The sequence below is a fragment of the Peromyscus leucopus genome, chromosome 22 (genome assembly GCF_004664715.2).
Source record: "Peromyscus leucopus breed LL Stock chromosome 22, UCI_PerLeu_2.1, whole genome shotgun sequence".
In the NCBI taxonomy this organism is placed as follows: domain Eukaryota; kingdom Metazoa; phylum Chordata; class Mammalia; order Rodentia; family Cricetidae; genus Peromyscus; species Peromyscus leucopus.
In genome coordinates, this window is record NC_051081.1 from 724,381 (window position 1) to 790,520 (window position 66,140).

The following is a 66,140-nucleotide window of genomic DNA, read 5'->3' on the forward strand; positions in this document are numbered from 1 at the left end:
TCCTCCACATACCAATAGCTTCACGACCTCTCGCCAAAACCAGACCTACCAGATAGCAAGAGCCATCTTAAAGATAGCCTTGTGGTGGCCAAGGAGGACAGGAGAGGACGCCTGTCCCCACAGGAGCAAAGAGCCACTGTCCCTGAGCCCAGAGGCCGTTCTCTGGGGATGGAAATGGCCTTGAAGCTCAGAGTCAGAAGGACTAGGAAGGTAGTGGGGTGGCAGGTCCCAGGCCAGCCTGCTGCAGCATCAGCCTCTGCAGAGGTGAGTGCTGGGCGGGGCTAGAGCTCCGTGGTAGGAGCCCTGCTCACATGAAGCCTTGCATTTAGTCTTTGTAACCACTGCATGCACACGTAACATACAGACAGACATTGAGACAGAGGCACATGCATCTACGACAGACACACACACACATGAATGTATAACAGACACCTGCATACATAACATACATAGAGACATACACCCATGCATACATAACACAAGACAGATGTGCATACATGATACACAGGGAGACACACACCCATGCATACATAACACAAGACAGACGTGCATGCATGATACACAGGGAGACACACACATGCATACATAACACAGACAGACGTGCATACATGATAACAAAAAAAAAAAAAAAACAAAAAAAAAAAAAAAAAAAAAAAAAAAAAAAAAAAACACAAAAAAACAAGACAACTCAAAAAAAAAAACACAATACATAACACAGACAGACGTGCATACATGATACACAGGGAGACACAAACATGCATGTATAGCATACAGCAACACACATGCACATAGAACCTCCAGACAGACATACACGTACGTACATGACATACGACAGACAGACATGTATGCATACATACATACGACAGACAGACATGTATGCATACATACATACATAAAAAGCCCAGGGGAGCAAGGACAGAGCGGTCAGCTTTCATGCCGCCGCCACCTCCCTGTCACCTGCAGGTCCTGTCGATGAGGTGCGTCTGGCTGCGTGTGTGGTGGGGCTCCTCCTCTGTGTGTGCAGGGCCTCGGTTCAGCACTCTGCACCCCTCCTCTTGTGCCCGAGCTGGACTTCTGCACCCTATTCCAGACCTGGTACCGGCACACTTGGCAGGGGTCCTGGGTGGCGGCACTCAGCACCCAGCAGAGACCGGCCCAGGGCAGCTGAAGCCAGGGCTCCGTCTCCCGGAGCCCACAGCTGTTGAGGGCAGCTGTGCTGACCACCTTGCTTAGAGAACAGGGATGTCCCCAGTGCAGGCATCAAGTACGGGTCTGGCAGACGGAGGCAGTTATCCCGGCGAGTGGGAAGCTGTCCCCAACATCCCATTCAAATAAACAGTGCAAGGCACTCGGACATGTTTATACACAGTGTTGTTTCGGAACTTGGCGGGAGTTCGTGGTTATCCAGTCAGGCTGAGCTCATCCTGGGTGTGTGCTGGTCTTCAGGCATAGCCCAGAGTGAATGTATAGCCATATCTTGGCTTTGTCCTCTTTTTGGGGGTACACATAGCAGAGTAGTGCCGGGCCTGCCTGTGGCTCTGTAGAGGGGGTGCTGGGCGTTGGTGAGGTCACTGCTGCTGCTGCATGCTGCAGTGTGAACCCCAGGCACCGAGCAAGGCCTCACTGTGCCGTCTCTGTCCCCACAGCCTCTCAGAATGACGTGCCAGCTACCCCCCTGGAGGAGCTGGCCTATCGTCGCTCCCTGCGAGTGGCCCTGGATATCTTGAATGAGAGGACCAGCTTGAGTCCTGAAAGCCATGTGACGGAAGATGAGACCTCTCCGTCCCAGAACGAGAAGGCAGACGCAGATGCGGCCTCTTGGGTCCCCAGCGCTCCCTCTCCGTCTTTTTGTGGTGAAGACAGCGAAGATGTGGCTGCTCGGCGCACACCCAAGGGGAGGTGGGAATGCGCACCACAAAGCCTGGCGGGGTCGTGTGCGTCTGAAGAGGACCCCAAGGCAGACCTCCCAGAGAATGCAACCCCGAGGGCAGCGTCGCCTTCCCCCGCTGGAGACGGGTCTCAGGACGGTTCTGGGTCACCACTGGACCGTGGACAGGAGGAGACAACCAATAAAAGGCAGAGGAATTTGGGAGAGAAACCTCCCCGGCGCCGCAGAACAGAGTCTCGCCTTTCCAAGGGGGAGAATCTTTCGGGCAGCGAGGGACCGGCAAGCAGCCCTGCGGCCCTGGCTTCGCCTGGGCTACTCTCCCAAACCTGGGGAGAGGACCCCTGTGCCGGGGTCAGAGGCTGTGACCAGCATGTGCCATCAGGCAGCAGCCAGCTGCTCCCGGCCTCCGAGAGAGGCCGAGGCCGCACCACAAAGAGGCCACGCTTGGATGGAGGCCAGAACCCACCCGCCAGGCAGCGGGGGACTGGAACTGGGGGGGCAGCGCCCTCCCCTGGGAGCTGGTCTGGGGAGGCCATGGCGCTGCGCAGTGCTGGTGACAGTGAGAAACCAGAGGAAGGTAACCACGGGCAGGGACGCCTGCTGTCCCCTAAGGCGCAGTGACCTGCTCTTCTCGCAGATGCCTCTGTCTTTGTGTTTGCGTGGGGGCTCAGGCAGAGCTGGGGTAGCAGTCAGTGACCCCCGAAAAGCACTTCTGTGTCGCTCTTGCTTGTTGAGTGTCAAAAGCACAGCCCAGTGAGTGAGGGGCCCCGCTGAGGGGATTAGGAGGCCTAGTGTCAGGAGCCATCCAGAGGTCATTCCGAAACCTGTGGGTGGCTGCAGCCAGGGGCTGGGCTCTGTAAACCTGTCTTGACCCACTGAGCTCTGGCAGGGAGATCAGAAATCAGGCGTGTGGTCTGGTGGTCGTGGGGCACAGTGGGGTCCTTCCCAGAGCCATCCTCTGCCTGGCCCCCCACCATGTCTCACCTTGCCGCAGTCACCTTTTGGTTCTGGGGGGCCCATTCTCTGTATCCACATGTCAGCCACCTGGAGTTCCCGCACTTCCTGTCACTGAGTGAGGGCCGCTCTCTGCTTCTCTTCCTGTTTATTTTATTTTTTTAAGATGTACTTGAGGCTGGAGCTCAGAGCTAGAGCACTCGCCTGGCAAGCGTGAGACCCTTTGTTCATCCCTAGCACCAGAATTTGAACAGAATGGAGGGGCCAGCGAGGTGGCTCAGCGGGTGAAGACCCTTGCCATCAAGCTTAGTGACCTGAGTTTGATCTCAGGAACCCACAGGGTGGAAGAGAGAACTAATTCCACAGAGTGGTTCTGACCTCCATGTGTGTGCTAGAGTGCACACATATGCATGCACACGCATGCACAAACACATTCACACACACATGCTTAGACACATGTATGCACACACAGACCTCGCGTAAGCATGCACAGACACACATGCACAGACACATACAACATGCATGCATAAACACAAGGACGTGTAGAAAATGTTCAAGAAACGCAAACACAGATCTGACCACAGGGTGCACCCTTGTTGAATTGTGTGCAGCTCAGTCTTTGTCATAGACGATCCTTTGTCCCTAGCCCTTGGCAGGGTGAGAGGTGGCCATCAAGTGGTGTCCCCCTGTCTCGGCAGATCTTGTGTCCTCGGAAGAGTCCACAGGGTTCAAGTCCATCCACCCCCTGCTGGAGGAGGAGGAGGAGGAAGAGGAAGAGCCGCCCCGGATCCTTCTGTATCACGGTAAGAGAGTGCCACATTTGAGAGAGCGGTGGGTGAGGTCCCACCCTGCGCGGCACTCCGTGAAGTCCTTGCATTGTTTGGCGTTGGTGGTGGTTTGATTTTGTTTTTAGGTCTCACGGTGTGCCTCTAACTAGCCTGGAACGTGCTGTGTAGACCAGGCTGGCCTTGTAATTCAGAGACCCCTGCCTCTGCTTCGAGAATGCTGGGATGACAGGTGTGCGCCTCCATCCCTGACATTTCAGTTTTTAGGGTGACTGGCCCCAGACCTGCCCAGAGCCTCAGATGGTGCTTTGGGAGGAGGCGGAGAGCTCAGGAGCTGGCCAGCCCTGGCCTGCCCTTTCGGGGCATGGAGGAAAGGTGTGGGCCCTTCTGCTCTCAGTGGGCAGAACCGCCTTTGCGTGGCACAGGAGCCCGCCTCTGTCTGGGGAAGTGCAGGTCCTCCCTAAAATGCTGCAGGGACGGGGTGCAGCCGAGAAGGACGTGGGGGTTAGGGTGCCTGAGTGCCCAGGCGTGGCTCAGCCACTGAGGAACCCAGGGCCTCTCCTGAGCCAGGTGCACGCTGGGATGCTGCCCCAGATGACGCAGGGCAGGCTGGGGGCAGCTGCGGAACACTGGGGTCTTAGTGAAGGCCGACCAGGTCCCCCCTCTCACCTCCTGTTCCTTCCGAGTGGGCGGAGCTCCCGCTGAGAACCAAGAGTGTTAGAAGGGCCTGGGTGCTGGTGTGAGCTGCGCCCTCAGCTCTTTGTGGTTCGGGTCGGTTCTGAAGGTGAGGGCGTCCTGGCTGCAGGGGCCTTAGCTGCGTGTCTGTGGGTGGCAGGCTTGAGCTGATGGCTTCCTTAACCCACCAGACCAACTCCTGACACTCACCAGTTCCCAGCCAGGGTCTCTCCTGGCTGGGCTGTCCCCTCCTCGGAGCTTGTCACCACCACCCCTGGTTCCTCCTGGCCCAGGAGAGCCTTCACAGCCTTCGGGTTCCGTGGTGGGAAGCATGGCGGCATCCCCTCCACTTCCTGCCAGTTTTCCTGATGCTAAAGCTCTGTCTATTCCAGTCCCTCATCCTGGGGTTCTTGGCAAATAGAAAACGTTACGGTGTACGCAGAGAGCCAGGTGGAGGCGGAGGGATCCCTGCAGGTTGAAGGTCAGCTTGGGCTCCACAATAAAATCCTGCTGTAGAAGTTAGTAACGGGCCAGGCGGCGGCGGCGCTCGCCTTCAATCCCAGCACTCGGGAGGCAGAGGCAGGCAGATCTTTGTGAGTTTGAGGCCAGCCTGGTCTACAGAGCGAGATCCAGGACAGCGAGGGCTACACAGGGAAACCCTGTCTCAAAAACCAAAAAAAAAAAAAAAAAAAAAAAGAAGAAGTTAGTAATAAAGCCAGGGCTCCAGTGGTGGAACGCTTGTGTGATACCGGCAAAGCCTGGTTTTGGGTCCACCCTCAGCAGCCTCATAGAGCAGGCACTGTGCACACCTGTCACCCCAGCACCTGGGAGGCAGAGGCCAGCCTGGGCTACAGAGCAAGTTCCAGGGCAGCCTGGTGTATGTAGACCCCTGTCTCAAACCACAGCAAAGAGTGACTTTTCCTCCTCTGAAAATATTGTGTTTTCTGTATTTGTGACCTCAGTTTCTCAGATTCCTTGACCTTAGTGTTCCTGGGAGGACAATTTATTCTGTGAGCCGCGTGGTTATATAATCCACATTTTGGTGCAGAGCGCCCAGCATGAACCACGCCCGGCATGGACGCCGTCACCTAAATGTCTGCTTTGGGAAGGATGTTAGCCTTAGAGGTGGAGGTCTGGGATAGAGCTCATCCATCCTGCTGCTGGCTCCATCTCCTGCCACAGGACGTTTGTCACTGGGGACACAGTCAGGGCCTCATGGCCCCTAACGGGTGCTCAGACTCTGTCTCTGAGCCCTGTGTCCGCCCGAACTGTCTGGGTTTCCTGGTATGCCATGATGGATTGGGTTTTTCTCTTTTCTGTCTACACTGTACTTGTTGAGGTGCCTTTGACTCAGTCCTTCTCTCCCTCCTTTTAATCCTAGAACCACGATCATTTGAAGTCGGAATGCTGGTCTGGCTTAAATACCAAAAATACCCGTTCTGGCCGGCTGTGGTAAGTTACCTATCTGCCAGGCCGCTCACCTCGGCTCCCGTTTCCCCCTGCTCAGGCATTGTAGTTTGCCGGCTCTGTTAATGCTGGGAGGCTCAGGTGCTGATGACTTGGACATGACGGGCCGGGTCATTTGATGAAGGCCACTTAACATGACATTCTAAGTGAGATTCCCGCCACGTCACCTCAGGGAAGCCTGTGTGAGCAGTGTGCTCTGCTGAGCTTTGGGAATGGGTGCTTCAAGTCTCCTCCACTGGAGACCCCTGAATTTAGGTCCGATGATGCCTTGGGCATGATGGCGCGTGCCTGGTAATCCCTGTACACAGAAGGCTGAGGCAGGAGGATCAAAGATCATGGTCTAGCCACATAAGAATGTTGGAGACCAGCCTGGGACACATGAGACCTGTCTCAAAAACAAAACAAAAGAATAATAGAAAGGTGTCTGAGTCCCACCCAGGGTCTGTTGTGTGGCCGCTGAGCTCTGCCAGGGGCAGCCCAGGTACATCCGTGCACTGGAGCTGCGGCCGTCCGTCCTGTGGGGACTTCTCCAGGTCGGGGCTCTCCCACCCTCTCCCCTCCTTTGTGCCCGCCCCTCACTCCCCTGTCACGGATTCTGTCCTCACACTTAGCTTATTTTATGGGTTTATGTCTTGTTTTGGGAATCTTTTGGTTTTGGTCTTCGAGACAGGGTTTCTCTGTGTAGCCCTGGCTGTCCTGGAACTCACTCTGTAGCCCAGGCTGGCCTCGAACTCACAGAGATCCTCCTGGCTCTGCCTCCGCCTCCTGAGTGCTGGGATCAAAGGCGTGCGCCGCCACCGCCTGGTTCTGTTTCTTTAAGAGTGGAAGCCAGGACCTGGAACATTCTAGCTCTAGACAGGTGCTGTCGAGCCCCGGTTAAATTTCTATCAGATGGTGTGGGTTTTTAATTCTGGAATGCTGGCTGTGAGTGATCCTGTCATCCCAGCACTTGGGAAATGAAGGCAAAAGAGTGTCAAGTTCAAGACCCTGTCCCAAAAGAGGGACGGAGGAGAGAGGCAGAGACAGACAGACAGACAGAGTGCCTGAGCTGAAAGCAGCTGGAATCCGAGTGGCTTGCCCAGGGATAGCTGGCCCGTGTGGGAGCAGCTGCTGAGGGACTCCAGGTGGCCTGGCTCAGCCCCGTCCCGCACCCTCACACTTCCGCCGCGTCTTTTCTTAGAGTTGTCCGTTCCCAGGGCTGACGGGCTACTGGTGTGACAGTCTCCCAGCACAGGATTAGGCCTGAGGGTTGGCATCTTGGGGACCATCTGTACTGCTCGGGAAGCGGCTTGCCACTCCCTTTCTCATGGCCCTGGGGGGGCGGGGCGGGGGGGGGCCTTGTCAGGTCCACACAGTGGATTCTGGGCGGCCCGGTGCCCAGCCTCTGTGAACAGCTTCCGCTCAACCCAGAGCAGAGACCGGGTGCTGCGGCAGAGGCAGGGAAACGGGCTGTCATGCCAGCACCCGGAGCTCACCTCAGCCACGTGAGGAGTTCAAGGCCAGGGTGGCTACGCGGGACTCTTCTTTTTTTTCTTTTTCTTAATTTTTCTGAGACAGGGTTTCTCTGTGTAGAGAGATCCACCTGCTTCTGCCTCCTGAGTGCTGGGATTAAAGGTGTGCTCTACCATTGCCTGGCTTACATGAGACCCTAAAGAAACGAAGTGGGTGGGTAGGACAGCCTGGTGGTAAGTGCCTGCTGTACCGGCGTGAGGGCCCGAGTCCAGCTCGTGGAGTGCACCGAAAGGCAGACTCCAGTGCGCCTGCGTCCTTCGTGGGGATGGAAGGCAGAGACGGGGGCTTGAGACTCTCTGGCTGCTAATCTGGTGCACGCACTGACAGAGAGAGACCTTCTCAGGAAGGGTGGACGGCCAGGGTCGTCTGTGGCCTCCACACGTGGACCTCGGCACGTGTGCACAAAGATTTCAAAACAAGACCCAGTGGAGGATTGCTGGACTCTGCCTCATAATACCACAGAGCCCCAGGAAGCAGGGGACCTGAAGCCTGGGTCACACTCGGCCCCGGGCTGGCCAGGCCCAGTCTCAGAGACTCTCAGAGGGGCTGGGGAGCGTCTCCTCCACCCTCGTCATGGTGTGCGATCCCGATTTGTCCACAGGTCAAGAGTGTCCGGCGGAGAGACAGGAAAGCCAGCGTGCTCTTCATTGAGGGCGACATGAACCCCAAGGGCCGAGGGTCAGTACTCTGGCGGGCCTGGGCAGGGGCGGAGACCTCTGTGGTGGCCCTGACTAGAGCGGCTGGCACAGTCTGGTGTCCGCAGGGCCACCAGGTGCCTTGGCTAGACAGGTAGAGCAGGCGCCCCGGCCCGTAAGAGGCTCAGCATGATGCGGTTCTTGATTGAACTGGATCTGGCCAGTTTGGCTGTGGGTCCTCTGCTAGGCCAGCCTCTCACAGTGGTCCCCGAGGCCCTCAGGCACCTTCCAGAGGGTGACCCTGGACACCTGTGTACACCCGAGGGTGGCTGGGTGGGGTGGGACCTGGGCCCGTGCCATGGAGGTGCTGCAGCCCAAAGCAAGGTTAAGTCTGGGAGGAGGGCGCCTCCCCGGGATGCGGCTGCCCTGCTGACCTTTGCCTCTGTTCCGTCCAGAATCACCGTGTCCCTTCGAAGGCTCAAGCACTTTGACTGTAAGGAAAAGCACGCACTGCTGGTAGGTGGCGGCCTGTGTGTGTGTGTGTGTGTGTGTGTGTGTGTGTGTGTGTGTGTGCGCGTGCACGTGCATACACGTGTGCCATTGTGTTGGTATTGTCACCTTTGTTCTGTGTATGTGTGTGCGCACATGTGCATTCGTGCGTGTGTGTGTGTGTGCGTGCACATGTGTGCACGTGTGCCATTGTGTTGGTATTGTCACCTTTGTTCTGTGTGTGCGCACATGTGCATTCGTGCGTGTGTGTGTGCGTGTGCATGCACATGTGTGCACACGTGCCATTGTGTTGGTATTGTCACCTTTGTTCTGTGTGTGTGCGCACATGTGCATTCGTGTGTGTGTGTGTGTGTGCGTGTGCGTGCACATGTGTGCACGCATGCCATTGTGTTGGTATTGTCACCTTTGTTCTGTGTATTTGTGTGTGTATGTGTGTGCGCACTTGTGCAGGGTTGTGAGGGTGTACGTGTGCTGAGGCACCTGTGGAGGTGGAGGGCAGCCTGGGTGTCGGTCTTGCCCCTTGTTTTCTGCTGTGCTGTGTCCCCCGGGCTCTCTGGACTCTGTCTCCATCGTGTCTCACCCTAGCAGTGCGGGGTCATGCTGGTTTTCTGTGTCCTGGGGATTTGAACTTGCCTTCCTGAATGAGCTTTGTCTCTGGCCAGGAAGACCTGTTCTCCTCAAAGACAAAGTGCGGGTGTGGGAGGACGCTCTGCCCTGAGCAGTCGGGTGTCACGACTCCTGAGCGTGGCCGTTATGGTCGTCCCTCTGAGTGGCCCCCTGGGACCATGGGAGGCGTGGGCACTGAGACGGCGATGGGTCTCACTTGCTGTAGATGCACACCAGGCCGGTGTCTCAACACCAGCATCCATTTGGTGCCGTGTACCAGTGTGAGGACCTGAGCGGTCCCCAGAACCCGCTTGAAGGGGAAGCATGGTGGTGCGTGGGAGAGGAGACAGACAGACAGACAGTCCTTGGGGCTCAGTGAGCAGCCCGTCTAGCAGTCAGGCAAGCTCCCGGTTCAGAGTGCTGGGTGGCACCCAGCATCCATCTCTGGCCTCCACACATGTGAACATGTGCACAAATCTAGGTGTGGGATATGGCATCCCCAAGGTGACTGGGGAAGTTGGAGGGTGACCCACATCCACATGTCAGGTGTGCGGTGCTGGCTGGCAGCTGAGGCAGGAGGATTAGGAGTTCAAGGGCCAGCCTTGGTTACATACAAGGCCTGGACTACATGAGCTGTCTAAAAAAGACTAAGAAGGTCAGTCCGGTGGCTTGCTGGCTGCTTCACCTGAAGGGACTTGGCTGTCACACTCCCTGAGAGGGCCAGGCCACAGTGAGTGGAGGAGAGCCTGGGCCACACAGCCCCGACCTACGCCTGGAGCCCAGGACACCAGGGCCCGGCCTGGGAGCTGCCACAGCCACCGGTGCCTGTTGTTGGGTTTTGTAGGACAGAGCCAAGGAGGACTTTGCCCAGGCCATCGGCTGGTGTGTCTCGCTTATCACCGACTACCGTGTGCGGCTGGGTATGTGGGCTGTACCCCAGGGAGTGTGGTGTGTGGGGTGCCACACCATCGGCACCTCCTGAGGGCAGGATGGAGGAGCTGAGGTGGATGTGGCCCTGTCCCGCATCCTGTCTCGGCCCTGCTGATCTGTGACGCCACTGTTTGTGTGGGAGGTGGGAGCAGGCGCAGCCTCCTGACTGAAGGCCGGGGCCCTGCACACAGCACCGCCTCTGTGTGGTGACTGACCCCTGCAGCTCCTTCCTGGGGCAGTGGACAGACCTGCACCCCAGACCTCAGAGTCCCGAGCCCCAGGAGCTGGCAGGGTGCAGGTCTGAGCAGGGACCTTTCTCGTGCCCTCCCCAGGCTGCGGCTCCTTTGCTGGGTCTTTCTTGGAATACTACGCTGCTGATATCAGTACGTATCCGTGTTCTTCGCATGGGGTCTGCCTCTGGTCCTTGAGAGACCAGCCTTGCGAGTCTCCTGCTGGCCTCGGTACATGCACCGGGATGCCAGTCTCACCCTGGGCAGAGCTCTGTGACCTCGGCTGCCTCCTGCCCTGCGTCCCTGTCGAGGGGACGGCTCTGGGCCGGGCGAGGGGGTCTGAGGAATACTGTCTTCACCCTGGGGCATTTAGCTGGCACACTCGATGGTCCCCAGGATGAGGCTTCTCCTCATGGGCACAAGCGCTCTGGAGAGGGAGGGGACACAAGCCCCCAAGGTGTGTTCCCCTCACAGGCTACCCCGTGCGCAAGTCCATCCAACAGGACGTCCTGGGGACCCGGTTTCCTCAGCTGGGCAAGGGGGACCCTGAGGAGCCTGTAGGGGACAGCCGGCCAGGCCAGTGGCGGCCATGCAGGAAGGTGCTGCCCGACCGCTCCAGGGCCGCGCGGGACCGAGCCAACCAGAAGCTGGTGGAGTACATCGTGAAGGCCAGGGGTGCGGAGAGCCACCTGCGGGCCGTCCTGTGCAGCCGCAGGCCCTCCCGCTGGCTGAAGACGTTCCTGACCTCCGGCCAGTACGTGACGTGCGTGGAGACGTACCTGGAGGACGAGGCGCAGCTGGACGAGGTGGTGGAGTACCTGCAGGACATCTGCCGAGACATGGACGGCGAGGTGCCCGCCCGTGGCGGCGGGGACCGCATCCGCTTCATCCTGGACGTGCTGCTGCCCGAGGTGGGTGCCCCAGGCCCAGCCGCCCCACCCCCACCCCCCCACGCCCCCGGGCGGACCCCCATGCTTGCTTGCTATGGTTCCCACTGTCTTACTGCTGCAGCTAGGACATGTCCCCTTCAGTTAGAAAGGAAAACATGGTGGAGCTGTGTGCTAGCTGCGTAGCTCAGGCCGGCCTCAAACTGGGGGCAATCATCCTACCTCAGCCTCCAAGTAGTTGGGTGACAGTCTGACCTCCACACCTGACCCCTGGAGTTCCCTGTAAGTACTTCAACGTGTGACTTAGAACTGGGTGCTTTTGACTGTCTCCAGGCTTAGCAGCTAGGGTCAGGTGTGACAGTCCCAGGCGGGGTCCTGAGGAGCAGGCAGTGCAGATGCTCCTGAGCACGCGCGCTGGAGGCCTGGGATGCCCCTTCCCAACTGCAGACGCCTCTAGAGACCATTTCTTTCTTTCTTTTTTTTTTTTTTTGGTTTTTCCAGACAGGGTTTCTCTGTGTAGCCCTGGCTGTCCTGGATCTCATTCTGTAGCCCAGGCTGGACTTGAACTCCTAGAGATCACCTGCCTCTGCCTCCCGAGTGCTGGGGTTAAAGGCCGCACCACCCTGCCCAGCAGAAACAGTTTCAAACAACAGGGATATATTTTATCAAAACCACAGTGTGACTACCTAAACTAATGGCAGTTCCCTAAGTTCCTGTCAGAACTGTTACACATTCAGACAAGGTCTTATGTCCAGGCTGCCCTTGAACTTAATGATCCTCCTGCCCTGGGCTGGATGAAGTATCATCGCACTTGATGTATGCTGCTGGCCAGCTCCGCTCCAGGCCAGCTCTCTGCCCACTGGGCCACAGCCCTCCATCTCTCCCCAGGCAATCATCTGCGCCATTTCTGCAGTGGAGTCAGTGGACTACAAGACAGCCGAGCAGAAGTACATCCGTGGCCCGACACTTAGCTACCGGTAGGTAGGCCCCCGATGCTGCCAGGTCTCCAAGCGACACGGCTGCTCAGCTCCTCCGCGAGGAGGCGTGGTGCGATCCGTGTCCGCGGACGGGCTGGACCAAGGCCCGGGTCTGCAGCCTGTTCTCTGAGCCGGGCTGGATGCAAGCCAGGCCCCTGGGGCTGGGCAACAGCCGCCTCTGCGGTCGCGTGTGCTGCCCGAGACCCCTGTAATCTCCTCGTGTGGGGCGGTGTGGGCTCGGCCCCGCCCGCCCGCTCCGGTGCGGCTGGTGGCGGGCACAGAGCTAGATTAAGAGGCAACGTGGCCGTCAGCGGTGCGGGGGGATAAAGATGCCTCTCCTGTCGGCCTGCAGCACTCCTGAGATGTGGGGCCCCAGAGCCTCTAATCCACCTCTGGGCATGCTGCCAGACCTCAGTGGGAGCCAGGCGGGGCGGCCAGTGACAGGCAGAGGACTGCAGTGGGGTCTCCATCCAGAGCCACAGCCAGGCCCTGGCACGTCGGGCCCACGGCCCCTAAGGATATGTCAGCATCCCCAGGCGGGCAGTGGGCCGCTGGCACAGGGTCTCTCCGTGCCCCAGTAGCCCAGGAAGTGTGTGGTTCCTGTCATTGCATGCGACTCTGCAGGGTGCATCCGGTTCCCAGTTCCAGTGCACTATCCAGCGTTCTCAGCCCGTCATTGTGAGGTCCAGGCTAGCCTGGGCTACCCGGGCTAGAGGATGTCTCAGTCAGTCAGTGTGGTGGTGTGTACGACAGTTCCAGCCCTGGGAAAGTGAAGACAGGAGGACATTCTGGACTCAAGGCCGACAGCCTAGTTAGCAAGGACCAGGTCCAGGGGAGACCCTGTCTCCAACCAAAGGTGGGGCTGGAGGGTGACGCCTGACGTCGGCCTCAGGTCTCCATGTCATGAGTGTGCCTGCGTGCGTGCGTGTGTGCGTGCGTGCGTGCGTGCGTGCACGCACTTGGTGAGTGAGGTCTGCCACTGCAGTTTGTCTTCTGATGCAGTTCTTGAGTTGAACTCAAGTCTTTGCTCCTACAAGGCAAGTGCTTGATGCCCAGTCATGCCCAAAAGAATCCTCTTTCTTTTTAGATGTGTCTGTTTTATGAAAATGAGTGCCCTGCCTGCATGTGTGTGTGCCTGGGGCCTGCGAATGTCAGAAGAGGACATTGGACCCCCTGGGACTGGAGTGTGGGATGTTTGTGAGCCACCACATGGGTGCTGGGACCTGACCTTAGGGCCTTGTCAAAATCAGCAAACTGTCCCAAGCACGAGCCATTTCTGAGCTCCTGAAATAATATTCTTCAGAATGAGTGTGGACAGGCAGAGTGAGGCAGGAAGGAAGATCGCTGTAAATTCAAGGCCAGCCTGGGCTATGTGAGACTTTGTCACACGTGGGGCGGCTGCTCCACCGAGCGCTCATCCCAAGCTCACCTGGGAAAGTTGTGGGGTTTTGTTTGAGACAGTGGTTCATCTGTGTAATGCTGGCTGTCCTGCAGACCAGAGATCCTTGCGCCTCTGCCTCCTGAGTGATGGGACTACCGTGTGCGCCACCACCGCCGCCCTCCTCCTTTTCCATGGCCTCTCTGTCTTTGATGCATAAGTGCCCCTGCCCAGCTGCGCCATGCTGCGCCAGCTGCCTGTCGTACAGCTGCAGGTGCCCTCTTGTCCCTGGAGTCTCACGGCCCTCTCTCGTTTCCTGAAGGGAGAAGGAAATCTTTGACAATGAACTCCTGGAGGAGAGGAACCGGCGCCGGCGCTGTCGCTGATGCTGCGGCCTCCACCCCGCCAGCAAGGCCTCCACAGCCTGCCAGAGGACTCTGCAGGAATGTGCTAGAAGCAAGAGGCCCCCAAGTGTGCTGACTTTGAACTGTGGGTCCTGCACCTTCAGTACTGAGTCCAGGAGATCAAATGTCATTGACACACCAGAAGCTTGCTGGCAGCTACAGACAGACGCTTTCTGGAAGTTTCTGTGCGTGTATGCGCGTGTATGCTTTTTTTTTTTTTTTTTTAATTACTATTGTTTTTGTTTATAAATGTGATCGAATGCACATGTGTCATGGTGGCTGCAGTGTGGCTGGCATATGCACTTGGGTCCTGTGTTACTAGTGTGCCAACCCTACAGAAGTTTCTGGAAAGACTGATTTGAACACTCAGCTCCCAGAGCATTGACGTGTTTCCCTGGTCGTGTATTTCTTGTGTCCTCTCTGTGATTTCTAGAATCTTTTCTGCCACTCCCGTGTGGTGAGCAGGGGGTGGGGACCCTTGCAGCAGCAGTTTTTGTAGGTGGGGACGTGTTGGGGGGGGGACGTGTTTGGGAGGTGTCCCTGGGAGCACAGGCCGGCCAGCTGCACTCCGCCCCCATCCTCCTTCCCCACAGGGCCAAGCACTGAGGCCTTGGTGACGGACTCAGACGGTTGTCACCAGTTCCCAGCATGGCCACCACCCCACCTAGAAACCACTTCTGGCCTGAGGGTGGGTGGGGATGATAGGAAGACAAGGCAGACTCCGGCGTCAGCCGCCACGCTGGGTATCAGGCCTCCAGGTGGCTGTGTGAACGCTCTGTCCATCAAGGCTGAGGCAGAGCCACCGCCGGCGGTGAACCGTCCTGAGCTGGGCTGCCAGCTCAACCCCACGGGTGCCCAGCCAGGGGTTCGTTCCTGGATATGGGACGCACAGGTGTCCTCCCCATGAAGGGCACACAGACTCAGTGGGGACGGGGGAGCCTCCACCCTGTCTCTGACAGCACACCAGGACGGTACAGGACAGCTGGGGTCCCGCAGAGACGGGCACAGCAGGGCAGGATCGTCTCAGACCCCGAGGTCCAGAACCCTGAGGTGGGGGAAGCGGGCCAGGCTGGCTCCGCCTGTCTTTGCTGCTGCCCATGGGGACTCCCCAGGAAGGGACACCAAATTGAGCCGTCAGTGTGGCTTCTGGGGCCTGTGGACCGAGTAGCCAAAAGACAGCTGCGGACTGGGACTCCGCTTCCTTTTGGCTTTGGAAGTGGGCCTGCCCTGGCCCGTGGGCGGCACTGGCGGGGAGTGGGGGCCTTTCTGGATGTCACGTCTGGGTTTTCACTGGCTGCTCCTGACCACATGCCCTCACTGAACGGGCTCAGGAGTCAGCCATGGTGACCTGGCTGAGAAGTGCTGCCCTGTAGGGTGGGCCGAGAAAACAGCACCCTGGCTGTGTCCTGGGTCCCAACCCTGGCAGGCTGGGAGAGAGATACAGCCGGTCACAGGTTGAGGAAGGGCCTGCAGTGCCCCCACGTTCTGGACCTCTAAAAGCCCTGTGTCCTGAAGCCACAGCTGGGGGCTGCCCTCGAGGGACCAAGAAACCAGATGTCACTCAGTCATCCTGCCTTGTCACTGTCCCCATGGCCTCTATGGCTCATAAGTGTGCTGTGACACCAGACAGGTCATTTTCAGGGCAACCTAGGCCCTATACTGTGATGGGCAGCCCCACTGGTCAGCCTACATGTCAGGAAAGCTCCAGTTGAAATGGACACATCCTCTGCTTCTGCCCCCAGTGTGCTGGGCTGGTCCTGAGGTCTCTCCTGCTTCCCCCCAGTGTGCTGGGCTGGTCCTGAGGTCTCTCCTGCTTCCCCCCACCGGGCTGGGCTGGTCCTGAGGTCTCCTGCTTCCCCCCAGTGTGCTGGGCTGGTCCTGAGGTCTCTCCTGCTTCCCCCCAGTGTGCTGGGCTGGTCCTGAGGTCTCCTGCTTCCCCCACACCGGGCTGGTCTGGTCCTGAGGTCTCTCCTGCTTCCCCCCAGTGTGCTGGGCTGGTCCTGAGGTCTCCTGCTTCCCCCCAGTGTGCTGGGCTGGTCCTGGGGTCTCTCCTGCTTCCCCCCAGTGTGCTGGGCTGGCTGGTTCCTGGGGGTCTGCTCTCCTGCTTCCCCCAGTGTGCTGGGCTAGTCCTGAGGTCTCTCCTGCTTCCCCTCAGTGTGCTGGGCTGGTCCAGAGGTCTCTCCTGCTTGCTTCCCCATAGTGTGCTGGGCTGGTCCTGAGGTCTCCTGCAGGTTGGTATCCTCCAACCCCATCCCTAGGCTCTCTGGTGCCATCTTCTGGTGTTTTCCCACCTCCCATACCACAGTACACAACCTGTGTCATCCTACACCCAGACCCTACACGATGAAGACTCAAATCCCCCCTGGGTGGCCAGCAGATGAAGGCCTGAGTGAGGACCCTGACACCCAGGCACACTGGGAATGGACTCTGTGTCAGTGATGCTGTGCCCTGCTGAGACCATGGGAAGTCTCCCCTGTCTGTCTGCATGGCCGTGGCCTTCCTCACCTCTTCCTGTCCCAGCATACCCCCTTGCTGGCCCACAGCTGTTCCTCGTTTCCGTGATGTCCTTGAAGCTCTGGATTCCTGAGCGTGACTCTGTCCCTCTGACCCTGTCCATGCGCCAGGCAACCAGATACACTGACCGATCCTCTACCAGCCACAGCTACAGGTTATCACCGGAGCCTGGTCTGGTGACAGGAAGCAGCTTCACTCGGTTCCTGCAGATCGGGTCAGGGAGCAGCTTGGTCAGGAGAGGCCGGGCATGGAGCACATCATCCTAGGACAGGAGACTCCTGCAGTGATGAAGGGAACGGACATCTTCCCCGGGCCCCACCACCAAGCCTATCCCACCTTCTCTAGAATGTATCTCACTTTCTGTGTGTGGCGGGAGATGAGTGCAAGTGGACATGTGTGTGCGAACTTGTGCATGAGTGTGTGCGTGTGTGAGGGAGAGAGGACACCTCGTGGGAGTCCGTTATCTTCCCAATGTGGATCTAGGCTTGGGGCTCAGTCAGGCCTGGAGGCCAGGGCCTCTGCTGGGCTATCTGTGGGGATCTCATTGTGGCCCAAGTTTGCCTCAAACACTGAGTAGCATAAGGTGGCCTTGAACCCCCAGGAATCCTGCCTTTACTACTCCGTCTCTCCCTTTCTTTTGACAAGGTCTCTACAGCCCTGGCTGTCCTGGATCTCACTCTAGACCAGGCTGGCCTTGAACTCACAGAGATCCGCCTGCTTCAGCCTTTCCAATGTCAGGATCCCAGTTGGGTGCCGCCATACCCTGCTTGGCTCTTCCTCTTAGAAGCCATCCACTAATGCCATGCTGGGTACCCCATGACCTCATCTAACCCCAATACAAAAGGCCCACCTCAGATTAGAGTCAACACGGGACTGTGGGTGCTGATTCTCTAGTACTTTTGGGGAGCCAGCATTGACAGGACACCTGGAGAGAGTGAGGGGACCCTGGTAGAGCCAGCCTCCAGATAACTGGGGCATGCCTTATCAGTCGCTGTCACATAGAAGGTTTGGGTTTGGCTAGACAGGACACCTGACTAGCATGCCCTGAGCTCCCAGGCTGGGGGATCTAACACACAAACGAAATATTTAAAGTGTAATATGGCATGTGGTCAATTTTTGAGGAGGTTCCATACGGTGCTGAGAAGAAGGTATACTCCTTTGTGTTAGGGTGGAATGTTCTGTAGATATCTATATAAAATCTTTTTAGATTATGGATTAGCCTATAGAAAAACGTCTGCCATAAATCAAACAGTGAAGGGGAAGATGAATAGGAACCTCACCTACACAACGTAATAAAACACAGCTCTCTGAACAGATGAAGACAGGTCTCTTCTGTAACCCGGGATCTAATCAATATTTATATCTATAATTCAGCTATTATTTGGCTTAAAAGGGCTTATTGGAAAATGTTATCATTTATACTATTTTCTACAGAGAAAATATTTTACTGTTTAAAATAACCCTGGACTTTTAAATTATAACCTGTTTTTATGTTTAAAAAATATAATATAACATGGCACAGTTGGCTGTGGCCTACTTAAGACTCCTCTGAACTACCCTTGTAAGTTTTCTGTAAATCTAAAATTCTAGATGGGCACAGTAGGGTTGAGGCTGGAGGATTGCCATGAAGGCCAGCCTGGGCTACAGAGTAAAGCTCAGACTCAAAAGCAAACGAACAAAAAAACCTAAAAGATTTTCTCCAGGCCATAGCCCTCTCTCCTGGCCATACCCAGCCTTGTAACACACACACACACACACACACACACACACACACACACACACACACACGCTTGGTCATGTGTATTGCACACACACACACGCTTGGTCATGTGTATTGCACACACACACACACACACTTGGTCATGTGTATTACACACACACACAACACACACACACACACACACACGCTTGGTCATGTGTATTGCATGTGCATGTGGGCATGCCAGGCACCAGACGGTGGTACCCAGGCAGAGGCCAGCTTTCAGGAGCCAGCTCTCTCCTGCCACCTTGTGGGAGCCGGGGATCTGGCTCAGGTGGTCGGGCTTGGCCGCACAGGGCTTTTATCCACCGAACCGTCCTGCCAACCCTATTTATGATTTTTAGAGACAAGTCTCTTGTAGCCTCAGTTGGCCTTGAAATTGCTGTGCAGCCAAGAACAATCTCCCCAGTGCCGGAATGACAGGTGTGCCACACCATGCCCAGTTTGTGGGGTGCTGGGGTGGAGTCCAGGGCCTCCACTTGAGAGTGGAGAGTCCTCTGTCCACTGAACTTCACCTCCCTAGATTGATTCATTTTACTTTATTTTAATTTTTAAAAAATATTTTGTTGATTTATTTATCTATTTATCTTTTTCGAGACAGCGTCTCGCTGTGTAGCCCTGGAACTAGCCTGTAGACAGAAGCTGGCTCCACACTCACAGAGATCCGCCTGCCTCTGCCGCCTGAGTGCTGGCATTAAAGGCGTGCGCCACCACCGCCAGGTCTTATTTTACTTCGTGTGTGTGGATGTCTTGCATGCCAGGAGCCTGAAGAGGTCAGAAGAGGCATCAGAGCTTCTGGAGCTGGAGTTCAAGATAGTTACTAGTGGGGAATGAGTCCCCGGTCCTTTCAAAACAGGAATCAGTGCTCTTAACTGCTTGCTGAGGCATTTTTTAAATGTTGTTATTATTATTATTATTATTATTATTATTATTATTATTATTATTATTATTATTATTATTATTTACTTTGACTTTTTAAGAGGAAGAACTTGACCTCCAGCCCATCTTCCTGCTTCTCAGCAGTGCTAGCATGGTAGGGATGTGACGCCTCAGCCTGATATTTTTAGATTTCATAGTGAGTAATGGCTGTAGCTCTACCGATTTAAAGAATACTATATTGATCTCCAACATCTAAAAATAATTTAGAAAGTAAACGTCGGACTGGAAGGATTCAAAAAGCTCTGCCGAAACCCGGGATCGAACCAGGGACCTTTAGATCTTCAGTCTAACGCTCTCCCAACTGAGCTATTTCGGCTGCGTGTCAGACGTCGCGCAAGCCCGGACTCCGCCCCGTGTGGAGTTGCTTTGCGCAAGCGCACTGCACAGTCTGCGCGCAGGCCTCGTAGGACTCCACCAGGGCCCAACTAGCCACGCTGTCTCTGTGGCGCAATCGGTTAGCGCGTTCGGCTGTTAACCGAAAGGTTGGTGGTTCGAGCCCACCCAGGGACGCGCTCGTTGACTTTTTATTTCCCTGAGACAGAGGAGAATCGGGGCGTCTGCTTTTGCTGCCGTTTCCCGTTCGTCACCGGCGGCTGGGGGCGCGCACGGGGCGGGCGCGACCACAGGCCGTAGGCGCGTCGGAACGACTCCTCTCCCGCGTCCCTGTTTCCGCTGGTGCCTATTTGGGCGAAGGACCAGGCCGGAACGCTTTGGAGGACGGGCCGCAGAGGTTGTCTGAAGGCCGAGGCCGAGATGGCGGCGCTGGCGGGTGAGTTGCGCCCTGAGCTCGGCACCGCGGGGTCGCCTTGGGCTGCGAGCTGCGGCTGCGGGGACCTTGGGGCCGTGGAGACCCCAGACCCGTAGGTCAGGGTACCCCTCAATACGGTCCGGGTCTGGGGTCGGGCCGAATGCGTTCGGCGCCGCTGCTCCCGGGCTGTGCACGGGGAACCGGCTCCTGTTACCGCTGCAGGTTACCGAGGCGGCGCTGAGGCCTGGCCGCCTCCCGGCTCGGGACCCGGAGAGCGGGGCAGACAGGGGCCCGGGACCCTCAGGCCACACGCCCGGGCTCTTCCTCCTTCTTCAGCCCTGGACGGCCAGGGCCACCAGTATTGCCGCTGTCTCGGTTTCCACGTCGAAGCCTCGGTGTCCTCCTCTTTGTGCACAGGGGTTAAACGCGGAGGCGGTCTGGCTTCCTGTACATACTGGCATGAGTGCCTTACCAGACGGTCGCATCTCCTAGACGGTTGTTGCTTTGAGACAGGGTCTCGTGAAGCCAAGGTTGGCCTCACTGTGTGTACTGAGGACGAACTCGAGGCCTCCGCCTCTCCAGGCCCGGGACGACAGGCGTGCCCCAGATGCCCATTTATGCAGCGCTAAGGAGGGGACTGAGGGCTTGGTGCATGCTAGGCAAGGACTCTGCCAGCGGAGCTGCGGCGCCTGTTTTTGAGACAGGCTCTCATGGATGGGAGGCTGACCTTGAACTCCTGATCCTCCAGCCTCCACACCCCCGACCCCAAGTGCTAGTATGATAGACTTGGACTTTTAGCTTGGTGTTGTGGGTTTTTTTCCTTTCTTTCTTTCTTTTTTTTTTTTTTGTTTTTGTTTTTGGAGACAGGGTTTCTCTGTTTAAGAGTCCTTTACAGTCCTGGGTCTCCTTTATAGAGACCAGGCTGGCCTCGAACTGACAGAGACCTCTGCCTCCCGAGTGCTGGGATTAAAGGCTGTGCCACCACCGCCTGGTGGTTTTGTTTTTCTTTAAGACGGGTCTTTCTGTATGGCCTAGGGTTATATCAAACTCATGATGCTTCTGCCTCAGTCTCCCATGCTGGGGTTACAGGCCCAGCTGTGATGTGGACATTATGAGGAGTGGAGGGCATGGATTTGCGGCATTGACTGTTGCTTCCTGAATTCACTCAGGACCGGCTGTGCGATTGCCAGTGAATAGTGAATAGAGCCTCTTACAAGTTGCTCTGTTTTGCTACCCACAGTCAGATTTGAAGGAGAAGCTAATTTTAATTAACACCTTAGGGACAGCAAAGAGGATGTTTGTGGTAGAGCATTGTGAGGTACAGCTGTGATCCTAGCCCTGGGGAGGCTGTGGCAGGAAGCTGATGAACCCAGCCTGAGCTAGACACTGAGACCCTGCTTTAAAAGGACACTTTGGGACCCCTGTGAGTTCTAGGCCAGCCAAGGATACATAGTAAGACCCTTAAGAGAGAGAGAGAGAGAGAGAGAGAGAGAGAGAGAGAGAGAGAGAGAGAGAAAGCAGGAAGAAGCGGAGGCCTGGGGATGTGTGCCAGTATTAAAGCGCCCACTGAGCATGTTCCAGGCCCCATGTTTGATTCCCAGCATGACAGCTCAAAAGTCTGCTCCAAGCCAGGCTTGGTGGTGCCTGCCTGCAGTTCTGGCCGCTCAGAAGGCTCTCTTGAGGTCAGAGTTCACAGATAGCCTGGGCAACAGAGAGAGATCCTGTGGCAATTAAGACGAAGCCAGATGCTGGCACCTCTAACCACTTAGTAGGGCATTCACTTCGCTGGGAGTTTATTCAAAGCCTTAAATTTTCATATGGGGAAACCAAGGCCTCGTGTGTGCCCCTCAGACAGAAAGTCTAGACCGAGCAGACATTTGCCTTTGGTCCAAGCAGTAGGCCACGGTCGTGACCTTGGGACAAAGTCGCCCCAAGCAACGTTGTAGTCAGAGTGAGAGGCTGAGGCAAGAGGGATAGCATGGGAAGCAGCTGTCACCCCAGCCCCTGGTCTTGGAGGCAGGGTATTCCCCAAATCATGACGGGGGGGGGGGGGTGCTATCTCAGTCCCACCTTTTATGCAGTGGCTGCAGATGAGACCTCCTTTCCCCCTCCACGACAGGGTCTCACTGCTTAGCCCTGGCTGACTGGAACTTGCTGTATATGCCAGGCTGGCCCTGACCTCACAGAGCTCCACCTTCTGCTTCCTCAGTGCTGGGATTAAAGGTGTGAGCCTCCATGCCCAGCCCCAGATGACAGAAATTTACCCCATATTCCTGGAAGCTGGAGCCCAAGATCAGGGTGTCACAGGGCTGGGGTTTCATGAGCTCACAGCTGTCTCCTCCCCATATCCTCACGGGGTTATTCTCGTATTGATCTCTGTGCCCCTCCCCACCCCGGGGGTGTGTTTGTCTTCCATGCTGTTTGGGTTTTTCCAGTGTGTAAGCCAGGCTGGCCTAGGGTATGCAGTCCCCCTCCTCAGCCTCTGAAGTGCTGGGATGCCACTTGTACATCTTCAGGTCTGGTTCACATCTGTCCACACAAAAAACAGCCAGTCCTGCTTCCTCAGGGCACATCTTGGTGACCTTGAGAGGCTCATGCAAACCGTCCCATTCCGAGGTGCTGGGGTGAGGTGCCAACACATGCCATTGGGGGATATAAGTCAGTGTAGGGTATAGCTCCATCCTGCCCTCAAAGCTGCCCCATGCCTCTCTTCCTGCTTCCAGCTGCTCCTTTAAAAAGTGCTCCTGGCCGGGGGGTGGTAGTTCACGCTTTTAATCCCAGCCCTCTGGAAGGCAGCCTGGGCTACAGAGTAAGTTCCAGGAAAGGCGCAAAGCTACACACACAGAAACCCTGTCTCAAAAAACCAAAAACAAACAAACAAATAAATAAAAAGTGCCCCTGGGTTCTGGGTTGCATCCTGCTGTGTGCAGGTTATTCAGGAGCAGCTGGGGTCCTGGCATGGGAAGTGGAGGTGTGCTGGAGCCCTCCAGGGAAGGGCCAGGACCCCAAACTGGACCCCTTCTGGGGCTAACCTGTTGAACCCAAGCCACTATGCTTCTCTCTTTAGCTCCTGGCCTGTTCTGTGTGCGGATCCTGGGCCTACGGTGAGTATGTGGTGTGTCTGCCACAGATCTAACCTGGCTGGCAGGGAGTGGCGTGGAGCTGCAGGGCTTGGAGCCAGGAGGGTCCCTCAGTAGTGTCCAGGGGAGGAACGACTTGATGAAGGCTGCCCAGCAGGTTCAGTGAGGCTGCCTCGGTGTCCTCCTCACATTGTGTGTGGGGACTGTCTGGGAGGGCGATGACCCAGCAAGGTGTTCTGTGCGCCCTCCCCCAGGACCTCCACAGGATGGCTGCTTTGGAATGGGGCTGTGAAGGTCACCAGCCCAGGGGAACTACTAACTGTCCCCTGGGCTTCAAGCACAGCAACTCAAGGCTGTCTTGGCTTGGACATTTGACAACTTGTTGACTAGCTGGTGTTTTCAGAAGCAAAGAGGCTCTGCTTATGTCTGGAAGAGCAGGCAGCCCGCAGATGAGCGGGGCAGCCCGCAGATGAGCGGGGCAGCCCGGGCGGGTGGGGTGGTGGGAGGTTACAGCTGGTTACACTCTGGTCACCTCTCACTGTCGTTGCTCTTTGCAGCTCCAGCATAGACACAGTGGCCCAGGTGCGCAGAGTCCATCAGAGTGTGGCCACTGAGGGTCCGAGCAGGTAAGCCAGGCTTTGGGGAGAGGCTGGAGTGTGTCTTCTAGGGCCCCTCCTGAGTGCTGCCTGCACCCACCCTGGCCTGTGGCCCTGGCCTCTGGTCTTGCCTTCCTAGTGTGGTCGCTGCTCTTTCTCTGTTGATAGGTTCTAGGACCCTGTGCCCACCCCTCCCGGGAAGCTGCTCCAGCTGGGTACCCGGACAGGACACTGGGGTCACCTGGCTAACCTCCTCCATGCCCACATGCTCTGTCCTTACAGCGCACAGTCTACATTACCCAAGGCTGGAGCTGGAGCTGGAGCTGTGGTCCCCAAGCCCTCCCATCTTCCCAGAAGCCGGGCAGAGTATGTGGTGACCAAGCTGGATGACCTCATCAACTGGGCGCGCCGGGTAAGTCCCCCTCCATCAGATCTGCAGCATCCTCAGGGTTCTCCTGAGGCTCCTTCCTGAGAACCTGGCCGCCCCTTCAGCCACTGACTCAGGATGACTAGGCCCTTCAGCCGGCCTTGCGTCTGTGTGTGTGTGTATGTGTGTCTGTCCTTTTTTTAGACAGGGTTTCTCTGTGTAGCCATGGCTGTCCTGGATCTCACTCTGTAGTCCAGGCTGGCCTTCAACTCACAGAGATCCACCTGCCTCTGCCTCCCGAGTGCTGGGATTAAAGGTGTGTGTGTCTTTTTTTTGTTTGTTTGTTTGTTTGAGACAGGTTTCTCTGTGTAGTTTGTCCTTTCTGAACTCGCTTTGGAGACCAGGCTGGCCTTGAACTCACAGAGATCTGCCCGCCTGTGCCTCCCGAGTGCTGGGATTAAAGGTGTGTGTGTCTTTTTAATACCACATCTCATATCTATTTTGCACGTCTGTGCATATGCATGCTTAGGCCCCGCAGTAGGTGTGAGGAGGCCAGAGGATGGCTTGCAGGAGTCGGTCCCCTCCTTCCACCATGTGGGCCCAGGGATCGAACTTAGACATCAACAGCTGATAAAAATGCCTTCTTATTTATTTATTGTTTTTATTGAGACAGGGTCTCTACACAGCCCTGACTATCCTGGATCTCACTCTGTAGACCAGGCTGGCCTCAGACAGAGATCTGCCTGCCTCTGCCTCCTGCGTGCTGAGATAAAAGCAGCCACCATGCCTGGCTTAAAAATTGCCTTTTAAAATCACCTCTGGGGCAGAGTCTGGGGAGCCCTAGGTCCTCAGTGAAGCTCATGAGACGGCCTCCCTCTCCATGTCCATCCCCAGTGGTCCCTACGCTGTTCTTGTTTTTACTTTTTGGCTCTTTGCTGTTTTGGGGGCCCACCACCCAGCTCCCAAATCACACACGGAGGCTTATTCCTAATTATTTTTTTTTACCAAGTGTATGGCCTTTCAGGGAGGGAGAACCATTTATTGTATTTTACTTTTTAGGACAAGGTCTCTCTTAGCCAGCTTTTCTTAACTTAAATCATCCCATCTACCTTTTGCCTCTGGGCTTTTTCCTTTTCTTACTTCTGTGTATTTCACTCTCACTCTGTGGCTGGCTGGCTGGCTGGCTGGCTGGGTGGCTGGGTGGCTGGCCCCTAGTGTCCTTCTCTTTCTCTTGCTCCAGATCTTCTCCTCCTATTTATTCTCTGCCAGCCGGCCCTGCCTATCCTTTCTCCTGCCTCGCTATTGGCCATTCAGCTCTTTATTAGACCATCAGGTGTTTTAGACAGGCCCAGTCACACAGCTTCACAGAGTCAAACAAATGCAACAGAAAAGAATGCAGCACATCTCTGCATCATTAACAGATGTTCCCAGCAGGAACAAATCTACACATCTTAAAATGATATTCGGCAACAGCACCCCGTGTGTCCCTCTGGGGTCCAGCTCACAGTTGCGGGGCGCCTGTGCCTGACCGTTGTCCGTTGACGGCATGCCCTGGGCCTGCCTTGTTCCCGTCGGCTGTGTCTAGGACTTGAGTGGGTACTGTGCTGGAGCTTGAAGCTGCCAGGACAAGGTGCTCACTATAGGGCCCCAGGATCTGTTGAAGGTGGGCACTTCAGCCCAGACACCAACTTCACACTCACATCTGCCAGGCCCCAGGGCCACTGCTGGGTCTCAGGTGCAGGTACTGGGCAAGCTGCTCCATGAGGAGCTTATGCACTAGTGGACCGAGGACACTGAGGGCAGCCAGCTAGTCCCAGGTGATTCCTGAGGGACAGTTGGGCCAATCCAGGGATGCCAAGAAGGGGATATTCCTGGGGGCCAGAGCGGCAGCTAGGCCTAGATGCCACCCAGAGTCCTGGGCCTACAGCAGCCACTGGCCTCCTGTGGCTGCCAGGCACGCTAGTGTTCCTGTGCCCACAGGTGGAGGGTGCGTTGAGCTGGGAGCTCACTTGTGGAGGGACAGTACCTGGACACGCAGCTGACTGTCTCTGCCCTCATAGAGCTCCTTGTGGCCTATGACCTTCGGCCTGGCGTGCTGTGCTGTGGAGATGATGCACATGGCGGCTCCACGCTACGACATGGACCGCTTTGGTGTGGTGTTCCGTGCCAGCCCGCGCCAGGCTGATGTGATGATTGTGGCTGGCACACTTACCAACAAGATGGCCCCTGCACTCCGCAAGGTACAACTGGTCCCCTTGGCCCCTTCCGCTGCCCAGCCACCTGCAGACACCTGACCTGAGTGTCTTGTAGGTGTACGACCAGATGCCTGAGCCTCGATATGTGGTGTCCATGGGGAGGTGAGTGTGAGCTGGGCTGCATAGGGGAGTAGGGCCCACCCCAGCACCCCCACCCACACATCCCCCCAGCCCCCCAGGCCCCCACCCACACATCCCCCAGGGCCCACCCCAGCACCCCCACCGACACATCCTCCCAGCTTGCCTTGAAGGGCTCCAGGCAGCCCCAGAGCCCCTCTGTTTTCCCATCTCCCACTCTCAGCTTTTTCAGTAGCGGTGACTCGCTTAGCATGTAATGAATGCGGGCATGGAGCCCAGGACCTTCCGCCCGCCAGGCAAGCGGCTCCACCACCGCTAGATCCCAGCCGCCGCTTGCTTTGTTATGGAGGCTGTGGAGGAACCCCTGGGAATCCCAGTTGTCTGGGACACTAGATCCAGACAATCCAGTCTTTAAAAAAGAAGACACTGGGTGTGGTGGCCAGCTCTCTGGAGGCAGAGGCAGTCAGATCTCTGAGTTCAAAGCCAGCTTGAACTACACATTGAATTCCTGCTCCAAAAGATAGAAAAAGAGGGCCATGGTTGGGCTAGAGATTTACCCAACACGCGGGAACATGGGTTCCATCCCAGGGCCAAGTAACCTGGGTACAGTGGCACATGCCTGTTACACTCAAGGTCATGTGCTGGGTAGTAATTGCAGACTTAGTGAAGCCGTCTGAGACCCCAGAGACCCACCCCAGGTCCGTCAGCAGAAGTGCTGTGGTTGAGGGCACTTTCCCCTTTTGGTTCAGTGGCCCTTGCATCCCCCCACATCCCAGGGAAGGTTCTGGAAGCCCCTTTTATCGCATCCAGTTCTCAGCAGGGTGGGGGTGGGCTGGGCTGGGCGGACGTGCATCTCAGCTGCCCACTGCTCTCCCCAGCTGCGCCAACGGCGGCGGCTACTACCACTACTCCTACTCGGTTGTGCGAGGCTGCGACCGCATTGTACCCGTGGACATCTATGTGCCAGGTGAGGTCGGCCACCCCCCACGCCAGACACGGTCTCGGAGCTGAGAGCCAGCCTGGGTCGGCCCCTTCCTGTCTCCTGGGTCCTGGAGGGCAGAGAGGCAGACGTCATGTGCCTGTCTCCTGTCCCGACCCCCAGGAGCACTGGGCACAGTGGCCCCCTTGGCCACCCTGGAGGGGTCTCGACTCCGCTGAGCTGCAGGTCCTTTTCCAAGCCCAGTGTGTCTTAGCTGTGTGTCCCTTGTCCTGCCCCCAGTGGCTCTCCGCCAGCAGACTGCTGGGCAGCAGGGCTGTGTGCCTGCAGGCTGCAGTCCTAAGGTCGCAGGCATTCCGAGGCCAGGAAAACTCAGCTGTCTCCCTGCCCTTGGCCCGAGACTCCTGCCCATCTCCCTGACCCAGTGGTCCCGTCTGGTCAGCAGAGCCACAGCCTGGGCCCTTTACCGTGTGGAGCCACAGGCAGCTCAGGAGTGGTGTGGGGTCAGGAGGCCCAGCACAGCAAGGACACTGTCCCTCCCAAGCCCACCCCGGGGCACCCGAGTCCTCCACGTGGGCTGGTGGAGGCCTCAGCTGTGTGTGCCCCGCAGGCTGCCCGCCCACGGCCGAGGCTCTGCTCTACGGCATTCTGCAGCTGCAGCGCAAGATCAAGCGGGAGCAGAAGCTCAAGATCTGGTATCGCAAGTAGAGCCGCCAGGCCGCACACCAGCCCCGGATCCCAGTGTGAATAAACCCACCTAAACCCAGTGTGTGCTGTGTGGACTGGGCCCCTCGGGCAGGCTGAGGCTGGGGGTCGGGAGGCTGGTCCGCTCAGACTGTGACTCTGCCCGCTGTGCAGCTCAGGACAGTCACCATCCATTTCCAGGAAAGTGAGGACCGTGGTCTCTGACACATCCCTGGCCAGCTGTTTGTCCCAGAGAAGGAAACTCGGCTTGATACCCGCTGGTGTGGACGTGAGCCTTGAGTCCGTCTTCATGACTCGGCCTCTGTGTCCACTCTGCAGCTCTCAGCTGGCATTTCCAGCTGGCAGGCCGGGGGCACGCCATGGCGACCCAGGATGTGGGAGGGGCAGGTGCTTGCCCAGTCCAGGGGAGTTTTTGTGTTTTTAGTTTTTGTTTTGCTTTTTTTTGTTTTTTGGTTTGGTTTTTCGAGACAGGGTTTCTCTGTGTAGTTTTGGTGCCTGTCCTGTATAGCCCTGGCTGTCCTGGCTCTCACTCTGTAGCCCAGGCTGGCCTTCAACTCAGAGATCCGCCTGGCTCTGCCTCCTGAGTGCGGGGATTAAAGGCACCACCACCGTGTGGCGTAGCGAAGATATTTTTAATAGGCAGGAAGGATATAGAATAGATTTTAAAACGTTGATTTCCATTAGAAAAGAAAGGAAGAGGGAGCGATTGGAAGCGGACAGTGGTTGATTGGTCATGTCTGGGCAGGGCAGGGGCACCGGGCACCACAGCTGCTGAGACAGGGCGGGGTCTGGACCAGATGTGTCCCTCCCCGCCCGCCCTCCGGCTCCCTGCTGAGGGACCAGTCCTCTTGTTAGCTCTCATTTTCTCCCTGAGCTCTGGGAAGCAGCGGGGCCAGGCAGGGACTGCAGGGGAGCCGAGGCTGCAGCCCACATCCAGCCACCAAGGCACCCAAGAGGACAAGGCTCATTCCAGTCCCGGCCGGTTGCTCAGTGCTTGGTGACCAGGGGTGTGATCATCTGGGGGAAGGCGTAGTAACGGCAGTCCGCGGGCGGCACCAGCGCCATCACCTCTGTGCGGATGTTCTCTCTCCGGAAGCCTGCCTCCTGCAGGGCAGGCACCTGTGTCTCCTGTCGGGAGGGGCACGGTCACCCCAGAGCACATGGGACAGGACCCCGGCGTGGGTGCCAGGTAACCCTGGGCGCTAGTCCCAACAAGCACCTCGCACAGGCCCACTGCCAGCCCCCAGCTGACTCCCGAGCCTATTGGCCAGGAGAGCATCGGTCACTAAGGTCAGCATGGTGCCCAGGTAGACAGCAGGGAGCAGGGCTGGGGGGCTATGGGAGGCTTGATCTAGTGAGGGAAAATCCTAACGACTGACCCCCAGGCCAGAGAGTGGGTGGGGCCCTGTCTCACTCCCAAGGTCACTGCCAAGGTCACTGCCAAGCCCTGGGGTATGACCACCCCCCCCCCGTTGCCATCAGGTGGTCGCACCTCAAACATGGTGGTGATGTCCGTGTACTTGGACTTCATGAGCTCGCCCCAGGACGTGAGGTTGCAGTAGGTGAGGACGCCCCCTGGCTTCAGCAAGCGGAAAGCGTGGTTCTGCAGAGAGGACAGTGGACAGACAGGGTGGAGAGGGGCGGTGGGAAGACGGGAAGGCATGTAGACGTCGCATGCTCTGCCCACCCTGGCCCTACAGCCTCACCTTGATGAAGTTGAACTGGTGGGTGTGCCAGGTCTCCTCAGACAGCGGGTATGTGTCATACAAGATCCCTGCGGAGGGAACACATGCCTGCCAGTCAGGCCCACAGCCGTGCCCCACCTCCCCAGCCTGGCCACGGCTGCCCTTAGCGGTGCTCTCTGTGTGTGGCCTGTCCCCGGTACACACCGGGGGGGCCCTCGTTGGGGGAGAACATGGGGGCGCGCGTGCGTGTGGCGGTCAGAGGACAACCTCCTTACACCATGTGCATCCTGGGAATCGAACTCAGGTCCTCATTCTTGGTGGCAAGCCCCACCAGGCTAAAGAGGGTATGGTGGTGCAGTGGTAGACACAGGCTGCCAAGGCGGATCTGGAGGCCAGCGTACTCCCTGGAGCTTGGCCCCTTTGCCGGGCCCACAGAGCCCTCACCATCGAAGTGGCCGTCAGGTAGTGAAGGCGCCACCTCCTCCCACAGGCCTTTCAAGGGAACAACCTTGGAAAGGAAAGGGACAAGAGAGAAGGTTGGGGGTTCACATGGGTCCCCAGAATCGAGCCCTGCCTGGGGTTACTCCCAGGCCGCCACCCCAGCGGTACCTTGTGTGGCTGTCGCGGGGCCCAGTCTTGCAGGCGCCGGAAGACCCCATCGTTGCACTCAATGATCCAGTGTTCTTCTATGGGGGCCTGCTGCACCCTGGAGGCCGCAATAGCCATGCCGAAGCCCACTTCCAGGACACGACCCCCTAGGAGGACAAAACCGTGACAGCGGCCCTGGCTGGGGGAGAGGGGTGTGGAGGTGGGGCCTGGCTGCCAGCCACATGTCTCAAGGACAACTGGCCAGCAGGACCGTGTGGGTGGACAGAACAAAGTAACAGAACAGTGTGGGCCCTGGACAGCTGCCAGTCAGCGTGTGGCCTGGGAGGCTGCGGCAGGCCACCGCTCTGGGGCCCGGCCCTAGGGGGCCCGGACTCTGAGCCCCGCCGACGCTGTTTGCACTGTGGTCCTTACCTGTCAGAGGCCTGGCACCCCACCCGTGTTTCCTTCATCACCGGACACCAGGGCCCCATCTGCCCTGTTTAAGGCTGGGGAGCCCCAGACACCCATGGCCCTCTCTGACCCGACCCCAGCACCTAGACAGCTGCCTCTCTGCTCAGTTTTCCCAAGCTATTCTTAGCCACAGCCCGGGGAGACTCCGGACCAGCCCAGCCCCACGGCCCTCCACTCTGCCCCTCAGTTCCACTCAGGGCTGTGGTCGGAAGACCCACCCTCCACTCCAGCCCCGGGGAGAAGAACTCTGCCCTCTGGAGAGGAAGTTTCAGTTCGGAGCAGGCGCCTCTGGCGTGCGCCCACACTTTGGCAACACTTTCCCTTCCCGGCCAAAGTGGCCCCAGGGCAGCCCCACGCCCCAAGCAAGGAAACTGAGGCACGCAGCACGCGCGGGAACTCCTGCACGCCTGAGCTGCAACCTCAGTTTCCCGGGGCCAGGTACCTCTGGAGGCGGCGGCCGCCGCCAGCGCATGCATGTAGGGGGTCTCCCAACGCTCCATCACCGGCTTGCCCAAGATCTGCAGGTGCGTGTCGGACGCGTCATAGGCCGCGGGAGCCGCGCGCCACGCGGGGCCGCAATCCTCGCCGGGCGCGAAGAGCGGGCTGGCGGCGGAGGAGCTCATGCTGAGGATCTGCACACCAGGCCGGCCGAGAGGACGCGGCAGCCGAGCGGCAGGGACGCCGGGGCGGAGTGGGGCGGGGCCTGTGCGCCCAGAGGGAGAAGAGCCTTAGAGCGGGGCGGGTGGGCGGAGTCGGGGGCCGGGCCTGTGTGCCCAGAGGGAGAAGAGCCTTAGAGCGGGGCGGGTGGGCGGAGTCGGGGGGTGGGGTCTGGGGCCCAGAGGGAGAAGAGCCTTAGAGCGGGGCGGGTGGGCGGAGTCGGGGCGGGGCCTGTGCGCCAGAGGGAGAAGAGCCTTAGAGCGGGGCGGGTGGGCGGGGGGGGTGGGGCTGGGGCCAGAGGGAGAAGAGCCTTAGTGCGGGGCGGGTGGGCGGAGTCGGGGCGGGGCCTGTGCGCCAGAGGGAGAAGAGCCTTAGTGCGGGCGGTGGGCGGAGTGGGTTGGGAGCCCAGAGGGAGAAGAGCCTTGGGCGGGCGGAGTCGGGGGGGGCCTGTGCGCCCAGAGGGAGAAGAGCCTTAGAGCGGGGCGGGTGGGCGGAGTCGGGGGCGGGGCCTGTGCGCCCAGAGGGAGAAGAGCCTTAGAGCGGGGCGGGTGGGCGGAGTCGGGGGCGGGGCCTGTGCGCCCAGAGGGAGAAGAGCCTTAGAGCGAGGCGGGTGGGCGGGGTCGGGGCGGGGCCGGGGCCCAGAGGGAGAAGAGCCTTAGTGCGGGGCGGGCGGCGGAGTCGGGGCGGGGCCTGTGCGCCCAGAGGGAGTCTCGCTAAATGATGGACCGGGTGGGCGGAGCATGCTTGCGGGACGAGGCTTACTGGCTGGGGCGGGGGGTGGGGGGAGTCCGGCCGAGGGCTGGGGTGGGGGGGAGCCATCACAAGGGGTGGGGCCCTGCTCTGGGAGGCTGTCCCTCCTAGGGCCGGGGTGGGCCGAACCTGAAGGCTAGGGGGGGCTGCAGGCTCGGCTAGGGTGGGGGCTGCTGGCCGGAACCAGTAAAGTCCTGCTGGGGCCGGGCCTATGGACTGGGATGGCCCTGCACTGGGGGGCTGGGGAAGAGTCCAGCCTTTGGCTGCGGATGGGGCCGGTGCGCTGGGAAGGGATGCAGGCCACACCGGATGGAGTCGGGGCTAGGGCAACGTCCAGCCTTCTGCTAGGGGCGGGGCCAGGACGGTGGGGTGGGGTCGCCCTTCTGCTAAGTTTGAGGAGCCGAGCTAAGGAGCAGGGCCGGCGGGCTGAGGGCTGCGGATGGGGGCAGAGCCATGGGGTAGGTGTTTATGGGGTAGGAGAAAGTCCAGGCTTCTGCCGGCGGCCTAGTCTCCCGCGGGGCAGGTGTGGCCTAGCCCGCCCGAGGCTAGGTGGAAGTCCGGGCCTGTCCGGGGCTGGGAGTGGGGTTGGAAGCAAGGAGGGGCCTTACGGCTAGGGTAGATGTCCTGGGGGGCTGGCTGGAGTTCGGCCTTTTACTAAGGACAGGGCATGGTGATGGGGCGGGGCCTGTGGGCCTGGGCGGGGCCGAGTTGTCTGGCGGTGAAGTTGGAGCCTTGAGGGCCCAGGCGAACTTCCCGGGTGCAGGACAGTGCCGCGGAGGGTGGGCTGTGCTGGCAGGTGCACCGCCCAGGCTTCTGCAGGAGCGGGACAGGATCCGTGGGCGCCTGGCATTTTGAGCCGGGCCTGACTTTCTGCATCTGCCTGACTGGCTCGCAAGAGTGCTCTATTTACTGTCCAGAGGCCTGTCTGGAGAAGCAGCCAAGCTTGCTGATCTCAATCAGCCCGCCTCGCTGCTCCTCCAAGTTTACTTTTTATTTGCATTTATTTGTTTATTTAAAGATAGGAGCTCACGCCGGGTGTCGGTGGTGGCGCAGGCCTTTAGCCCCAGCACTCGGGAGGCAGAGGCAGTTGGATCTCTGTGAGTTCGAGGCCAGCCTGGTTTACAGAGCGAGATCTAGGACAGACACCAAAACAACACAGAGAAACCTTGTCTCGAGAAACCAAAAAAAAAAAAAAAAAAAAAAAGTCTAGACATGCATTGGCCTGGTGTGGCCCAAGGACCCAGCCACTCTAACCCACGTTTGCCCTACTTACCAGCTCCTGTTGACCCTAGACGTGGCGATCTGATAATTTTTCTGAGCAATGCTGGAAGGATGTCTGGAATAGTAAAACTATTAGCCTTCACAATACGCTGCAATGGTAACTGTTCATCCCCTCACTTTACAGATGGGGCAAACTGCTTAAAAAAAAAAAAAAAAAAAAAACCAAAAAAAAAAAACAGGAGAGTGGAGACCAGGGCTCCAGGTTAGAATCCTGACAACCTCCGCTTTGTTTTCAGGTTTTGTTTTTTAAATTTTTATGTGCATGGGTGTTGTGTCTGTTTATGTCTGTGCATCCCCTGTGTGCAGTGCCTAGGGAGGCCTGAAGAGGGCCTGGGATCCCCTGGAGCTCATTACTGGCGTTTGTAAGCTCCCGGTATGGTGCCAGCGAGCGCTCTGAACATCTCACCAGCCCCTGCCCTTTGTTTGTTAATGTGCCTCAGGGTGGCCTTGAACTCCAGATCCCGCTGCTCTGCCTCCTCAGTGCCAGAATCACCAGCGTCTCCTGAGGTGCCCAGTGTCTGCCTGGCTCCCCACTCAGCACCCTCCCAGCCCCCACACTCCACTGCTCTGAGTGGTCCTCCCGACGACCTCATGAGGTCTAATTAAAACACAAAATAGGAAGCTTTGTAAAGCAGCCCTCCAGAGGCAGGGGGATCTCTGTGAGTTCCAGGCCAACTAGAGCTACATAGGGAGATTCCGTCTGCAAACAGAAGCTTTGGCCTGGAGCCAGGCGGGGGTGGGGGGTGGGGTAGGAGTGCTCACCTTTAATGGGAGGTAGAGGCAGGCAGATCTACAGAACAAGTTCCAGGACAGCCAGGGCTACACAGAAACCTTGCCTCGAAAAACCAAAAAAACCAAACCAAACCAAACAAAAAAACCTTTGGCCTGATCGATCAGAAAACGGCTCCTGCTTCACTCCGTTCTCTAGGGTTTGAGCTGCCGCGCCCACCGGAAGTGAGTTGTTTGGTTTTGTTTATTGACACAGGACCTCACTGTGCAGACCAGGTCTCAGGTCACCCTCATCAGATCAGGCTGTCCTTGAACTCACAGAGATCCGCCTGCCCCCCTCCCCGTGCCTCTGGGGGTCGAGCCGAGGGCTTTGTGACCACTGGAAGAGCACTCTGCCCCTGAGCCTCGGCCCCTTATCTATTTGTTAGTTTAAAGGGCTCGGGCCTGGTCCTTCTGACCACATCCTGTGCCTGTGTCCCTCGGTCTTCTGAGCTATCCGTTCCCCCGGTCCTCACCGGGTGGCGATGTCAGCTCTTACAAAAAGTCTCCTCTGGACCTGAGGTGTGGCTCCGTGGCTCCACATGTGAGGGTGGCCGCCCTCTCAGACTTGACCACCCAAGTCCCATCTCTTGTTGTCCTCTGACCTCTACGTGTGGGTCATGGAATGCTCTGAAAAAAGGAGATGCACCTTCTTTGGATTTTGTGGGGGTTTTGTTTTGTTTTTAATTTGGGGTTGGGTCCTGGTCTGTAGCTCTGGCTGGCCTGGAACTCCTGATCTTGCCTTACCTCCTGAGTGTTAGGATGACAGGTGCGCACCCTACACCTGGATAGAGTTCTATTTATTTGTTTGTTTGTTTGTTTCAAGGCAGGGTTTCTTCGTGTAGCCCAGGCTGTCCTGGAACTCAGAGGTCCTGCCTCTGCCTTCCGAGTGCTGGGATTAAAGCCGTGTGCCACCACCGCCCGGCTAGACATGTTGGCCTGTGAGCATTTGGGGGCAACTTTGTGCACAGGGATGGCTGGCAGGGGGCAAGACAACAAGACAATCTGGCTGGGTGGTTGGTGCACACCTTTAGGTCCAGCACTGGGGAGGCAGAGGCAGGCGGATCTCTGTGAGTTCGAGGCCAGCCTGGTCCACAGAGTGAGATCCAGGACAGGCACCAAAACGACACAGAGAAACTCTGTCTCAAAAAAACAAAAACAAAAACACACACACACAAAGACAATCTGTCGGTGTGGAATTGTGAAGAACTGATAAGGATATATGTGGGGGGCAGGCACGTCTTTAGTCTCCTCACAGAGGCAGGGGCAGGTAGATCTCTGAGTTTCAAACTAGCCAGAGCTACTTAGTTAAACCTTGTCTTAAAATAAACAAAAACAAAAAACAGGTGTGGTGGCACACACCTTTAATCCCAGCATGGGGACGGCAGAGACTGGCGGATCTCTCTGAGTTCAAGGCCAGCCTGGTCTACAGAGTGAGCTCCAGGACAGCCAGGGCTGCACAGAGAGACCCTGTTTTGGAAAGGTAGTGGGGGAGGCAATCTATGGGTTGTAAGAACAATGACAGCCAACTACCATTCCCCACAGACTCCCAGCCTCAGCCTCACCTTGCACCACAATTCTGGGGTCTGTTCTCCCTGCACTTTGCATCCCCCACACAGAGTCAGGCTCTCCCTCACAACTGTTACTCTATTTTGTCACCCAAGGGAGGCTTCACACTGGAGTATAGAGTCCCTGAGAGAACTGCCACCTGGGGCCGCCCTCTCCTGCCTGGCCTGCTTTCCATCTGGGTCCTTAGGAGGTACCCACCACTGCTCCACAAACAGCACTGTGGGCCACGTGGTGTTGATTGTTTGTTTTGTTTTTGGTTGTTTGAGAATGTCTTACATAGCCCAGGCTGGCCTCAGGCTCACTAGGTAGCTGAGGATGACCTTGAATTCCCAGGTCTTTCCAGCCTCCCGCGGGCCTGGCCGGCTTGCTCGCACTGCCATGCCGGTTTCTGTGGTGCTGGGGATGGAAGCCGGGCCTTGGTCAGTCTGGGCAGGTGCTCTACAGACTGAGCCTCCACCTTGTGTATTTGTTGACTGAATTATTGTGTTGTTGTTATACACCTTTTTGAGACAGTCTCGCTTTGTCCTCCTGGCTGCTGCTGTGGCTTCTCATTATTATTACATGTCTTTTGGAGGTGGGGTATTTAATTACTGTTACTCTTATTACATGTCTTTGGGAGGTGGGGTCTCACTCTGTAGCCGTAGCTGGGCTGGAACTTGCTTTGAGAGAGAGGAGAGACCGATCATCCCGATGAGAAGAGAGCCCGCGGACAATAGACGGCAGTGTGTGTCTGTGAGTGGTACTGGGGGACACTGCTTTTTTTTCCATAGCCAGTGAACTTGGTTAACTTCTACTTTGACCCCAATCGGGCCTTAACTGAATGACCTTGGACAGGTGAGTCAGCCTCTGTGACCCTCCGGATCATGCTCTGGGAAAAGGGGACAGCGGGAGGTGACACATTCCTTGACACGAGCGTGCAGCCTGTGTCCTGCACCGGGCCCTGAGGCGCGGCTACGGACTTCGGCCCCCCCGGAGGCCCCCACGCAAGACTGAGATTCGCGAGTGGAGAAAAGGGAACCCGCATCTGCGCCTGCGCGCGCCATGCACGCCCCGGGGCGCCCGGCGCCGCAGGCACGCGCACGCACGCACGTGGCTGGCTCCCTCCGCGCGCCTTCTGAAGGCCCGAGACCGCGGGGGACTACATTTCCCAGAAGGCCTAGACGCGGCGGGGCGGAAGCGCGTTGCTCGGCCGGCCCCGTTGCGCCGGCGCAGAGCCCCGCGTGTCCCCTCAGCGAGCCGGCACGCACGCGCGGCGCGCCCCTGGCTCCGCCCCCGGAGGCCCCGTGCGGGAGCGCGCCCGGGCGTGCGCAGGGCGGCGGCGCGGCGGCGCGGGGACGCGCGGCGACCGTTGGCGCGGAGGGAGGAGGTTCAGCGCCGCCGCCGTTGCGCAGATCCGGGCCGCGGCCGCGGGGAGGGACGAGCGGTGACCTTCCGGAGGAGCGGGGCGCAGCGGGCCGGGACGGGGCGCCATGAACAGCGCGGGCGCCGACGAGATCGGGTGAGGCCACGGGGCCGGGCCGGGCTGGGAGCGAGGGAGGCCGGCGAGCCGGGCCGGCCGGGCCGGCACTGAGGAGAGCCGGCTGCTGAGGGGCGCCCCAAAGGCAGCCCAGGGGGAGCTGGAGGGACCCCGGGGGACGACTCACGGGTCCGAGGAACCCTAAACGATAGTTCGCGGGCTGGGGGGACCCCGCAGCGTAGCTCACCGGGCTGCAGGACCCGGAATGATAAGCAGGGTGTTGAGGACTCCTGAGCGGAGCCTGGAGTCAGGAAGGCGCTACAGGATAATCAGGGATGCTAAGAGACTCCCACAGGCGGTCTCGGTGCCATTGAGACCACGGCGATGGACCGGGGTCCTTGGGAACCCCAGACATTACATTGTCGAAGCTGAGGGGCCGCCGAAGAATAGGTTATAGATCAGGGGGACCCCATGGGATAACTCTGGGGAGTGGGGAAGCCTGAAAGACAGATCACAGGTCATGGAGCCCCCATAAGATAGATCAAGGATGCCGAGAGACTCCAAAGGATAGATGGGAGGTCGTAGATAAGCCCTCCATAAATTAGGTTATGGGTGCTGAGGGGTTCCAAAGTACAGAGTACAAGTCAGGGAGACCCCATGGGATAACTCAGGGACCTGAGGGGTACCCAAAAGATACATTAGGGTGCTGGGGGTACCTACATAGAACTGCAGGGAGGAGGACCACAGAGAATAGGTCAGGATGTTTAGGGGCCTCCTGAGTGGAGCTCAGGGTCAAGCAGCCTCCGGTGATAATTTTGGAGGTTGTGGGAACCTCCAAATGAGAGTTGAGGGGTTGGGGAGGCCATCAAATGAGATACTTCGTGGGACTGAGAGACATCAGAGGGTAGATCAGGTGTTGGAGGGACTTAAGTGGAGCGTGAGTGTCAGGGAGACCCCACTCGGATAAAATTCAGAGCGTTTGGGGCACCAAAGAATAGATTAGGGGTCAGGGATACCCCAAAAGATAACTCAGGGTGCTGAGGGGCCCTACACAGGAGCTAGGGTTCAAGAGGGCCAGGTGGATGGGTGTCGGGGACGATGACAGAGGGACCCTCCCAAAAGGTAGATTAGGGTGTAGGGGACCCCATAAGTTGATCTATGGAGTCAGACATACTAAAGGGTAGATCAAGGTGCTGAGGGAACCCCAAAAGGGAGCCTTGGTGCTGTGGGAGACCACAACCCGTAATTGTGGTTAAGGGGAGATCATAGAGGTTAGTTCAGGAGACTAGGGGGAACCTCCAGCAGGAATCACAAGTTAAGGAGAGCCCAGTGGATCGTTGGGGAACCCCAAAGGATAGCTAAGTAACTAGGGAGACCTGAGAGGTTAATTCAGGATGCTGGGGGGCTCCAAAAGACAGCTGGCCAAACTGGGGGATACCAAAATGGACACCCTGAGTCAGGGAGACCTAGAAGAATAGGTAAGAAGTCAAGGAAAACTTATTTATTATTCTGTCAATGTATATTTGTTGTTGTTTGTTCATAGGATAATGGAGAGCTCGGGGGTCCTGGAGACACCAAAAGAGAGCTCCAGGAGCTTGAGGTTCCAAAGTGGAGCTCAAGGGGAAGAAGGGGACACCAGATGATAACTTGGGGGACCAGGGGAACTCCAAAGAATAAGTTAAAGTGTAGGGAGACCCCAAAGGGGGACCTAAGACCAGAGAGATTCAAGGCTAGCACACGAGTCGGGGTGGGGGGAGCTGTGGGACCCCAAAGGGATTCTCCAGTGGGTTAGGGAGCCCATAAGAGGGAGACTCTAAACAATAGTTTAGGGGTCTGGGAAACCTGACAGAGGAACCCAGAAGCCAGGAAGACCTCCCCAAACCAAGAACTCGGGGTGCTGGGGAAGTATGAAGGGGAGCTTGAGATCTGGGGGCCTTGGTGGTATAGGGACTCGCACATAGGAGCCTGGGGTCAGGGAAGCCCCAAACGATAGCTCAGAACCCAGGGGGCCCTGTGCAGAGTGCTAGGAGACCCAGAAAGAAGATTGAAGGATTGGGGGACCACCAGAGGAAGTGTTTCAGGCTGTGAGAACTGAGGTGGGAGTCAGGGAGCTCACCAGGAGTTCGAGGGCTAGGGAACCCCAGGCAGGGGCTTTGGTGGACTCCGTGATATCAACCAGAGCTTGAGGGTCTAGACAAACCTGCACTTCTAAAGGGACCTGGTCTGGGAGCCTGGGGTCCCTTGGAACCCTGAGTGGGACAGCTTGGGTCTCCCCAGTAGGTCTTAAATGCCACTCCTCAACTGCTTTGTGAATTCTTTTCTGGCCCAGGGTCTCTAAGTGGCATCCTGAGGCTCCCCCTGCAGGTGCAGGGACTTGGCAGTTGGCGCACATGGCCAGGCATGATGTGGGTTCATTTGCCTACCCACAGCTTATGCCACCAGGGTTGGGAGACAGTGAGAGACTGGGGGTGCTCTGGTTCCTCTCAGTCTTCCCTGCATCACGGTTCCTCAGCACATTTCTCTGCCTCATAGGAAGAGTCTGGCTACTCTCAGGCAGGCTTCCTGGGGTGGTGGGTGAACTGCCTAATGCCCTTGGTGTTGAGTGTGCCTGGCACAGAGGACCCGGATGTAGTGGGCAAGGGATGTGCTTCCTGTGAATCTGTCCCGGGATCAGAGCACCTTGCTGAAGGAAGGGGGCTGCACTTGGGCCCCAGCATGAACTTGAGGACTTTGCTGGTGCCTGTGCAGGTGGTGGGCCTGTGGTATCCTCACTCATAGCTTGGGGTCTGAAGGGCCACTGTGGACCTGGGAGGCAGGTCAGAGTTGCCGGCTCCATCATGTGTTGCAGCCTTCCCCGGGACAGTGTAAACCTCCAGGACGTTGAGTGACGTGCCAGATCCTGCTGCACCACTGCAGCCTCCCTCCCACACTCACTGGGCAGAAGGAGTGTGTGTCTAGACTGGAGGAGCCCAGGAACCTACCCAGAGGGCGAGTTTTGTGGTTGGTTTTGGTTTTGAGACAGGGTCTCACTATGTAGCTCTGGTGGTCCTGGGCTGCACTATTATAGACCAGGCTGGTCTTGAACCTACAGAGATGGACCTGCCTCTGCCTTCTGAGTGCCCCAGATTAATGGTGTGCCCTTTAATTAAAGGTGTGTGTATCTGTTGCTTTCTGAGAATGTATAGCAGCTGTGCCTCAGTAGTGGGACATTCAGGGTCCCTGTTAGAGCGCCTTACTTCTGGAGCTGTCTTAGATGCGTGGTGGGTCCTTCTGCAGTTTCCTCTATAGACCACGGTCCTGGGTTCATTGGCCTGCTCAGCCAATGTAACCTGTAAATGGGCGTCCGACTGTGTCACATCTGGTAGGACCTCCACACTCACGCACGTATTGCCTGGCGGGTTCTAGATCATGGCAGGAGCTAGGCATTCTTTCTCAAGGCCGCTGCTGGCCAGAGCCTTGCTGTGACTGTCCTCTTCCCAGGAGGTGGACGGAAGGTAGATAGTGGCTTCCTCTGGAGGCAGCTTCAGTACCATTAGGGTCACCTCAAAGTTGGGCTTGTCTTGGGTTTTTTGTTTGTTTTCTGGTACAGAGCCCTGGCTGGTTTGAAACTTTGTTATGTAGACCAGTTGGCCATAGACTCAGAAATCCACCTGCCTGTCTCCTGAGTTCTGGGATTAAAGGCGTGCACCGCCATGTCTGGATCTATTTATTTACTTTTGGTTTCTCTCTAGCTCTGGCTGCCCTGGAACTTGTTCTCTAGACCAGGCTGGCCTCAAACTCAGAGATCCTCCTGTCTCTGCCTTCTGAGTGAGTGTTGTGATTGCATGTGAAGGCATGCACCACCACCTACAGCCTGTATTTCTTTTAAAATTGTGTGTGCGCAAACATGTGTGCATGCGTGTGTTTTCCAAGTTGTCATGCTTGGTGGCAAATGCCTTGTGAGACATCCGGTTGGCCTAGAGGGCTGGATTCTCTGCAGGGAGTGTAGCAATGGTGTTGCATCCTGAGTCTGTGGTTTTCTGTGTTGTGTTAGTCAGCCCATGCAGGAGGTTTGTGTGGCCTGCTTGTTAGAGCTATCGCAAGTGTTCCGGTGGCGGGCTCATGCCCACGTTAGAGGCTCCTGCAGTCCTCTTGGATGGCTCAGGTCACTCTGCCCTTCAGCTCCCACAGTGACAGACCTGTGGGACAGGGTGGTGGGGAAGATCTATCTGACAGCTGGTGTGTCCTGACTGCTGTCGGCATCCTGGGCATCCTGGAGGCAAGGACTTCACAGGAAGACCTGGGTCTGGCCTGTGCTGGCTGTCTGCTGTGTGTGGATGCTGGTCATCTCAGGTGGGTGCGCACCTTCTGGCTGCACCGCTTCCTCCCCGGCTCAGGGCCAGGCAGCCCTTAGACCTCACTGCAGTCGCTCCTTCTGGGACAGGCCATTGGAGGGTGTGGAGGAGGCAGGGAACCCCTGCTGGGGTGATCTCGCATCCATCATCGGTGAAGATGAATGTCCCCCTCAGCTGAGGGGGCTCTTGGGGTGGAGTTCTGTGGGGGGTGTCCTGGGCCTCCATGATGCTGAGCAGTGGTCCAGGATCCCCTAGGTTCAGCAGAGGCTAGTTTGAGAGCAGCAGTGGGTGGCTCCGCTGTCACTTCATTTGCAAGCTGTGCCGGGCTGTCTCTGCCCAGGGCCTTGGCTCCCTGGCTACAGGCCAGTGGCTGCAGGTGACCCGGGCTCTGGGTTTGACTGGCTCCCCAAAGGCTCTTGAGGATGCGTCCCTTTTCAGACATTGAGTCTCAGGGTCACCAGTTTGAGTGGCTTTGGGGCGGGGTGGGGTGAGCAGCAGGCATGGGGATGAGCATGGGTGCCTGTAACATTACTGTTTGTTTGTAGGGGCAGCCACTGTAGGGTTAAGGGTTGGGGTGGGGCCGTGTGACAAGTGCATGCATACTGAAGACTATCTGGGAGGGAGGGCCACCAGTAGAAGTTAGAGTCACATTCTCATGTCCCTTCTGTCTGATGACATATCTTTGGAAGTGAGGTGGGGAGTCAGCCTGGGGATGGACAGCAGGGCCTCTGCCTGACCATGCACACCCAGAATCCTCTAAGGGAAGTGGAGGCTTCAGGGCGTAGGGGTGCCGGCTGCCCAACCACAGAAGGGTGCCCCAAGTCCACCAGCTGCCCCTGGAGGCACCTCGGTCAGTGCTGTCATCCATAGTCTGCCTGGCAGAGCTGAGGACGGCCCTCACTAGGCCTTAATCTGCCCCTTGGCTTCCCCTTCTCTCCACACCCAGCCTGGACCTTAGTGGCCGCCTCCCCTGGACTCCGGGGGCTGGCCAGCAGGCCCTCCCAAGGCTCTGACTTTCCTTCCTTTCTCTTCCTTACTTGCTTGAGTAGTTGTTCCCCACCCCAGGCTTAGAGATCGGGTCCAGCCGCAAAGAAAGCTGCATCCTGGAACCTTCCAGAACCTTTGTGAGCATGTGCCTGTGTCACTTGATGGGCTCTTCTGAGCCAGGTTCAAACTGTGCACAAGCCAGGAGTCCCGCTCTCCTCAGACATGGCCAGAGACAATAGCCACACCAACACACAGCTCCTCTTGGACACCTGCAGCGTGTGAACTGTAGGGTGTGGGTGTGCCCTGCTGCCGAAGCCAGGGAGAGACGGCACCTCACCCCCACTCTAGGTGCCTGCCGTCTGTGTTTCAGCTATGCTGGTGATGTGGCTGTCCCCCCCCCCCCCTTTAACTTGCCCGCCTTTAATCCCAGCACTTGGGAGGCAGAGGCAGGCGGATCTACAGAGTGAGTTTCAGGTCAGCCAGGGTTACACAGAGAAACACTGTCTTGACAAACCAGAAAAGAAAACATCCTTGTCTGGCCTCCAGCTTTTGATCTTCCGCCACAGCCTCCTGTGCTGGCCTTGCTCTGTGTGCCACTGCGCCTGGCACCTTCCCAATACCTGTGTCTGAAATTGCACTGGGAGGGGTGGGGGGAGCCTGGACCCACCTGACCGGTTCCTCTTCCTGGCCCAGTGGCCTCCGGCGGCTTTGTTCGGAGGCCCTGCTGGCAGCGGCTGGTGTTGTCAGAGAGCCGGACTTGCTCTGTTTTGGTTTCAGTGGGCATACCTTGCCCTTCCCAGGCTGTGGCCTGAGGAGACACGTGGTTTATGTTAATGAGGCCGGGCCTGAGCCACCTGCATGATTGCCCAGCCTGGATCCCTCACACAGATGTGGTTCCGGGAGGGCAGTGGGCTAGCGGCCTTGCCCTTAGCCCTGCCCGGCAGACCAGGCAGGGCCCCTCTTCCACACTGCGAAGCAAGGGACCTGTGTGGCCACGCATGCTTTTCCATGGCTGGCACTCTGCTACGGGACTTTGCTGTGAAGGGTGCTTGGGCCATTTGAGGGCTCTCGTGTGTCTGGTTTCTAGTCTGGCATGCTGTAGTTGGATGCCCATGGTGGCCAAGGGCATGGGGGAGGGGACAGGGCGTCTGGTGTTTCCTGCAGGGTGAGCAAATGTCTTAGGTCTGAGGAATGGTGGTGCTGCCTCGGTGGACCCTTCTAGCTCAGGGACTTGCCCCAGGTGTCCTGCCTAGGGTCAGCAAACAGAGCTCCAGGGGGCAGACTCTCCTGTCTCTTTGTGTCCCAGAGCTGGGGAGGGATCGAATGACTCCCGAGTCCCCGGATGCTTCAGGTGAGGCCCAAGGGCCATTTGATACACCACTTCTTCACGCTGGCTGCAGCTAGCCTTGGAACCTGTGCTGTGTGGATAGGCCCAGGTGTGTCGGGGAGGCTTTGTCACGACTGTCGCCAGGGGCTCATGGGGCCAGGTCCTAACATCAGTCCTTCTCTAGTTCTCTGGCTGAGTGTCTGCAGAAGCTGCCTGCGGGCACTGGCCTGTCACGGCGGCGCTTTTGCTGGGAGTGGGACTCTGACAGGGCCGGCTGTGGCAGCAAGGGTATTTCTCCTGCTGCTGCCCTAGTGTGGATGCCAGAAGTCCTTGGCTGAGCTCTGTGCCCCACAGGTTGAGTGAGCACACTCCTCTTCCTCTGGACTGGTGTGGGTGGGACACCCTACAGCGGTCAGCTGACTCCGAGCCTCCTCTCTCTGCAGGAAGCTCTTCGTGGGCGGCCTGGACTGGAGCACCACTCAAGGTAGGAGCTGTGGCATCCAGCCGTGGACAGGCTTGGCTCTGGTGCCCGTGAACCTAACTCTGTCCCTCAGCGGAGCTTGCTCCAAAGTCAGCATGCCTGGGTGGTGGTGTCCTGCCTCTCCAGCCCTGCCCTCCTGTTCCCTGCAGTTAGTCCACACCCTTGTAGCACAAGGCAGGATGGCTTGGCACGTGAGATTCCCTGTGCGTTCTCCTTGCACCCTGTGCCCTCTGCCCTGGCAGTGAGCTGCCGAGCAGCCTGGGTGAAGCTGATGTGCTGCAAAGGCGTGTGTGTGTGCGCGCGCGTGTGTAGGTGTGTGCATGTGTGCGCAGGTGTGTGCACGTGTGCGCATGTGTGTGTGTGCGTGTGTGTGCGCGCGCGCGCACGCGCGTGCATTTTATGCTCCTGTGTGCTGAGACTATGCCTAAGCTGGGGACCTGTGCTTTTGTTCCCGCCTCTGAGCAGAGACTCTGCGCAGCTACTTTTCCCAGTATGGCGAGGTTGTGGATTGTGTCATCATGAAAGATAAAACCACCAACCAGTCTCGAGGCTTTGGGTTTGTCAAGTTTAAAGACCCCAATTGTGTGGGGACAGTGCTGGCCAGCAGACCACACACCCTGGATGGCCGGAATGTAAGTGACTTCATGCATCTTTGCCCACGTGTCTGAATGATTTGTCTGTCGGGTTCAGGCCACGGAAGATGGGTGTATGAGAGGGTGGAGCCCTGAGGCCACGAGCCCTGGGGTATGCTGGGTGCTTGCAGCAGTGGCCAATGCAATGCCCTTTGCAGAGGGAATGGCTTTTTGCTCACCTCTGGCTTGACATTTCCTACAGATCGACCCGAAGCCATGCACACCCCGGGGGATGCAGCCGGAGCGAACACGGCCCAAGGAAGGCTGGGTAAGGCTGGGCTGGGCTGGGCTGGCGTTTCAGTCCTGCTGGAGGGTCGTGGGTGGCCACCATTACCCCCACCCACTCTGTTCATCAACGCAAGGGAAATGGAGCCATTGAAAGCCAAGTCCCTTCACCTTGGGCTGGTGCAGGTTCTCACTAGTCCTGCTGAGGAGGCCGGGCGGCTCATGCCTTAGCAGCAGAGGCCTGCCGCCTGTGCTCACTTGGCTCCGCACCTCAGCGTTCCCTGCCTGGCAGCAGACTGCCTTCACTTCCACATGGACCTGCTCAGCGGCCAGGGAGTCTGCTCGCACTGAAGGGCACCTGGCCTCTGCAAGTGGTTCATTTGTTTTGTGAGATGGTCTCAGCCTCTCAAGTGCTGAGACTGAAGGTGTGAGCTGCCAATCCCCAGCCACTTTCCAGATTTATTGGCATTTTTTTCATGCATGGGTATTTTTTTTGCATGTGTGTCTATGCACTGCTTGAGTGCCTGATGCCCGAGGAGGCCAGAGAGGGGGTCAGACCCCCTGGAACTGGAGTTGTGACAGTTGTGAATCACCATGTGGGTGCTCAGGATCAAACCCAGGGCCTCTGGAAGAGCAGCCAATGATCTTAACCACGCAGCCATCTCTCCAGCGCTTTCCTGTTAAGGTATTCCCTCCGGCAGGCGGGCTTTTGGACCCAGGCCCAGCAAGCTTATCACTGTTGACAGCCTCACCCCCTTTTCCTTTTAAGAAAGTCATTTTCCAAAAAAGTTGTAAACCTTGCACAGTGCTGTGCTCACTGCCTTAGAGCTGGGCTACACTCATCGCACCGAGTCCTCAGCGGCTGTCCCTGCTGTGGACACCGTGGCTTGGCTGGCTGACTTGTGGGGTTTTACCTTGTAGGTTGCTCTCTGGGTTCCTCAGTGGGTCAGTCTGCTGTGGCCCACTGCTCACGTGAGCTCCTCACCTGGCCAGCCCACTGCCGCTAGCACGGTGGTGTGCTCCCTGAGGCGTCTAGTCTGTCATGTAGCCCAGGCTGGCCTGGGACCCAGGATCCTCCTGCTTCAGCCTCCGGATGCTGGGCCGACAGCTCAGTGTAGTCTCCTAACCCAAAGTGGTTAGGACCATGGGGATTGTAATGTCCTCGAGCATGAGATCACGGGGACTGTGCCGTCCTCTTAAATGGAACCATAATGGGAGGCTGGGAGGCTTATGTCCTCCATGACTGCCCCAAGCTTTCCTGAGTCCGTGTCCCCAGGTTTTCACCACCAGCTGGTAGCCCTGAGACTGCCTTGGCGGTTTTGAACTTCGCCCAAACCCCGTCCGCACTGCAAATGTAGGTCCCTGGCGTTCACATGCTAGCGTGTAGAAGGCCCCAGGACCGTCCCAAGCCCTGAAATAAAAAAAGAAGATTGTTTTCATCCCCCACCCCCCATTTCTCTTTTTGTTTCTCTGTGCAGCCCTGGCTGTCCTGGAATTCCCTCTGTAGACCAGGCTGGCCTTGAATTCAGAGATCCGCCTGGCTCTGTCTCCCAAGTGCTAGGATTAAAGGAGTGCGCCACCACCGCTGCCTGGCTATTTGTTTTTGAGACAGGGTACTCTGTAGCCCTGGTTGGCCTGGAACTCCCAGGGATCCCCCTGCTTCAGACATTGCAGGGTTGTTGCAGGCTTGGGTTTGTTTGTGGTTGTTTTTACTGGTTCTGACTTTTTAATTACACGTGTTTGTCTTGTGCCTGTGGACGGCCGTGCATGCCACAGTGTGTGGACATCGGAGGACGGCTGGGTTGTTTCTCTCCGTTCGCTCTGCTCCAAGGCAGAGGGGGGGCCTGTCTCCTGTGTCCGCAGAGCAGCCATGCAGTTTTGGCATGTGCTCTGGCTTGAGCTGAACCGCAGACCGGGAGCTGGGGTGGTTGTAGGTAGGGAAGGGAAGTGCACACACACCTTTAATCCTAGTATTTGGGGAGCAGAGGCAGGGGGATTCCTCGACTTTAAAGTCAGCCTGGTCTACGCATAGAGTTTCAGGCAGACCAGGACTGCATGGCGAGACCCTGTCTCCAAGAGCCAAGCAAAAGCTGGGCCAGGGCCCCGGGCGAACAGTCTGCATCCGGTGTCCCAGCCTTGGAGAGCCCGAGGCAGCCGGATTGCCCTGAGTTGAAGGCTGGCCTGGGCTACGCAGTGAGACTGTCTCAGGAGAAGCACAAAGCTACGGAGAGGGTTGGGGGAGCAGCTGTGGGGGAGTGAGCCCCCAAAAGTCACTGACCCCTCCTCGACAGCAGAAAGGACCCAGGAGCGACAGCAGCAAGTCCAACAAGATCTTTGTCGGGGGCATTCCCCACAACTGCGGCGAGACGGAGCTCAGGGAGTACTTCAAGAAGTTCGGAGTGGTGAGCTCTGCGCGCCGCCCTGGCCACTCCCGGGCACGTCCCCTGCCATGCCCCACCCCTGAGTCTCCTCATCGGTGTGGCCTGGGGCTTTCGGGGCAGGCCAGTGGGCAGTGAGGAGTTAGCCGTGGCTGGGAGGGAGGCATGCTGCTTTGTGGTGGCCAGGCAGCTGGCCACACCTAGGGTTCTGGTGTGGGAACCACTGGCCTCCCAGAGACTGGAGCTCCTCATGGCTTCTTGTGTGGCCTTTCCTCTGGAACAGGCTGGAGCCCTCTGCTCACTGGGTTTTTGAGCTGCTGTGTGAGGCAGACAAGACAGCGGAGGCCTGAACCGCCAGGCATTGCACTGGGGTGTGATTAGGCATGGCAGTCCCCAGGTGACCCTGAGGATGCTCATGACTTTGGGGTGGTGGTATGTCCGTCAGACAGAGCAGAGCACAGGCCAGGGGACGACTGTGGCGTCTCCCAGACCTCGTCCCTCATGGGACGTGCAGCCAGGATCAGAGTTGTCTCTCATTTGGCTGGTTCCCTGGGACCTGGAACAGGGGCTGGGTGGCTCTGTGGTGCCTGCCTCATCCCCCCTTTGTCCACAGGTCACCGAGGTGGTCATGATCTATGACGCAGAGAAGCAGCGGCCTCGAGGTAAGGACTGAACCCGTTCATCCTGACCCATGTCCTCCCCTCAGATGGCAAACTATCTCGCCCTAGACAGGCCAGGGTCGGACGCTGCACAAGCAGTGCCGTTGGGCCGCGTGCCGAGACAGGTTCCACGCCTCCCACCCCTCACACATCGCCCCCACCTCCCTGTGGGGTGCTTTGACCACTCGACACGAATAGCAACCCGTCTTCTGGCTTTAAAGGTCTTCCAGAACACAGGCTTCGAAGCCCTCTTTCCAGCCGCTGTCTGTGTTGACACTTGCCTGGCTGCAGCCGGGTCAAGCAGTGCCCCAGACTCATCACTCCACGCTGGCCAGGGAGCAGGTGACACCCTTGCTCTCCGGCCCTTCTGTTCTCTGTGTGGCTCTTCGTCACCCACATTTCTGCTTGGTCCATTCTGGGCCAGAGCGCTCCGTGCTACAGGACCTCCACCTCACACAGCCCTTGCTGCCCTCACCGCCTGTCCCTCGGCCCACACAGCCTCCCTTCACCCACATGTCCCTCCTCAGAGCCCTCCGCAGGTGCCCGGGGCACGCCACCACTCGGGAGCATAGTTTGCCATTTGAGCCCCTCCATCCGTTCAGGACGCACTGCTCACTCGTGTGGTTTAGCTGTTAAGTCTTAGTCTTAATTTATGGTAGACATACATGCTTAATGACGTCCGTAGTGTCATAGGATACGGTACCGTTAAGTAAGCTGCTCCTCTCTCTGTGATTGTCTGTGATTAACGATGTCTCTCTAGATCTCTCTCCAGGTGCTAAGTTAAGTCACACAGGTACAGGCCCGCCCGCAGTCAGAGGACGGAGGGAGCGCCTTTGCTCCCGTGGGGTGTAAACGAAGTTTCAGTGTGTTTGTCCCGCTGCTGCCTCTGACACAGCCTTGTAGACAGCCTGCCCCGGCTCCTCCCCCACGACCCACGGCCTCTTGCACTGTGCCTGGACCCAGCCAGCCCGGTGGCTTCAGACACTCCCGCCGTTTGAGAGAATGTCAACTTTTCACATGTCTTCATCACTATGTTGTGTTCCAAATGCCGCCTCTGAGTTTGCGAAGCCTCGGGGTGCGGGACGCTGAGGGCAGCCCCTAAGTGCTCCCGCCCACGGCTGGCACAGCTGCCGCCGCCGCCGCCCTCCTGCCGCCCCCGCCTGGCCCGGCCAGACCCAGCTAGTGTTGCTGGCCTGCGCTGGAGGGGCAGCAGGAGCTGGGCCCAGAGCTTTGGGGCTGGCGTGTGGGCCTGTGTGCCCCGGGGGCTTGGAAGTGAGTGTCCCAGTGGGTGGCAGACAGCAGTGGGTGGGTCAGCAGGGCCCCCTTACAGCCCCTCTTGTCTTCTTGGCTTTGCTGGCTCCTCAAGGGTCTTGGTGGGTCTCAGTGTTCCTTCTCCTTCCTGCTCCTTGTCTGCTGACTTGAGACAGCAGGCCATCTTGTCCCTGCAGACCTCTTGGTCCCCAAGCGCCCCCCTGTCTGCAGCCTCCTGCTCTCCTCTGTCCTGTCCCTGGTCTCGTCTCTTCAGCCTCCAGCTCCTCTAGACTTCACCTTACGTTCCATCCGGCTCCCTCCGGGCCTTGACTGGGTCTGCACAGGACAGCGGGAGCCCCCAGCCCACCTGCCCTCCTCCCCTTCTCACCTCGGGTCCCTCGGCCCCATTTTCTTCCTGCTTCCATCTCTTGCCTCCCACGTCCTCATAGGGTTCTCGCCCCGTTCAGCCGCCACATCCCATCTCCGTTAGCTGTGGTCCTGCCCTAGGCCGCTCCCTCCCAGCTCCCCGTTCAGTGCACAGGAGGCCCTCGTTGCTCACTCTTCTGCCTCGCTGGGGAGTCCTCTGAGCCCTTGGCACTTCTGTCTTGAGCCTCCCTCACCCTTTGCTCCCCGAGGTCTCTGGGCCGGGGTGCCGCAGGAGATGCTAGCGCCAGAGCCCTGTCCCTTCTGCCCCTAGCCGGGTGGCCGCGCCTGCCCCCCAGACCAACCAAACTTCGTTTATACTGCCACTTTCTTGTGTTTGGGAAATGCTAAATTTTTTTCCTTTGAAATTTTTTTTTCTTTTTCTGTTATTTTTCTTTTTTTTTAATGACACCATGCCTCTTGCTGTTGCTGCTAACAGCAGAATTTGACCTGCTGGAACCCGTTGTGGCCTGTATCTTTGTGTATTACCTGTATTTATTTACCTATATCGTATGTGCATAGAAGAGTAGGACTGTTAGACATAGGACTCCGCGGGCTTAGCCAACAGCGTTGGTAAGCCTGGCGAGGTGCGATAGGACCTGCACTCGGTACCGCCTAGAACAGCGGGGGCTGCTGTGAGCACTAGCTGCGAAGCCAATTGCAAACCCCGGGGGAGAAGCTGGGTTTCAGAAAAGCCAGAGCACACCACATGCCCCCACTGCCTCCCAGGCACCCCAATCCCCATGACCACACTGAGCCCAGAGAAGAAGGATGGGTGTCACCATTGTCCCCCCCAGCCCCGTGTGGGCCATGGCCCCTCTGCTGCACACAGGCTTTGTCTGAAACCCAGCTCGAGCCCGTGGCCGCCCTGATACTGTTCATCATCCTGTTTTGTGTCACACGCCCTGCTACCTTGATTCACTCTTCGTCGTTGGCTAGGTTTTGGATTTATTACTTTCGAGGACGAACAATCAGTGGACCAGGCTGTCAACATGCATTTTCACGACATCATGGGCAAAAAAGTGTGTAGTTGTAGTTTTATTTTACCTTAAGACCAAGCCGAGCCGCGGGCAACGAGGGGTTTCACTGGACAGTGGGGACTCCCCAGCAGGGCACTGTGGGCACTGCCCCTGGACGGGGGTGGGATAGGGGGCGGGGCCCTGGGAGGTGGGCCGCCTTCAGTGAGACCCTAGTGTTGCCTCAGGCTCGGTTTCCATGACCACTCCTTCAGATGTGGCCCAGCCCCTTGTGTAACAGTGACCTTAACGTGATCCGAGCGGGAGCCTCCGCAAGCCGAGGTCCAGCTCCAAACTGAGCACTGAAACATCCTGAAGGATTGGTTTTCTGTCGGGTCACTTACTGTGAAACTCCGGGACCAGCCACATGCTCTGATAGCACTTAACCACGTGCAGTCAAGTGACCTTTGGTGTTCCGTCTTCATACTGTGTTGCTGCCAGAGTGGGCAGGGCGGGCCCGGAGCCTCCCGAGATCCCAGGCCTCAGATCTCCATAGCCGCATGCGCAGGTCCCCATCCAGCCCTCGGGAAGGCCACTCCAGCCACCTTAGCGTGCATGATTGCCCTGGCCATGTCAGGCCCCAGCTCTGAGACTAGATCACCTGCCACTCCTGTGGCTGCTTGTGCTGGACCCACGTACAGAGGGGCAGGGGCAGCTCTTGCTCTGGGACCGTGCAGCGGCCCAAGCTGTGGCCTACAGGCTCATCCTGTCATCCTGGACAGACCCCCTGAGATGGGACAGCCTTGCTCTGACACCCCCTAAGCCTCAGTTGAAGCCAGCATGCAGACTGGAGGGGACAGCGCCTGCCAGCAGTCGAAAGGGCTGTCAAAGGCCCTGTGACAGTTAGTTTAGAGAGAGCTCAGAAAGGGCTGTGCAGGGTCACCCTATCCCCAAGTCCCCTCCCTCAGAGACCCCAGCCTGCCCATTGCTGACCTTAATGGTCACTGCAGCCCCTGGGGGACTCTGGGTGCCCAGAGCTGGGCCTACATGGTGTTTAAACCCCAGACTGAGGAGCCGCAGGACAAGTCCCCAGGGGCCGCCAGGGCTCATTAACTCCTAGCTGATCCGCTCTCACACTGCCCCAGCTTACAACATCTGCTGCCCACCGAGTTCCCACTGCCAGGGTTTTCTTTGGGTGCTGGAGGGGGTGGGGGGGGACTGTGCTGAGTGCTACTTCCTGCCTCAGGGCCCTACCAGAGTCTGTGTTCTGGGCCTGCCGCTGGTGCCAGGCAGCCTGGGCAGGGCTGCTGAGTCAGTCACAGTGTGCCCTCGCAAGAGAGTGTGCTCCCCTTGCCTCCTGGCTAAGTAGGTCAGACACCAGCTTCTGTTAGGGTCCCTGTCTGCTGTCCCTGCTAAGCCAGGACTGGGCTGCTGCCAAACACAGTATGAAGGTTGCTTACTGATCCCAATGTCCATTTTATTGCATGTTTGTTGACTTTTTGTTAGCTGTACCGTAAGGCTCTTACATCCATCCCCTGACATTCCTCTGAGTTAACTGAGGTTCTTTAAGCATTAGCCTGGGGAAGGTAAGTCTTTATCTTCCACTAGACATTTGAAATAACTGAGTCAAAGCCAGCGTGTTTCTCAGGTATGCAGGGGGGCGGCGGTGGGTGGGAGGAGACTGCCTCCTTAGCGGGGGTACCCCTCGGTGTCCCACCTGGCTGTCTCCCGCTGCTTGCAGTAGGGGACACAGGGCGTCTTCCAGATGCATCCGCTGTACCTGAGAAACATTTTTATACAGAGAAATTAAAGAGCAAACTTTTTTTTCTTTTTCTTTCTTTTTTTTTCTTTTTCTTTTTCTTTTCTTTTCTTTTTTTTTTAAGAAAGAAAACTACTGGCCTAAGTAAGCTTTATATTAAGTACTCACTTTAAGTCGTAAGGCGTTAAGTGTAGTCATAAGTCACCACGGGTGTCTGAAGGGCGGGGCACCGCGGTGGCTTCTCCCTGAAGTGCCCTTGGTTTGTTTAGGTGGAGGTGAAACGGGCTGAACCTCGGGACAGCAAAAACCAAGCGCCAGGACAGCCAGGAGCCAGCCAGTGGGGCAGCCGCGTGGCACCCAGCGCAGCCAATGGCTGGGCCGGCCAGCCCCCACCCACATGGCAGCAAGGATACGGCCCACAAGGTGAGGCTGGAGGTGCTAGGGTGTCCTGGAGGTGGTGGCCGCCTCTCTGTCCCCAATGGTGGGCTATCCCCGCTGCGGAAGCGCCTGCCCGGGAGCCCAGGCTGCAGGAAGGCTGAGGGCTCTTGAGGTGGCCTTTGAGGGCCACGTGATGTCACTTTGGCCAAGTGTGTCACCGCCTCCGTCCAGTTCCTCGCTGGCGGCAGTGAACACAGGAGCTGCCGGTGGCTGCCTAGAGGACCCAAGTCTACAGAGGGCCCTCCTGTTTTCTGGAGTTTTCCTGTCTGACTCAGTGCTGGAGGTGAACGCAGGGCACGCGCTAAGTTGTGCCTCCTGCTGACCCCATAGCCAGCGGACAGTGTCCTTCTTGAACGTTCCGCCCTCCTGCCTCTGTCTCAAAAGGGCCAGGAAGGCAGGCCTCCCGCCACACCACTGTGTGGGTGAGTGAGGCGGGCTCCTCGCCACCCCTAGTTCTCTGTCCTGAGGGTCCTCAGGTGGCTCCACGCCCTCCACTGCCGAGTGTGTGCAGCCTGGCACGCAGTGCCCGCTGGCAGTGGTGTGGGGGCTTCCTCCAGGAGACTGGCTGACTCGCTGGTTGGTGCTGCCTCTGCGAGAACTGGATCATGGGTCGGCCCCGCCTGTGGGCTTTTCCTTGTTGCTCTCACCAGAGCAGCTGATGGGGGAGTTGGCCTTGGCTCACCGCTGGAGGAGGGCACAGACCACCCTGGCAGAGCAGGCCCCCGTGGGCAGTGCCTGGCCTGTGCTGTAAGCAGCAGAGAGCCGTGGGCCTGGTGCTTGGCCCGTCTCCCTTTTCCTTGGGTCGGGACCCCAGCTCTCGGTGGCCCTTCCCCTCAGTCAGCCCTCTTGAGAGACTTGTGCACACTTGGGCCTGGGAGTTCTGGGCAACACTGAGAAGTCGTTGTGGCAGGCTAACTGGCACCTTGTCTTCTGTTTTCTGTCTAGGAATGTGGGTGCCAGCAGGACAGGCCATTGGTGAGTCAGGTGCACACCGCAGGCCTGTCGTGCTGTGTGCACTGGGGTGCTGGTGCAGGGAGGAGACCGTGGATCGGACCGGGCTCCGGGCTGTGTCAGGCCGCCCTGCCTGCCCTCACCTACCTCCTCTCTGTTGCAGGTGGCTATGGCCCACCCCCTGCTGGCAGAGGAGCCCCGCCCCCGCCCCCGCCCTTCACATCCTACATTGTATCCACACCGCCTGGAGGCTTCCCCCCGCCACAGGGCTTCCCACAGGGCTATGGCGCCCCACCTCAATTCAGTGAGTGTTACCCAGCAGAACAGACCAGCATGCCAGCTGTCAGCCGTCCTGCTAGGCTGAGAGTGGCCACCCTCTGTCTGCCCTTGTCCTCCGGGGCTGGCTGCATTCATGGTGGGTTCTTGGTGCTGTGTGCAGGCTGGGCCAGTGGTGTCTAGGGACAAGGCAGTCAGTGTGTGGTAGATCTCTAGAAAGGAGCTGAGCCAGGGCATCCCTGTTATTCCCGGTGGACACTTACTAATGAGACCTGCAGCCCACACTGCCCAAGGCAGAACAGTGGGGACCAGCTCAGGTGACTGACCTTCTGAGCAGTCTGGTGGTGTGATTGGCGGTGGCTTCTTCTTCTGGTGTTGGGGTAGAGGCTGGGGCCTCTTGCAGCTAGGTAGGCATTCAGCAAGGAGCTGCACCCTGGCTTCCAAAGTTTTGACCTGGAATTCCTAGGTTGCGTACATTACATTATGGCCTGGTGCTCTAGTCTGGCTCTGGGCCGAGCCCCGAGCCTGCTTAGGTGTCTGGTAGAGCGTCTGGGTGGCCACTCTGACCCATGCTCAGTTCTGCCCCTGGTATTGGCTGTTCACGCCTTTTTCTCCTGTTGCTACAGGTTTTGGCTATGGGCCTCCGCCCCCACCTCCTGATCAGTTCGCCCCTCCAGGGGTTCCTCCTCCACCTGCTACCCCAGGGGCTGCCCCGCTGGCCTTCCCGCCACCTCCGTCTCAGGCTGCCCCCGACATGAGCAAACCCCCAACAGCCCAGCCGGACTTCCCCTATGGTCAGTATGGTAAGTGGCTGTGGCCAGCTGCTCCAGGATGGGCAGGAGCAGGAGAGCTCACCAGGCTGGATTTGGGGTGCTGTGCTCCATTTTCCATCCTTGTGGGGCTGTGGGCTCGCTCCCAGAGGGCCTGTCGAGCCCTTGGTCAGTTACCCTAGGCTCCATCTCTGCAGGTATCTCTGGGGGAGTCTCTTTGGTGCAGCCATAGGCTACGACAGGGTCACGGTGGGCTCACACGATTGGTGTGTGAGCCAGCTGTCGGGGAGGCTGTCTGCCGGTGCCCCTGGGAGCCCAGTGCCAAGGCCAGCCTTGGTCAGATGGGTGAGTGACCTGGAAGGCCGCTTTCCTGGCTCCACCCTGCCGCAGGTGCCCTCAGCCTGGCAGGTTTCTGTGCTGGACACAGTAGAGGACTTCTGCCCTGGGCTTGAGTCCACACTTACACATACTGAGCGTGTGTCCCTTGGGGTGACAGCCTGAGCCTTAACTTGATTGTGTGTGGACATGTATGTACTGTGGCCTGTGGGCGGTGGGGCTGCCTTGGAGCTGGTTCTCGGGTCCCGTGTCTAGGCAGGAAGCGCCTCACCAGCAGTCTTCCCCACCCCCTTTCTGAGATGGCCTCACCTGGACCTCACTGTAGCACAGGTTGGCCTTGAGCTCAAGTGAGTTCTTCCTGCTTCAGCTCCCAAAGGGCTTTGAGTTCTGTCTCACCAAACCCAGGCTTGTGGTTTTGTTTGGCTTTTGAGATAGGACTCAACTATGTAGCCCTGGCTGACCTTGAACTCAGAACCTGCCTCCCAAGGAAATCTTTTTTTTTTTTTTTTTTTTTTTTTTTGAGACAGGGTTTCTCCGTGTAGTTTTGGTGCCTGTCCTGGATCTTGCTCTGTAGACCAGGCTGGCCTCGAACTCAGAGATCTGCCTCGCTTTACCTCCCGAGTGCTGGGATTAAAGGTGTGCACCACCACCTGGCATGGGAATTCTTTTTAAAAATTATTTCCTTTGATGTGTACTTGGAGTTTATGTGCACCATATGCATGCAAGAGCCCTCTGAGGCCAGAAGGGGAGGCATCATATCCTCTGAAAACTGGAGTTGCAGGCGGTTGTGGCCATGTGGGTGCTGGGAACTGACCCCCCCTGGACCCCTGAAAGCAGCCATGCTCTTGTGGTGGACTGACTTCTCCAGCCCCATTTCCTACATGGATATCATGGGCTTGGTGGTGGTCACACAGCCTGAGGACCTGAAGTGGATATCTGAGCACTGCCAGACCTGCTGCTGTGTGGTGGCCACAGGCTGTCTACACGCCTGGTGTGGCACTCTGAGCCAGGTCTCCCCAGGTCTGGGGACATGTGTGTCCAGGCTTCTGGCTGCTTCACTTGCCTGTTGTGGATAGATGTGGCCTTCTGCCTGCTTCCTCTGCGCTGGGCAACTGACCTCAGCCATCCACAAGCCGGAGCCCGTGGAGCCTGGGTCCTCGTGTGCTGGTGCTCTGGGTGGGGTGGCCACACAGGGGCTTCGCACGCTGGCTGGGCAGGCAGGGAATGGTGTCATCCTCTTCACAAAGCTGCTCCCAAAAGTGACACAGATTGGTAGCATCTTGTTGAGAGACACGGAGCTTGGCTGAAAGGGCTATTGGGAAGTTAGGCGGGACCCCAAGACTGCGCTGTCCTGTTTGTGACACAGCTCAGGTTGTGGCGTGCCTCGGGGCTGGGTGACGCCCCCAAGGCCCGGGCTTCACCATCCAGCCCCTCTCCTGGGGACACAGCAGCAGGGATGCTCTGCCCTGATCGAAGCTAAGCAGCCTCTCTCCCCGCAGGTTACGGGCAGGACTTGAGCGGCTTCGGCCAGGGCTTCTCGGACCCCAGCCAGCAGCCACCCTCCTACGGGGGCCCCTCAGTGCCGGGCTCAGGGGGTCCCCCCGCTGGTGGCAGTGGTTTCGGACGCGGGCAGAACCACAATGTGCAGGGCTTCCATCCCTACCGGCGCTAGCCAGGGGGATGGCGCCAGGGCAGGATTCGGGACTGGTGAACTCGTGACAATCACACACTCGGGCAAAACAAACGACCACTCGACCTGGGGGAGGGGGGCAGCGGAGGCCGCGTCTGGACTGAGGTTTTAAATATATTTCTTTTCTCTGACCCATCAGCACAATAAAAACACGTCACTGGTTCAACAACAGGGTTTAAAAAACGCCTTCAGCTTTAATTCAGAATTTCAGGTTTCTTTTCTTTTTTTCTTTCTTCTTTTATTTTCCTTTTTTGAGATTATTTTCCTGAGCCTCTTGTTTTACCGTATATTGTAAACTTTTATGTTAAAGAAAAAAAATATACATTTACAAATTGTGAGATTTTTAAGAGAAATTTTCTACGATGTATACTGGCTTATTTTTTAATTTAAAGCAGGGTTCGGGTGCGGGAAAGCGGGGGCCCTGGCTCCCGCCGGCGCGGGCTGGGGCGTGGGCAGAGACTACTGCGTGCATTTGGTTTTTTGTTCATTCCTTGCTTTGAGCGGCTCGTGTGGCTGTGGGTCCACAGGGCCCCTGGCCCAGGTGGCAGTGCTGACGTCACAGGTGGCCTGGCCCCACACAAGTGGCAGGCAAGGCCTTGCTGGAGGCCCTCAGCAGGGCTCAGGTTCCCATTGACCAGTTTGACCCGGTTTGAATAAAGCAGCGTGTTTGGATCAGAACCTGAGTGGTGTCTACTGTGTCTGTGACTCTGGCTTGGTTCCTTCTGTCCTTCCTGTGTGCTTTGGAGAGCACATGGGTGCCAGTTGGCAGGACCTGTCTCATGAAAGCGAAGTGGGGTGTGCTGGCCTGACCCCTCAGAATGCAGGAGACGGGGCTGACCACATGGAGTCCCGTCTTTGGCCTTGAAGTGACATCCACCACATGTATATTTAATACTTGACCTTTATTTTGGTGTGGGGAGGTCAAAGGGCATGTCAGAGCTTGCTTGGTTCTTCCAGCCTATGAGAAGTCTCTTGCCCTCTGAACCTTTATTTATTTATTTATTTATTTATTTATTTATTTATTTTGGTTTGTTTTTGTTTGAGACAGGGTTTCTCTGTGTCGCTTTGGAGCCTGTCCTGGAACTCACTCTGTAGCCCAGGCTGGCCTCGAACTCAGAGATCCCCCTGGCTCTGCCTCCCGAGTGCTGGGATTAAAGGCGCGTGCCACCAATGCCCGGCCCCTCTGAACCTTTTTACTGGCCCTAAATTTATCTACTTATATGTGTCCAGGTATCAGTCAGCCTGTCTGCACCGTGTGCGTACAGTGCAATCCTCACAGTGGCCTGGGACTGGAATTAACAGACGTCTGAGAGCCTCCTTGTGGGTGCTGAGAATTGAACCCAGGTCCTCTGGAAGAGCAGCAGATGTTCTTACCCACTGAGCCTTCTCTCCACACCCTTGTAAATACACCTTAAAAAAATGTGTCCAGCGTGGAGGCTCACATCTTTAATCCTAGCACTTGGAAGGCAGAAGTAGGCGGGTCTCTTACGAGTTCAGAGCCAGCCTGGTCTACATTGTGTGAGACCCTGTCAAAAAGGAAATAGATAAGGCTATAGAAAAGGTTCCTCTGTCAAGAGTACTTGTTCCTCTTGAAGAGGGACCCAGGTTCAGTTCCCAGCACCCACATGGCAGCTCACAACCATCTGTAACTCTAGATCCAGGGGATCTGTTGCCTTTTGGCCCCTGTGGGTACCACACACAGGTGATGCAGAGATGTACATACAGACAAAACACCCACACACATGAAAATAGAAAATCTGGCAGTGGTGATGCACGCTTTTAACCCCAGCACTCAGGTGGTTCTCTGAGTTCCAGGCCAGCCTGGTCTACAGAGTGAGTTCCAGGATAGCCAGGGCTGCACAGAGAAACCCTGTCTCCTAAAACAACAACAAAAATCTGTGTCTGTGGCTCAGTTAATAGAGCACTTTGCTTCAGGAGTTCAGGGTCATCCTTGGCCATGAAAGTTTGAAACCTGCCTGGACTACATAAAACCCTGTCCAAAAAAAAAAAAAAAAAAAAAAAATCCGAAGTATTGCCTGTCAGTACCTGGCTAGGAAAGCAAGTGAGCTTCAGCACAGCTCAGGGGAGAGGCCGGCACCCACTGGTGCAAACTGCTCAGCACAGCTCTCACAGCTGGAGATGGAACCTGTGTAGACCACACACAGGCACCTGTGGCTAAATGGGGCCATGCCTGGGGAGGCTCCCACTGAGGCAGACAAAAGCCAGCTGTGTGGCATTCAGCTCTGATCCTGGTTCTAGGAGGCAGAGAGCAAAGCCCTGAATGCGAGGTCAGCCTGGTCTGCGTGGAGAGACCCTGTCCAAAAAGAACAGTGGTGAGGCAGCTGGAGAACTCAAGCCTCTTTAACTCAGCTCCAGGGGATGGAATGCCCCTGCCCCAGCATTTCCTGTGCACAAACCCATATGCAGACACACACACACATCCCTGTGTGTAACTAAGGTGATCAAAGCTCTGGAAAAGACGGTCACAAGAGTCAAGCAGAGGTTGTGGTGCAGGCCGCATGCAGGGACAGGGACTCCATGGCAGCCACTCTGAGGCACACGGTCCCGGGCACTGACTTCGGGTCATCAGGCTTGGCACCAGACTCCCTTGCCCAGGGAGCCATCTGCCCACCTCCTTTTCTGTTTTGGATGGGATCTCGTGCAGCTCAGGCTGAGAATGACCTTGAACTTGGGATCATCCCGCCTCCACCTCCAGAGTGCCTGCACAACAGGTTTGCACCTCCACGCCCAGCTACAGAAGGGGGGCTCTGTTTCCTGAAGGATGACCCTCAGTCAGCCATGATGGCATGTGCCTTTAATACCGGCATACAGAAGGCAGACTGATCTGCGTGAGTTCTGGGACAGCCAGGGCTACACAGAGACACCCTGTCTTTATGTGGGGGACTCCCTCACTACATACTAGCAGGCTTCAAACTCAGGATCCTCCTGTGTCAGCCTCCTGGAATGAGGGGGATGCTCCCGACGTGCACCTCAGGTGCACACAGAAAGCAAGCATCGCCGTTGAAGGCAGTTATGGTTCAGTAGGCAGGGGGCAGGGTCCTGCCTTCCCTGAGAACTCCCCAGGCTTAAATAGACGGGCTTGGTGGATGGTTGGGACTGACGGGACCGGGGAACTAGCCCTGAAGTGACAGCAACACCCTTTGTCCCACCCATGGAGACACTGAAGCGGGAGGCTCTGGGGCTCGGGTTTGAAGGCAGTCTGGGGGCACAGTGAGACAGGACAGGACAGAGAGGTGGCTCAGTGCTTAAGAGCACTGGCTGTTCTTCCAAGGGACCCGGGTTCAATTCCCAGCACCCACATGGCAGCTCCTAGCTGTCTGTAACTCCAGTTCCAGGAGATCTGACATTTATACAGACATACGTGCAGGTAAGACAGCAATATACATGAAATAAAAATAAGTCACTAAAAAGGAAAAAAATAAAAATAAAAAAAAAGCACTGGCCGCTCTTCCAGAAGCCTGGTTCAGTTCTCAGCATGCATTAGCAGCTCAGTTCTGTGTAGCTCCATCCCAGGGAATATGATGCCCACCCCAGCATGAGGCACATACACGGTACACAACACACACAGGCAAACACGAATAAAATAATAAATAACATGATTTTTTGTTTAATGGTGTCTCTGTGTAGCCCTGGCTGTCCCAGAACTCACGCAGATCAGTCTGCCTTCTGTATGCCGGTATTAAAGGCACATGCCATCATGGCTGACTGAGGGTCATCCTTCAGGAAACAGAGCCCCACTTCTGTAGCTGGGCGTGGAGGTGCAAACTTGTTGTGCAGGCACTCTGGAGGTGGAGGCGGGATGATCCCAAGTTCAAGGTCATTCTCAGCCTGAGCTGCACGAGACCCTGGGCGAGGGAGTCTGGTGCCAAGCCTGATGACCCGAAGTCAGTGCCCGGGACTTACATGGTGGAAGGAGAGAACGGATTCCTCCACGTTGTCCTCTGACCTGCACACTTTGGAGATGCCAGGCTCGCACACGCCACACAAGTAAGAACAAGCAAAAGCCGGCAGTGGTGGTGCACACTTTGATCCCAGCACTCGGGAGGCTGAGGCAGGAGGATCTCTGTGAGTTCCAGGACAGCCTGGTCTGCAGAGCGAGATCCAAGACAGCCAGGGCTGCACAGAGAAACCCTGTCTCGAAAAAACAAAACAAACAAATACATGAAAATACACAGAAAAGCAGGCAAGAGGCAGGAGGATTGCTGCGAGTTCGAGGCCACCAGGACTCCTTGAGACAGGGGAGACAGAAAAAAACGGCAAGAGGAAGAGAGACGGAGCTCCGCGGGAACAAAACCACGCACCGAGGCCGGCTGCCTGCGCTCTGCCCTCCGCACAGCAGGGGGCGACAGCCACGCTCCCGAAAGCGGAAGCGCGCGCGCCTGGGGGCGGCGCCTCCCGGCGGGGCTCGCGATAACTGCGCAGGCGCCGCCAACGCTTCCTTTCCCGAGCCGCCGCCGAGATGGTGAGTGCGGGGTCGGCGCTCTGCGTGCTGCTGCATCCGGCGCCATCCGCCCGGGGCCGGGGCGCGGGGCGCGGGGGCGGCTGCGGGGGCCGCGGGGCGCTGGCGGCCGCGGAGGGAGGGCGCGGGAGGGGCGGCTGCGGCCCGCGCACCCCGCTGACCCCGACCCGCGCCCGCGCAGGCTGAAGTGGAGCAGAAGAAGAAGCGGACCTTCCGCAAGTTCACCTACCGCGGCGTGGACCTGGACCAGCTGCTCGACATGTCCTAGTAAGGCCGGGCTGCCCGCGACCCCGAAACCCCGGCTCCCCTGCGCCCGGCTGCCCGCGACCCCACCCCCTCCGCGCCCCGGCTGCCCGCGACCCGAAACCCCGGCTCCGCGCCCCGGCTGCCCCGCCCCCCCCCCCCCCCCGCGCCCCGCACTCCCCGTGCGCCCCGGCTGCCCGCCCCGAACCCCGCTCCCTGCTGCCCCGCCCGCACTTCCCGTGCGCCCCGGCTGCCGCAACCCCCACTTCCGTGCGCCCGGCTGCCCGCCCCGCACTTACCGTGCGCCCGGCTGCCCGCGAGCCCCGAAACCCCGGCTCCCCTGGCTGCCCGCGAACCCCGCACTACCGTGCGCCCGGCTGCCCGCGAACCCCGCACCCCCTCCCGGCCCCGCGTACCGTCCTGGCGCGCGCTCTGCTCCTCGCACCGCTTCCCCCTGCATGTGGCCGTCGGCGGACCGCGCTACCCGGTGCCTGCCGGGGGCTGGGTACGGGCTGGGGCGGGTGGCCGAGGGTTGACCCGGTGCATGGCGAGGGCCCAGGCCCGCGCACGCTCCGGCCGGGGTCCGAACCCGAGTGGACAGCCACTCTCGTCCCCCCGTGCGCGCTTGCGCCCCCGTCCGCCCGATCCCTGACCCGAGTGCACCCACCCTCTCCCCTGCGTCCCCCCGGCCCCCACCCGAGTGCCACCCACCTCCCTCCCCGCGTCCCCCCGGCCCCACCGAGTGGCACCCGCCTCCCGCGTCCCCCCGGCCCCACCCGAAGTGGCACCCCACCCTCCCGCCCGCAGCAGCAGCTGATGCAGCTCTACAGCGCCCGGCAGAGGCGCCGCCTGAACCGCGGCCTGCGGCGCAAGCAGCACTCGCTGCTGAAGCGGCTGCGGAAGGCCAAGAAGGAGGCGCCGCCCATGGAGAAGCCCGAGGTGGTGAAGACGCACCTGCGGGACATGATCATCCTGCCCGAGATGGTGGGCAGCATGGTGGGCGTGTACAACGGGAAGACCTTCAACCAGGTGGAGATCAAGGTGAGCTGGGGGGCGGGGCCTGGGGCCTGGAGCGGGGGCTGGGGACGGGAACGCCCCCTCCGCCGCGGCTCACCCCGCGCTGCTCTCCAACCCACAGCCAGAGATGATCGGCCACTACCTGGGCGAGTTCTCCATCACCTACAAGCCGGTGAAGCACGGCCGGCCCGGCATCGGCGCCACCCACTCCTCCCGCTTCATCCCCCTCAAGTAGCCGCGGCCAATAAAGACTCTGTTTGCTTCCTGGGCTCTGCTTGCTTCTGCGGCCGGGGTCCCCGCCGCGCGCGTCTCGTCTCGGGGAGTGGGGCCACCTTGAGTCTGCCCGGGGAGAGATGGCGGACCCTTCGCCGGGCGGGGCCCGCCGGCTGGAGGGTGCCGCCTCCCCGACCCGGAGGTGGGGGTCAGCAGCCTGAGGACCCCAGTGCATCACCGGATGCTGCACACCGGGGCCGTGCCGAGGTTCCGGCACGTGGAGGGGACCTTTGTGCAGGCTAGCCCCTCAAGTCTGGCTTTTCTCTGGTGGGAGATCTGGGTTGTGTGTCCTGAAGTGAGGGAGACTGGGACCCCCTGGAACTTGGGTGGGTGCTGGGTACTGAACCTGGGTCCTCCGCAAGAACAGCACGTGCTTCCTGACGCCGGCCCGACCCACAGCACCAGGCTGGGGACACTTAGAAATGGGAAGATTGCGGGCGCGCGCCTGTAATCCAGCACTCGGGAGGCAGGGGGATCTCTGAGTTCGAGGCCAGCCTGGGCTACAGAGAGATCCAGGACAGCCGGGGCTACACAGAGAAACCCTGTCTCAAAACAAAAAAAAGGAATGGGCAGAGATCAAATCCGGGCCGCTGGTGCCCGCGGTGCCCCAGTGAACCCCCGGGGCTCCGGGAAGTGCCCCGCCCCCTCCACTGCGCAGACTCGGTCCGCCTTCCCGACACTCAGTGCAGTGGATCTGCGCCGCCCCCGCCAGCTCGCTCCTCAGTCACCCGGGTCGCCTGCTGCCACTCGGCCTTCTGTGGTGGTTCAGTGCTCAGCGCTCTGCCTCGGTTACATCGCCCGCGGCCTCGGTCTCCCAAGTCGACCACCATGTCTGGACTTTTTTTTTGTTTTTCTGAGACGGTTTCTGTGCAGCCCTGGCCGGCCTGGATCTCGCTCTGTAGCCCAGGCTGGCCTCGAACTCACAGAGATCCCGCCTCTGTTCCGGAGCGGGGGATCATAGGTGTGCATCACCAGCCGGCGGCGTGACCTCGGGTCTGGACCAGTTTAGCCGCCGTGCGGGCCGGGCACGCAGTGTCTCCCGTGTTGACACGACAGTGTCCCCCCCCAGCCGCCCCTCCGCGCCTCCCCACAGCCGGGCTGGCGGGACCCACCCGGCAAACGTTTGTCGAGTGACTGGTGAATCCTGGCCTTAGCCAGCGTCCGCGCCCGGGCACTGTCCGTCACCGGGTGGCGCTCCTGCCCCACACCTCGTTCCTCCCCGGCCCTCCCCGGTGGGAGCCCCGGACCGTTCCCCCCTCTCGGGGTCCCCAGGCCCGTCGTTGTCGCTGTGCCCAAGGGGGTCCCCGTCTTATGCTGCCATCCTCAGCGGCTCGGGTCCCCCCTCCCCAGAGTGGCAACCCCCTCCCCGCCTGTGCGCAGGCGCAGTGCTCCCGGCCCCCGCCTCCATCCCTGCGGCCGAGGGCGGGGCCGCGCTGTCCAGCGGCCGCGGCTCCATGGGGCTCTGGGGGCTGCTGAGCCTCCTGCACTCGGCCTTCTTCGGGGAGCAGGTAGGGCGCGGGGGTCCTGGGCGGGGGCGGGGGGCGGGATCCACCCGGTGGGGTCCTGGCTGTGGGAACGGCGGCCCGGGCACAGCGCGAGGACACCCCGGCTGGAGCAGCCGGCTGATGGGTCGGGGGTCTTCACAGTCGCTCTGGAGACAGTTGCCAAGGAAACCGCCTGGGCACGTGCTTGGGTCCGGAGCCCCCTCCCGTGTGCTGCAGCGACCCCTCCCCCGTCCTGCGCAGGCGCAGGCCTTCCTCCGGGCGCATCCCTCCGCCGGGGACCCTCACTCTCCTACCCCCTTCCCTCTAGAGGCCGGCGGTTGGGGGACAGGGGGCTGCAGCAGGGGTGCACCGAGCTCGGGGTCCAGGCAGCGCAGAATGCGCCGCCCGACCACGCCCTGCACCTTGCTAGGCCTCAGTTTCCCTGTGGACACCCCGGAGCTCGGGCCCACCGACTCAGTGCCCACTAACTGTGACATTCCTAAGGTCGCAGTTCCGCCATGTAAGGGGAAACTGAGGCTGCGGCACAACTAAGCTGCCCAAGGTCACATGACTGAGCCAAAGAAGAGCTTATGTGCGGGGGGGGGGGGGTTCTCGGGAGGGGCTGCGCCTTCTGCCCGCTCCCCTCTGGGGAAACTGAGGCTGCATCGCCTGCTGCTTCCTCCCGGTTAGGGCTGTGTCACCCCGCACACAGCCGTGCCCAGAGGATGGGGGTGGCCATGCGCGGCCTCTGGGCCCCTCCACACGCAGTGGAACCCACTTGGGCGTGTGGGCTGGCGGGACGCCAAGAGGCCATGGCAGCCATCAGGCTCAGGAGGTCCAGGGACCCCTGCGGTGTCACACATGGAGGTCCCAGGGTGCATTGCGCCCCCTGGGAAGCCTGGAGTACCCCGGAGCTGAGCCCAGTGCGGGAGGTGCAGGGTCTCCCCCCGCACTTGAAGGTCAGGCCTCGGGTACTTGGTGACTGGGGGCGGGGTTGGGTTCCAGAGGCTCTTAGGACCTCAGAGTGCCTGGTGACTTGAGGCTCAAGTCCGTGTGCCGCTCCCCCAGCAGGGAAAGGACAGGGGTGAGGAGAAGATGCTCCAGGCTGGGGTCCTCATAGCCTTCCGAGGAGAGGACAGGGGTGAGGAGATGCTCCAGGCTGGGGTCCTCATAGCCTTCCGAGAGAGGAGAGAGGAGGAGGCCCGGCCTCCCCAGAGGCCTGGCTGGGGCTCAGGTGTGAACCGAAGCAGTGTGTTCCCTAGCCCCAGCCTCAGTTTCTCCGTATGGGAGTGGCCAGTCCCCCCCCCCGCCCCAGCAGCCCTTGCCTGAGAGGACCTGGCAAACTGTGGTGTTCTGGACAAAACGGAGTAGAGAGGATTATTCTATAAGGACGGCCAGCCAAGCTGCCCACCAAGGTCACCCAGGGAGGTGGCGGCAGAACTGAGCCAAAGGCTCCTGTACCTGCCGCCCCAGCTCCAGCAGCCCCGCTCGCTCAAGTCTGAGCCGACCTATGAGGACCGCCCCAGACGTCCCGGCCTTGATGGCCACAGACCCCCCTCCAGAGCTGCACCGGACACCCGCCATGCCAGGAGCAAGTCCCGCTCATGTGCCGGGCACAGTCCCCTCCTGGCCCTTAAGCTGACCAGTGCACCGTCCCGCTTCACCCCTTTTATTGTTGAGACAAGGTCTCACCTTAGCACAGGCTGGCCTCCAACGCCATGTAATCTTC

The 66,140-nt window shown here is 58.5% G+C and overlaps 5 protein-coding genes and 2 non-coding genes across 13 annotated transcripts in view; 5 read left to right on the plus strand and 2 right to left on the minus strand.

Moving 5' to 3' along the window:
• Window positions 1-14,229, plus strand: part of Pwwp3a (PWWP domain containing 3A, DNA repair factor) — a 19,124-nt gene extending 4,895 nt beyond the window's left edge. For 2 of the 3 annotated variants that reach the window (XM_028858549.2, XM_037197832.1), the window contains exons 5-14: window positions 1,647-2,465; window positions 3,541-3,645; window positions 5,684-5,754; window positions 7,883-7,959; window positions 8,372-8,432; window positions 9,877-9,952; window positions 10,295-10,345; window positions 10,667-11,103; window positions 11,968-12,056; window positions 13,757-14,229. In XM_028858549.2, the coding sequence (XP_028714382.1) occupies window positions 1,647-2,465; window positions 3,541-3,645; window positions 5,684-5,754; window positions 7,883-7,959; window positions 8,372-8,432; window positions 9,877-9,952; window positions 10,295-10,345; window positions 10,667-11,103; window positions 11,968-12,056; window positions 13,757-13,820 (1,850 nt within the window). In that variant the 3' untranslated portion in view covers window positions 13,821-14,229. Of the gene's footprint in view, window positions 1-1,646; window positions 2,466-3,540; window positions 3,646-5,683; window positions 5,755-7,882; window positions 7,960-8,371; window positions 8,433-9,876; window positions 9,953-10,294; window positions 10,346-10,666; window positions 11,104-11,967; window positions 12,057-13,756 lie in introns of those variants that run through there. The other variant, XR_005089689.1, reaches the window with a different exon arrangement.
• A 5,064-nt stretch (window positions 14,230-19,293) lies between these two features.
• Window positions 19,294-19,366, minus strand: Trnaf-gaa. Its single transcript has one exon. It is a non-coding gene; the product is annotated as a tRNA-Phe (tRNA).
• A 102-nt stretch (window positions 19,367-19,468) lies between these two features.
• Ndufs7 (NADH:ubiquinone oxidoreductase core subunit S7) lies at window positions 19,469-27,878 on the plus strand. The gene is made up of 8 exons (XM_028858582.2): window positions 19,469-19,819; window positions 22,866-22,902; window positions 23,436-23,504; window positions 23,757-23,886; window positions 25,902-26,081; window positions 26,152-26,198; window positions 27,053-27,141; window positions 27,722-27,878. The coding sequence occupies exons 1-8, from the start codon at window positions 19,804-19,806 to the stop codon at window positions 27,817-27,819; spliced, it is 666 nt and encodes a 221-aa protein (XP_028714415.1). The 5' UTR covers window positions 19,469-19,803; the 3' UTR covers window positions 27,820-27,878.
• Trnan-guu lies at window positions 19,487-19,560 on the plus strand. Its single transcript has one exon. It is a non-coding gene; the product is annotated as a tRNA-Asn (tRNA).
• A 551-nt stretch (window positions 27,879-28,429) lies between the features above and the next one.
• Gamt (guanidinoacetate N-methyltransferase) lies at window positions 28,430-31,266 on the minus strand. Its single transcript, XM_028858605.2, has 6 exons — window positions 31,003-31,266; window positions 30,111-30,256; window positions 29,946-30,009; window positions 29,523-29,590; window positions 29,309-29,419; window positions 28,430-28,944 (listed from the first exon to the last, which is right to left on the minus strand). Exons 1-6 carry the CDS (start codon window positions 31,181-31,183, stop codon window positions 28,804-28,806), a joined length of 711 nt encoding a protein of 236 aa, XP_028714438.1. The 5' UTR covers window positions 31,184-31,266; the 3' UTR covers window positions 28,430-28,803.
• Window positions 31,267-32,362: 1,096 nt separating this feature from the next.
• Window positions 32,363-57,592, plus strand: Dazap1 (DAZ associated protein 1). 5 transcript variants are annotated; one of them, XM_028858525.2, is made up of 12 exons: window positions 32,363-32,425; window positions 44,133-44,173; window positions 44,636-44,802; window positions 45,005-45,070; window positions 47,319-47,429; window positions 48,019-48,067; window positions 50,678-50,760; window positions 52,723-52,876; window positions 53,837-53,866; window positions 54,006-54,146; window positions 54,745-54,921; window positions 56,724-57,592. In XM_028858525.2, the coding sequence occupies exons 1-12, from the start codon at window positions 32,421-32,423 to the stop codon at window positions 56,894-56,896; spliced, it is 1,197 nt and encodes a 398-aa protein (XP_028714358.1). In that variant the 5' UTR covers window positions 32,363-32,420; the 3' UTR covers window positions 56,897-57,592. The 5 variants fall into 5 exon arrangements, with proteins under 5 accessions (XP_028714358.1, XP_028714356.1, XP_028714357.1 ...); XM_028858523.2 differs by lacking the exon at window positions 32,363-32,425 and adding an exon at window positions 36,911-37,083; XM_028858524.2 differs by lacking the exon at window positions 32,363-32,425 and adding an exon at window positions 36,912-37,083 and having other exon boundaries at window positions 47,322-47,429.
• A 3,713-nt stretch (window positions 57,593-61,305) lies between these two features.
• Window positions 61,306-62,922, plus strand: Rps15 (ribosomal protein S15). Its single transcript, XM_028858546.2, has 4 exons — window positions 61,306-61,397; window positions 61,576-61,661; window positions 62,420-62,678; window positions 62,776-62,922. The coding sequence occupies exons 1-4, from the start codon at window positions 61,395-61,397 to the stop codon at window positions 62,887-62,889; spliced, it is 462 nt and encodes a 153-aa protein (XP_028714379.1). The 5' UTR covers window positions 61,306-61,394; the 3' UTR covers window positions 62,890-62,922.
• The last annotated feature ends 3,218 nt before the right edge of the window (window positions 62,923-66,140 follow it).

Bases quoted from the DNA above. Each gene is read 5' to 3' on its own strand.
- Ndufs7 (XM_028858582.2), top strand. The intron at 22,903-23,435 runs GTGAGTATGTGG...TGCTCTTTGCAG, and splicing joins GTGCGGATCCTGGGCCTACG to CTCCAGCATAGACACAGTGG. The intron at 23,505-23,756 runs GTAAGCCAGGCT...CTGTCCTTACAG, and splicing joins GCCACTGAGGGTCCGAGCAG to CGCACAGTCTACATTACCCA.
- Gamt (XM_028858605.2), bottom strand. From the start codon at position 31,183: ATGAGCTCCTCCGCCGCCAGCCCGCTCTTCGCGCCCGGCGAGGATTGC. The intron at 30,257-31,002 runs GTACCTGGCCCC...TTGTCCTCCTAG, and splicing joins GGCGGCCGCCGCCTCCAGAG to GGGGTCGTGTCCTGGAAGTG. The intron at 29,591-29,945 runs GTGAGGGCTCTG...TTCCCTCCGCAG, and splicing joins ACCTGACGGCCACTTCGATG to GGATCTTGTATGACACATAC.
- Rps15 (XM_028858546.2), top strand. The intron at 61,662-62,419 runs GTAAGGCCGGGC...CCCCACCCGAAG, and splicing joins CAGCTGCTCGACATGTCCTA to TGGCACCCCACCCTCCCGCC. The intron at 62,679-62,775 runs GTGAGCTGGGGG...TCCAACCCACAG, and splicing joins TCAACCAGGTGGAGATCAAG to CCAGAGATGATCGGCCACTA.
- Dazap1 (XM_028858523.2), top strand. From the start codon at position 37,055: ATGAACAGCGCGGGCGCCGACGAGATCGG. The intron at 37,084-44,132 runs GTGAGGCCACGG...CTCTCTCTGCAG, and splicing joins GCGGGCGCCGACGAGATCGG to GAAGCTCTTCGTGGGCGGCC. The intron at 54,147-54,744 runs GTGAGTGTTACC...CTGTTGCTACAG, and splicing joins TGGCGCCCCACCTCAATTCA to GTTTTGGCTATGGGCCTCCG.